The following is a 71,459-nucleotide window of genomic DNA, read 5'->3' as shown; positions in this document are numbered from 1 at the left end:
GCAGTGAAGATCCCACGTGCTGCAACGAAGACCTGGTGCAGCGCAACCAAAATAAATAAATAAATATTAATTTAAAAAAATAATATCTATTATTTTTTGAGCATTTACTAGCTGGGTATCTTGGGCACATTATGTAAATTCATGCCTTCGTCTTTCATCTGTAAAATGATGGCAATAATAGCACCTAGCTCATAGGGCTGTTGTGAGGATTCATTCGAATCATACCTGACACAAAGTACCTGACTAGTGAACATTAGCTATTGTTATGAGTATAGGGGTACTTTATATTGTCTCAACTAATCCTCAGACCCCCTGAACTAGGTTCTTCTTAAAAAAATTTGTGGGTTGAGAACTGGCGAGTTTTAGATTAAATGAACTTGTGTGCAAAAAAAAATTGTGGGAGGGCTTCCCTGCTGGTGCAGTGGTTAAGAATCCGCCTGCCAATGCAGGGGACACGGGTTCAAGCCCTGGTCCGGGAAGATCCCACACGCCACGGAGCAACTAAGCCCGTGAGCCACAACTACTGAGCCCATGTGATGCGACTACTGAACCCCACGCGCCTAAAGCCCGTCCTCCACAAGAAAAGCCACCGCAATGAGAAGCCCACGCACCACAACGAAGAGTAGCCCCCGCTCACCGCAGCTAGAGAAAGTCCGCACGCAGCAATGAAGACCCAATACAGCCAAAAATAAATAAAATAAATTTATTAAAAAATAAAATTTTAAATTGTGAGAAAATATACATAACAAAAAATTTACCATCTTAACCATTTTTAAGTGTACATAAAGTCAAGCAGTGTTAAGTACATTCACATTGTGCAGCCAATCTCCAGGAACTCTTTTCATTTCGCAAAACTGAACTTCTGGGGCTTCCCTGGTGGAGCAGTGGTTAACACAGCGTTCCCAATGCAGGGAGTTCGATCCCTGGTCAGGGAACTAGATCCCACATGCATGCCGCAACTAACAGTTCCCATGCCACAACTAAGGAGCCGGCGAGCCAGAACTAAGGAGCCCACCTGCTGCAACTAAGACCCAGCACAACCAAATAAATAAATAAAATGTAACCAATAAATAAGTAAATAAATATTTTTTTAAAAACCCTGAACTTCTATTCCTATTAAACAATTCCCCATTTCCCCCTTTCCCCACCCCTGGCAAGCACTATTTTACTTTCTGTCTCTATGAACTGTATTATTATATTCTTTTTACAAACCAAAAAAACCGAGGCTCAGAGAGTAATTTGCTTCTATGAGACAGAATCTGGACTTGAACCTGGGCCCCCGTTCATGCTCTGAGTCACTTTGAAATATGATTTCACCTCACAGATGGGAGGTGAAAAATCATCTGTGATGCGTTTTACCTCTCCTAAACCATGAGGGCCACTGTGTGACAAGGCCCTCCTCTGTGTCCGTGCATTTTACGTTTTGCAGCCATTCTCACATTTAATCCTCACAGCAGCCCTGCAGTCACTGTGAGGGGCAGTATCCTATCTCCCGGCACAGTGCCGGTGCAGGGCAGAGACAGTAAATATGTTCAGTGAATATAGGCCTATTTGATGCCTTTAAATAGGTTAAACAATACTAAATACGTTTGTTGTGCATTTTTAATGCAATTGTTAACATTATTTGAAAATGTTGACTCTCTAAGGAGAAAACCAGCTGAAATGCATGAGGTCATAAAGAGCTTCCCAATCCTCGACACTCCCCTCCCCTCCTGCAGAGTCAATCTGCTCTTCACACCCCAGGCCACCCCCCAATCTGCACTTCATCACCAGCATTGCTGATCCACAGCCAAAACCATAGACAAACAGGCAGGCAGGCAAAGGGATATGAGAGACTGTCCCTGCTCTGCTTCCTCCCCCTGCCTCTCCACCCCCATACTCTTCCCTCTAACCATACCCAATCCTGACCATTCTGGAACATGCTCTGTCCTTTCACGCCTCCGTGACTTTGCACATGCTGTTCTCGAAGGCTGGAATGCTTTCCCTCCCCTCGTTCTCCACCTCCGAGACTCCTACAGTCTTTGCAAGCGAGCTCCGAAGTCACCTCCTCTGTGAAGACTCCTCCCCTACCCGCCCCCCTAGCTGTGAGCCCGCCCCTCCTCGAAGCCCACTAGCTAGCTCCTCCAAATGCTCTAGCAGTTGGACTGCAATAACTGTAAGTCTGGGTGTCCCCCATGTCCCCAGCTCCTTGTGCTGAGATGAGGCTTCATCTCTGCTCTGAGCAGGGGTAAAGAGAAGCCCTGATTTTTTTTTTTCAATGTTCCTGGTATATTTGAAAATGAAGAGATAACAAAACAAGATCTCAAATATTGGGCTTCCCTGGTGGCATAGTGGTTGAGAGTCCGCCTGCCGATGCAGGGGACACGGGTTCGTGCCCCAGTCCTGGAAGATCCCACATGCCGCGGAGCAGCTGGGCCCGTGAGCCATGGCTGCTGAGCCTGTGCGTCCGGAGCCTGTGCTCCGCAGCGGGAGAGGCCACAACAGTGAGAGGCCCGCGTACCGAAAAAAAAAAAAAAAAAAAAGATCTCAAATATTGAGGCATATTTTTCAATGTCTAGTAAATGAATGCTTCCAATACAAAAAATTATAACTGTGCTGCTCACAAGATAATTATAGGATTTATTAAAATATAATAATTTATAGTGCTCCCCAGGCACAGTGGTCTGTTAATAGGAAACAAGCTTCAGGATATACAAGGAGGCTCTTTGATCAAACTGGTCAGTGGATCTGACATAATGTAAAACCCCATTTGGAGATAATGTCAAAAGCCTAAATTGGAGACCCTGATGAAATGGTACTCCGGGCCCCTTTCCCCAGTGGTAGGCTGTGCTGCCGCCTCTACACACAGTAGGTGCGCATTGTTTGTGGAATAATGGTAACAAACACAGCTTTCCAAGTTGGTTATTGAAAACCCACACACAATAAGTATTCCTGGGAAACAATGAAGTCCTGAACAATGGGGCAGGAAGCCACCTCCTCCTCCAGTGACCCCCAACTCTCAGAGTCCAGCTGAAGGCTGCAACAGGAAACCCCTCACCTACTGTCCTTCCTCCCTCTCTTCCCCACTCAGGGGCCACCCCCACCCAGGGGCACCAAATGCACTCACGCTTTCCATCCGCTCTCCGCCCCTCTTCTCCTCTAGCTTCTGGAGGGTCCCAGGTGAAGAAAGAGAAAAGCACTTACTCACAGAAGGAGGCAAGCAGCCAAGCTGGGCTTGGAGAGTCGTCCTGCCCCCAGGCAGGCCTGAGGAATAAAAGGAACGGTGAGAGGACAAAAAAGGACTTAAAGCTCTGGAACAAGGGGAAAGAAAAGGCCTAAGAAAGTTTACAAAGCAATCTGTCAGAGAAGGGATGAAAAGGGAACCCCACTGAGCTGAGGGGCTCAGGCACTCACCTCACCTTCGGCCCAGTTAGAAACCTGCAATTACTTGGCCAAAGTCTGAACCGATCTCCCTCTTCCTTGTCCCAGAGGTTTCCCTGGGAGTGCAAGGCCTCACCTTGCTGGGGTTTTGGCAGCCCCAAATACCTCTGCTCTACTCGGCTCAATACACCAGTTCTCTTGAACCCAACTAACTGGCTCAACTTCCAGTTCTCTCTGGATTTTCAGCAGAAGCACTATGGATAATACAGTCATCAGCAGATCCTCAAAGCTATCCAGCTACTCTGACTGCCCAGATGTTCTGAGCCAGTGAAAATATCCACAGGCCTTTCTGAAAGTCTCTCCTGCCACCAAAGGCAGGATTAATAATAATACCAACAATCATCTGAGTGCTCACTCTGTGTCGAATGCTTTAAGTCATCTCACTTACTGCTCACCACCACCTTAGGTACGATTACCCAATTTCACAGAAAGGGAAATAGGCCTGGAGAGATTAAATGTCTTTCCAAGGGATACACAGACTGGATTCCAACCCAGGTCTGTCTGACCTTGGTGCCCACACACTTCCCACTCAGGACACTGCCTCTTGGGGACCCTCTGCGATTCTATTTTTTGTGGTTCCCATATTAATTTTAGACGGGGTAGGATGGTACAATTCTGTGGTATCTAAAAAAATTCCTTGCCTCACAGTTGGGAGTGAGAGGAGGAGTGGGAGTGGGAGAGTCTGCTTCATGGCTGGGTAGGGTCTTAGTTCTTTTTAGACACTTGAGTAATTTAACCATAGATAACTGGGCACTGGGAACAGGACACTCACTAATAAAAGCATAGCCTAGAGTCACGTTTGAAGAAAAAAATTCAAGTCACTTAGTGGGTGGACATATCTGCAAAACAAAAGAAAAGCCCCTTTCCCAGCCCAGGCAGAGAAGTCTCCTGTACAGTTAGAGACAACAGGCTTCTGGGCACGTAGCCAAGGTTCTGGGGATATTTATAACTTGAAGAGGGTGGGAGTCCCTAATAAGCTGCTATATTCTTTTTCCATCACTTCCCTCTCCAAGGCTACAGCGAGCTCAGAGCTCTTCCCCACGCAGAATGCCTGCTTTCCCTAGTGCTCGGCTTCCATTGTCTAATTTTCTCATCCTGGCTGGGGAAAGGGAAGGCTGCAAGTCCTTCCGTTCGGAAGAACTCCAGTTGAATGTAGCTTAGCTGCTGGTGGTGTTTCTTGGCTAGCTGCTGTGGTCTCAGGAATCTGCCTAGGAGCCTGTGGTTTCTCTGAGCTGTCTCAGAGTCTGAGGTCTCGGGAATCTGTGAGTCTTTGGGATCCGCCTACGATCTCTGGGCTTTGCCTGCACGTCTACGGATTCGAGATCTACCTGCAGATCTGAGATAGACAGGATCTGCCAATGACCCCCAGAATCTTTCCGAACGTCTGTAGTCTCAGAGAACTCTGCCTGCGGATTTGAAATCTGTTTGAGGCCTCTTGGATCTTGGAGCCGGCGACCTAGCGGATCTTTTGCGGGCCAGGAGGTAGGTCTGTTCGTTCCCAGTTCGGGTTTTCGGCTTCCCACCTTCAGTTGATCAGGGACTGCTAACAACCTAAGGGTCCGCCGGGCGTGGGCCATTAGAGGCCCACAATCCCATCGATGCGGGAGGCCGCCAGGAACCCTTTTAGCAGGCAAGCCCTCAGGGATGATAAGGACGGTCCTTCCCAACCCTGGGGTCTCGCTCGCTCCACCTTACGCGCCCCTATACCCCACCCTCGCTTCTGATTTCCCTCTGGCTTTTGCGTCCCCTCCGCTAGGCGCAACTCAGCCTGCCCCTCAAGGAGCGCCCTCTTTAGAAGGACGCCCCTACAGGGTTAACAGCGATGGAGCCGGGACACAAGCCTGGCCCAGCCGCGGACCACACTTGCTGGCGGACGGGCGGCGCGTTGCCCCCTAGGAGTTGTAGTCTGCGTAGCAGTGTGAGAATGCCGCAGTCGCTGCTGGGTGATGTAGTGCGTGGGTGGAGCTCAAAGTTCCAGCGCGGCCGCTGAGTCTCCCCTGGGGAGTGGGCGGCTGCTGCTTTCCTCTCAGGCCCAGGATGTCAAGTGAGAGCTAATCCCAGCTGAACTCAACACAGGCCAGCGCCTAAATTAGGCTCGACGTCGCAGTTAAGGTCCGACTCAAGATAAGCTTCTAGGGACGTGAAGAGAAGCAAGGCAACCTCCCTGGCTTAAGCCGGCTGTGGTCTCCAAGAGAGGAGAGCGGAAGATACTCCGCCCTGGCTAGGAGGACGCGCTTTTTTCTTCACCCTTTTGTTCTTTTCCCTCCGTGGCTTTTGGCCTCTGACTGGCCTTTGTACGCCCGAATGGAACTCCAACTCCCGACAGGCCACGGGGGCGGGCTCAGGCGTGATAAAGGTGCTCGGCCGTGCTACAAGAGGCGGGCCTCGTATTCGCTTCGCTCGCTGATTGGCTGAGGCAGCTGCCGGAAAGGGCCCAGCCTCGACATGGAAGAGCAGAGGCGTTCTGTGGGCTGGGCTGAGAGCCTCCTCCCTGAGACAGCCTCGGCTTGACCCCCCGGCCCGGGAGGAACCGAGCCAGGGGGCTGTCTTAGTAATTCCCGGAGCCTCCACCCCTTGGTGGCGGAGACACGGAGGGCGGGTCGCGCTCGAGGGTCAGGGAGGAGAGTGACCCGGCCCGGATTCAGGGCCCTCCCCAGTCGCCTGGCGGCCAGAACTCCAGCCCCGGGGAGTGGGCAGGGCCTGTTTCTGTGCCTTACGCCCTGCTTTTCGCCTCCTTTAGCGCTGTCTGCTAGCTGCTTTTCCTGCTCTCTCTCTCCTGGGAGGCGAATCCTTGAGCCCGAGATGGCAGCCACCCTGCTCATGGCTGGGTCCCAGGTAAGCCGGGGGTGGCTTCTCGGACCCTGCCTGTGCTTACCCACCTCGTCCCTGCGTTTCTTTGCTCCGCGAATCTCTGTGGGAAATTCCGTGAGATTAGTAATTCGCTTGCTTCGGTATTCTGCTTCCAGAGACCCAGTATCAGGACAGTATAGCCACAAACAAGCATTTATTGAACACCTGCTGTTTGCCTTTAAATACTGGGGAGACAAAACATGCATGAGGCATGCCCTCCCTGCCTGCTCACAATCAGTAGGAAGACAGATGCATCCGGTTAACCGTGAAACTACATGATAAGAGCACTATTTTCTGTAGGAGCAACATGCTGTGGGAACCAAGAAGTGGGAGTATTAATTCTATCTGAGGTGTGGGAGGGAGGGAGGAGTGTAGCAGAGCAGCGAGATGGGGCGCATTGAAGAACGTCGGTGCTGAAACAGGGCCTTAAGGAACAGTAGGATTTCACTACCCTGAGAAAGATATTCCAAGAAAATAGGAACAGTGTGGGTAGAGGTATGGAATGATGTAGGTGCTAGTTGTATTCTGAGAAAAGTACTGCTAGAGGGTAAGGTTCGGAGTGGGGCAGGGATATCTGGCCATGGGACCAAAGCAATCAGCTCATAAATTGCTCTCTCCTTTGCCACATCTCTTTGTTGCTTGTTTATATCTCCTTTGGACTCTACATATCAGACCTAATACCTTTTGCCTCCTCAACAATTCTAGCCATGTCTCTAATTTCGAGAAGAAAAACTGATACTAACCTCCTAGATACCAAGTATTGAGGAAGCAATGTGTGATTTCAGGCACCTGTGACATTTGAGGATATGGCCATGTATCTCACCCGGGAAGAATGGAGACCTCTGGACCCTACACAGAGGGACCTTTACAGGGATGTTATGCAGGAGAATTATGGAAATGTTGTCTCATTAGGTAAGGATTCTCTATCTTTCTCCACCCCACGTTTTTGAGACTGTCAAAAATGCCTTAGCTCTTTCAACACAACCTAGTTAGTTGATTCTTAAAGCTCTTAATTGGATTTTGGCTTGAGTTGAGTCCTCAGGCAGATCTTTGAATGCGGGAATATCAAGGTCATATGGTCTAAAATGAAAAATCGTTCTTGCACATTTTAGAAACACTCAGATTTCTTGCGCCCTGAGTCATTTGCCATTCTCCAGCCTGTCTGTACAGATCACTGACCAAACAGGTCTGACATAATGGTGCTTGCCAGGATATAAATGCCCCTGTAAATGGTGCTTTTACTAGAAGATAAAGGGGTTCTGACCCAGGTTCATGGGAAGGCAAAAGCCACCTTTTTGTGTTTGCTTTGGCTTCAGAGCTGTAGCTTTGACTTAGGTCCTTTATTTATCCAGAACAGGTACTTGTCTAGAGACGTTTCAGAGTTGATCATAGATTTTGAGTGTGTCAGATGATGTTGTTCCAGAAGAATCCTGAACTAAATGAGATCACAAATTCTATTAGAGAGGGAAGCTAATTTTTTTGATGTTCTGCAAACCTCTCTTTTCTCTTAGATATCCTTTGGTCTGGGTGTAACTAGAATAAACAATGTATTCTTGAGCTGAAAGTCTTTTGACTCACTTTGTCTCCTGTTAGGACTTGACAGAAGTTAGCAATCATGTATGGTTGACTAGGTCATCTGCCATTCATTAGGATTATTCCTTTTTATGAAATCTTTATTCCTATAGCTTTTAACAAACAAAAGGCAAACTGTGAAGGGTTTCCTCTTTAAATTGGGCTCCCTCTGATGTCCCAACTTTCTTGGATCCCTCCTTTCAAAATGCAGCCAGAAGTGAAGTTATCTACCCAGATCTATTGTAGTCAGTAACCCAAATATTCCATTCAATCCAACAAAAGCAAGAAATGAGAATCTTAAAGAAATGTGAATTTATATGTCAGTAGTCCAGCCCAAGGAGCACATTTTGGAAGGATGGAAGCATGGAAGCGCAAAAAAAAAAAAAAAAAAAAAAAAAATATATATATATATATATATTTCTTGCCCATATAAGTTTGGGAGTGAGTTAGATAATGTTTACAAGGCTTCTTTACTTCAAGACTCTTCAGAACCTTTAATGTGATATCAGGCATTTTTAATTTCTAAGAAGATGATGTTGTATGCACCATTTACCAAACTAGTTTATCCCTGGACCCTTTTCTCCCAGCATACCTAGTAATCTCTTTCTGAAGAGTGTACCAAGAAACACAACTTGGAAAAAGCAGTGTCTGGTAGAAAGTTTCTTGTAGACAGTGACTTTGTATATTTTGATTTTCATTTAAAGTCTTTACCTAGTCAATGCCAAGAATATTCTGAGCCAGGCATCTCTTTTGCCTTCTCCAACCTTCCCACCTCTATTTTCATTAAAAGGCCACTGAGGGAATTCCCTGGCGGTCCCGTGGTTAGGACTCCGCACTTTCACTGCGCTGGGCCTGGGTTTGATCCCTGGTGGAGTTCCCCGCAAGCCACGTAGCGCAGCCAAAAAAAAAAAAAAAAAAAGCCACTGAAAAGTAGCAAGTAACATTTGGCTGTCATTTTTCCCGTCAACCGAGACTTGATATAGATTGATAAAAATTTGTTTTTCTCCATGCTAACCCAGTAGGTTCTTGGTAAATATTATATAATGGTAATGAAGAAGGCTTGACAAGTTAAGAACATACACATACACACACATTCATTCACATATAAAATATTTAGGCTCTTGGCTTTTAGAAATTCTAATTTAGAGTCTTTATATTTTCTGTTTATGGTTTTCTTCTTTTGAAACACCAGGAACATATACAATATTCATAAGGAACCATTAACTGTAGTGATACAGAGCATGAACTTTTATCAGACAACTGGATTTGAATCTTAGCTTCACCGTTTATTACTGTATGACCTTTTGTGAGTCACTTCTGTGGGTCTTGAATCTCTCATTCATAAAGTAGAAATCATCATAATGCCTGGCTCTCAGGGTGGCTGAGGTAATTCACGTAAAGAAGTTAGCACATGGGGCTTCCCTGGTGGAGCAGTGGTTGAGAATCTGCCTGCTAATGCAGGGAACACGGGTTCACGCCCAGGTCTGGGACGATCCCACATGCCGTGGAGCAACTAGGCCCGTGAGCCACAACTACTGAGCCTGCGCGTCTGGAGCCTGTGTTCCGCAACAAGAGAGGCTGCGATAGTGAGGCCTGCGCATCACGATGAAGAGTGGCCCCCGCTTGCCGCAACTAGAGAAAGCCCTTGCACAGAAACGAAGACCCAACACAGCCCAAAGTAAATTAAAAAAGAACTTAGCATAGTGCCCAGCACACAGTAGATAATTTTTGTGTGTGTTTACCAGTATTATTCTTCACCTTTTATTACAGATTTTGAAATCAGGAGTGAAAACGAGGTGAATCCAAAGCAAGAGATTAGTGAAGATGTGGAATTTGGGACTGCATCTGAAAGACCTGTTGGTAATACTGAGGACAGTCCTGAAAGTGAAGAGGCCTTTGAAAACAGGGATAGATCAGAAAGACAATGGGGAGATCTAACAGCAGAAGAGTGGGTAAGCTATCCTCTGCAACAAGTCACTGATCTGCTTGTCCACAAAGAAGTCCATACAAGCATCCGATATCATATATGTTCTCATTGTGGAAAGGCCTTTAGTCAGATCTCAGACCTTAATCGACATCAGAAAACCCACACCGGTGACAGACCCTATAAGTGTTATGAATGTGGAAAGGGCTTCAGTCGGAGTTCCCACCTTATTCAGCATCAAAGAACACACACTGGAGAGAGGCCCTATGACTGTAATGAGTGCGGGAAAAGTTTTGGAAGAAGCTCTCACCTCATTCAGCATCAGACAATCCACACTGGAGAAAAGCCCCACAAATGTAACGAGTGTGGAAAAAGTTTCTGCCGGCTCTCTCACTTAATCCAGCACCAAAGGACCCACAGTGGGGAAAAACCCTATGAATGTGAGGAGTGTGGGAAAAGCTTCAGCCGGAGCTCTCACCTAGCTCAGCACCAGAGGACCCACACAGGTGAGAAGCCTTACGAATGTAACGAATGTGGGAGAGGCTTCAGTGAGAGATCTGATCTGATCAAACACTATCGTGTCCACACGGGGGAAAGGCCCTACAAGTGTGATGAGTGTGGGAAGAATTTCAGTCAGAACTCCGACCTTGTGCGCCATCGCAGAGCCCACACAGGGGAAAAGCCGTACCACTGTAATGAATGCGGGGAGAATTTCAGCCGCATCTCACACTTGGTTCAGCACCAGAGAACCCATACTGGGGAGAAGCCATATGAATGTAACGCCTGTGGGAAAAGCTTCAGCCGGAGCTCTCATCTTATCACACACCAGAAAATTCACACTGGAGAGAAGCCCTATGAGTGCAACGAGTGTTGGCGAAGCTTTGGTGAAAGGTCAGACCTAATTAAACACCAGAGAACCCACACGGGAGAGAAACCCTATGAGTGTGTGCAGTGTGGAAAAGGTTTCACCCAGAGCTCCAACCTCATCACACATCAAAGAGTTCATACGGGAGAGAAGCCTTATGAATGTACCGAATGTGAGAAGAGTTTCAGCCGGAGCTCAGCTCTCATTAAACATAAGAGAGTTCACACTGACTAAGTCCTGTAATTACGACTGAGAAATGATTCATTTGAAGGTACAATTTTATTTGATATCAAAGAGCTCTCTCAAGACTGAGCTGCTTTTACTTTACTGAATTTCCGTGTTGTGGGCCACAGTTTAAAACATCAAAGAAGACAAGCCACTTGAAATTCTGATCCATGGCTTTGGGAATGGTATTCCTTCCTCCAAAATAGTGATTTTTATTCACCCAATATTAATGATTATTTCATCAAAATCAGCCCCACAAGTAACTGGAAATCTGAAGACCAGGTGCTAAATGCTGGTAAATGCTCAGGCCTGGAAATGGAGTAAATCTTTAAAAGTAATTTCTCCCATCCTTGGCCCAAAGAACTATGCTAGGGGAAATACTGACCTGTGATAGGGTGGTCACAGCTGCTTTGGTAAAAGACAACCAGAGACTTTGCCTGAATTGCCACACCTATTCACTCACCATGGTAGCTGGGCACACACATCTTCCCTTCAAAGGGCTTTCTCCTTGAGTTGCTCACGCATTTGTATCTTTCTGTCTTCCTAACAGCAGGATTCTGCATGATGAAGGCAATGATCATAACTTTTTGCCTCATTGTTTCTAATTAACTTTTTTAAAGCTTTCATGTTTGTGGAAGCTAACTGAAGATACAGATTAAAAGGAAAAATGAGACACAGGTTTGGGGACCAAGGACTCATCAACAGTGGTGACTTTAGCAAGAGATGCCCACTGTTATTGCCATTAATCAGAATTTATTAATTTTCTTTGGGGATCACTGTAGGGAATATTGTAGGGAAAATATCTTCAAGGAAAGATAGGACCATAAGTGGTGGTGGAGTGTAAGGAGCAAGTTGAATTGACCACTTCAGGGAAGGAAACACAGAGTCCCTTCCCAAGGAATGCAGGTCATTTCTCTGTTCTTTCCCCTCTACCCTTTAAGATCAATTCTCCCTATACTGCTAACTCTAGGATTTGATAAGGGCCACATCCCAGTGTTTATCTTAGCTTGCATAAGGGCATGTGTATGTACATGTAAAACGTGTAATCCTATTGTTTTTCCAATAGCAGAAACTGAATTCACACGGAATTAGCATGTTCTTGGGTGATATTGATCATGTGACAGAACTACAGACATAACTCCAATGTGAGAAATGTCCTTTTTTTCATTCTTTATGAAAAAAAATTGAAACACTAGTGCTGTAATGTGTACTCTCCTGTAAGATCTGTCTTTGTACAGAACCAAGCACTTGTTTATATGTATCAGTCAGTTGGAGATTATTACCAGACAAATAGGTTGATTGTCCTGTTCTCAGACTGAATTATCTTCTCTTTGGCCTAGTCACAGGGAATTAATAAAACTAGATAGGAATATATTTCCATTCTCCCAGCCTACAGATTTAAGTGGTTAATGTAAGAGTTGACCCAATTTATGCCCAGTAGTGTCAGTTCTCCTTATCTCAGCCCAAATAGGAATTAAGGAATATCCCAAATGTTGATGCTTATCCAAGCATTTGGGGGTGGGAGTGGGAGGGAACTGATGCCCAGGAGATGGGACTAGAGTGAGGAATATATATTTTTTGAGCCTGCCCCACGTTTTTTCTACTGTATTGTGAGTGTTGTAACGTTTGAAAAACTTTTGCCATAGCTCTTTGGGACTTGGCGTTAAAGGAGCCAGTGGTCTCCCTTAGGTAGTGTACTATAGTGATTTATTATGACCCACAACCATGTGGGTCTGCATCCCTTGCAAATGACACAACCTCAAAAGTAACAATGAAAAACCACTGCACCGAGTAGGTGTCTTTATGTTGTCACTCTTATTTAAATACAAACTTGGGCAGGGAGCATGTTTTTTGTTCTATACAAAATCTAGCTGACTTTGGATATTCATATTTTAATTGTTGAATGACTTACATGTTCTTGATGACTAAACTCAAATGTCTTTTTCCCATATCAGTGTTGCTGGTGGTTTTAAAGAATATCAAAGTTCTCCTGTTGTTTCTGTGAGCCACTAGGGGCATCAGCTTCGGAGTGGCTGTAGAAGAAGACAGCATCTCCATGACCTAACTATTTCACCCCCTTTTCCTTCCCTACTCCCCTGCCCCGCCCCCAAGCTGTTCCTTCTGCTGCTTTTGGCTTCTGAGTGCCCCAGCCATCTCTCCAGACATGTACACTTCAGTTGGGAAGTTAAAAGGGCAAGGGCCGGACCAGCTCTGTCTCCTCTCTTCCTGCCAATTGTTGCCCATTTGCTGTGTTGAACTCTGTGTAAAGTTATGCCTCAGTCTCTCTTTGCTAAAGCTTTTTGCATGCCTTCTGCTCCCAAGTCTCTGGCTGCTTCTGCACACACCCTGGACACATTGTGCCTGTTTTCTATGGTTGTGGAGAGTGAGTGAACAAGTAAGTATGTACAGCAGTTTTCCTTATGGTATTTGTCACAGTTATCTTGTGTCTATCTATATCTGTATTATTCTAACAATATCCTGTAATTAAAAGTATAATTTTTAAAATCAAAAAGCTGAGAATTATTTTAGTAATCCAGCACCAATTCATAAAACGGCTTTTCATCAGATTTATTAAAATTGGGCACAGTTGTTTTTATATTGATGCATTTGTACAGATGTTCTTGTGGGAATTTGGGAATACTGTGTCTTCACATTATTGGTGAACCCTCTGGATATTGCCATATTTTGGCAAGTGCAAAAACCTGGACAGTTCCCTATGAAGATTAGGCTGGTGGCAAAGCAACATGGAAATATTTGATATGGGTAACTCATTAGCTTTGGAGAAGGGAAACAGAAGCAAAAAAAAAAAAAAATCCTAACGGAAAAATGAGAGGAGGCCATATTGCTTTAAGGAGATATTTTTGAGTATCTGTTAAGGATACTAAAACAATTTCTATTAAATTAGTATTAGGATCCAAGAACAGAGATACGTCTTAGAAACAAAGGCTCTATATTCATGACATGATTGTGCAGTCTGCCTAAGGCAGTGATTATGTTCTACTAGGGTGTGGCCATGATTTTCAAATTACTTACATGTAATTTTATCTTACAAAAACATTTTTTTTAATGGAAGGCCAGTCTAGGCAGAGGTAGGGAGTGGAAGTGCTTTAAATCGGGGAAAAATACAAATAAGAAAGAAAAGTTTTAATTAACCCTATGGCCAAGACTAGAAAAAGAAAGAGATTTTATCAAACCTTTTTTTTTTTTTGGCTGCACCGCAAGGCTTGCGGGATCTTAGTTCCCCAACCAGGGATCGAACCCGTGCCCTCGGCAGTGAAAGCGTGGAGTCCAAACCACTGGACCTCCAGAGAGTTCCTGCAAACATTTTTTAAACCTCCTTTTCTCCTTTCTACATGTTCAGCATTTTTTATTTCTGGGTAGGAAAGTAAGGAAAATGCTGGAGAAGGTCACCTGGAACCACTCCTTCAGGGCATTTAACATGTTAATGTTTCGCCATGATTATAGTAGAGGCAGATTTCCTTCTTTGAATTTTCTCTAGGAGGCTAGCCCTTTGTTATGGCTGTGCTTCCAACCCATTAGAATCCCACTGAGTCTACTGAAATGATAATTTGTTAAATGGTTCCCTAGTGTTTCAAAGGTTAGTGTTCCTGCTGAAAAAGGAGTTCCTACGCCCTGGGAGAAATGCACCTCTTTGAAGCATTGGTTAGATACCTAACTCTGTGATGGAGTAGCCGACTGGGACCTGCTTATCTATAGGAGACTTCAAGATAAAAAGTTGTTAGTGTGGGACTTCCCTGGTGGTCCCATGGTTAAGACTTTGCCTTCCAATGCAGGGGGTGTGGGCCCGAGCCCTGGTCGGGGAACTAAGATCCCACGTGCCTCGTGGCCAAAACACCAAAACATAAAAACAGGAGCAATATTGTAACAAATTCAATAAAGATTTTAAAAAATGGTCCACATCAAAAAGAAAAAAATCTTAAAAAAAAACATTGTAGAGCAGTTATACTCCAATAAAGATGTAAAAAAAAAAAATAGATGGAAGATAAGGAATCAGAAGCAGCCAGTTGAAATTACTTCAAACTTTTGGTGAAGATGAGAGAGAAGACTGTATGAAAAGAAGTAAGGAATAAGTCCTGGAAATAAAGCAATGGAAAAGGTTTTCATTTAAGGACAGAGAACACTGTGATATGTGAATAGGCAAAGGGGAGAAAATTAGTGGAGAGAAAAGGACTGGAGAAAATAAAAAGTTGTTAGTGAAAAATGAGTAAAATGAATAGAAGAAAATTACCCTGTAATGACCTAAAACGGTTTCATGGTGAATCCCATTGTATGATCTGTTTTCCTAAATGCTTCATATTCGAAGTTTGTATCATTTTCAGCTTCTTCAAAGGTGCTTTTTTTCCCTCTGGCAGAGACTGAGGCTGATAACATCAAAATCTCACTTTGACTCTCACACCAGCCCCTGCGGCTGCCCTGTAGACGTCTCCACTTGGAAATTACCCAGGCAGACCCCAAACTGAATTTACCACTTTGTTCTATCACCGTCCCCCCTCACCTGCTTCTCATGTTATTTCCTAACTCAGTCATGGCCTAGTCATCCAAGCTAGAAACTTGCATATCATACTTGAAACCTTCTCCTTTAGCCACCTTCCCAAAATCAATCATGAAAATTAGTTGAATAATTAGTCTTCAGTAATTAGTCTTATGACATACCACTTCCTAAATAGTTCTCAAATCTGTCTACCTGCTCTCTGTTCTGCCACCACTTATCATGTGACCTTGGGCAAGTTACTTAGCTTCTCTGTTCCTTGGATTGCCCATCTGTAAAATGGGGGTAATTATATCCATCTCACAGAGTTGCAAAGATTAAATAATGGGGCTCAAAATATTAACTGCAGTTATTCAGACCATCACCAAGCCACAGCCTGCTTACTGAAACAATCTCTTAATGAGTCTCATCTATTTTCAACCCCCTTCCATCTGTTCTCCCTTGCTGCAGCGAGAATGAGCTTTCTGAAGGGCAAATCCCTTCATGCCACTCTTCTGTGCAAAACTTTCTCATGCTTCCCATTGCCAGCAGCCTACAGTGTGATGTAGGTCATCAAGATCTGGCCTCTGCTGCCCTCGTCAGCTTCAGTTCTCTGCACTTTCCCTGTACTTGCAACGCTCTTCAAGCTGCATCTCTTTCTCTCCACTCTTCTGGTCAACTCCTCCTCATCTTTCAGGTCTCATACTTAACTTGTTCTAGGGATCCTTTCCCGATCCCATGAGACTGGATCAGGTGTTTCTGTTCAGTGTTCCCTGGGATTATCCCACCGAAAGCACTTTATTCATTTTGTAATTGCCTGTTCACTTTTTCATCTCCTCCATTAGACTTTGATATCCTTGAAGAAATCACTGTGTCTTGCTCATCATTGTATCTTCAGCCCCTAGCAAAATATTTGACTTAGAGTAGGCAGGCAACAAATATTTCTTGGATAAATGAGAGGAGAATATGTATAAACTTCATTCCCTTCATCAGGACTGGTGACTTCATTTCTGATTTGTCACTGCACAAGCTATTCGTAAAAGAAATTCTGTAGAAACGGTAGATATTCTCTCATTGCATATCTGGTGAGGCCTAATGCAAGAGGGAAAAGGCACCTAAAGGCAATGTGGCCCAACTAAGACACCCCCTCCCAAGGTAAAGCTGGGATAAAGTCACCGGCCCCTCATGCTCCAGTACTTGAATCATTGTCATCTTTGAAGAGTTATCTAGGATTAGACATCATGGCAACTTTGGTGACATGTTACAAGGCAAGCTCTCAATACAGGAAGCTTGGGCAGGATTCTAAGCTCCCAGCTGCAGGTTTGGCTGTTGGTCAACCTCTGAAATTCTCCAAGCTGAGCACATAAGCCAATAGTTGTTAATATTTTCAGGAGGATTCAGATTCCTTTGAGAATCTAATGAAAGTTTTGGATCTCTTGTTTGAGAGTTCTTTATTTATTTTACTTACAAGTCCTTTATGAGATATGATTTGCAAATATTTTTCCTAGTCTTTGGCTTTCCATTCCCTTAACAGTGCCTTTCAAAGAACCAATGTTTTGGGACTTCCCTCATGGCGCAGTGGTTCAGAATCCGCCTGCCAATGCAGGGGACATGGGTTTGAGCCCTGGTCCAGGAAGATCCCACATGCTGCAGAGCAACTAAGCCCGTGCACCACAACTACGGAGCCTGCGCTCTAGAGCCCGTGAGCCACAACTACTGAGCCCACGTGCCACAACTACTGAAGCCCGTGCACCTAGAGCCTATGCTCTGCAACAAGAGAAGCCACTGCAATGAGAAGCCTGCGCACCACAACGAAGAGTAGCCCCCACTCCCTGCAACTAGAGGAAGCCCATGCGCAGCAACAAAGACCCAACACAGCCAAAGATAAATAAATAAATACATTTATATTTAAAAAAAACCCAAAGAACCAAAGTTTTAAATTTTGATGAAGTCCTGTTTTCTAATAGGATTTTTACCCAAGATTTCCTTTTCTAAATCTCCATATTGATAGTTCTTGAGTTACAAGACTTCAATCTTTGGTTATTAGGCAAGGGAGGGAAGAAGAATGCTTTCTAGATTTCACCCTCATTTGGTTATGTCCACTCTATTGGAGTTTGGATTTTAGCCCAGATAGTACTGCCATTATACCAGAGCAACAGGGCCATCTCCCTGAGCCCTGCACTTTAAAGTTGCACCTTTCCCCACTAGGCCAAGGGGGTGTGCCCATCTAGAGCTCATACTCCCCCCCACTCCCCTTCTAGATCAGAAACCTCAACTATCTAGGACCTTGGAATTCTTTGCCCGGACAGCCCACTTCAAGCCTCTTCCCCAAGTTTGTTCTCTTGAGGGCAAACCAATCTCCATGTGTGTACCCATAGCCCTTGGTTTGGGAGGATGGACAGAGACTGGACCTGCAGCCACACGTGGACCTGAGGGCCCTCCTGGAATAGGACAAAGCCAGAACAGGAAAAGAAGGGGGCAAGCTTTTATCTGTTTCTGTTTTTTGTTTTTTGTTTTTGGCCATGCTGCATGTGGGATGTTAGTTTCCAGACCAGGGATCAAACCTGCACCCCTGCATTGGAAGCGTGGAGTCTTAAACACTGTACCACCAGGGAAGTCCCTTATTTGTACTCTTGCTCAACTCCTAGTCCTAGCCTCCAGGCATACTATCAACTGTTTTTTCGTTTGTTTTTTTGTTTTTGTTTTTGTTTTGCGGTACGTGGGCCTCTCACTGTTGTGGCCTCTCCCGTTGCGGAGCACAGGCTCCGGACACACAGGCTCAGTGGCCATGGCTCACGGGCCCAGCTGCTCTGCGGCATGTGGGATCCTCCCGGACCGGGGCATGAACCCGTGTCCCCTGCATTAGCAGGCGGACTCTCAAACACTGCGCCACCAGGGAAGCCCCTATCAACTGTTTTTACCAGTGACTTATAAGGAGTCAGAACCTATGATATCCAGATTCCTGAGGTGAGTAATTTGTTGGATGGATGAGTATGCTATGGATGGAACCAGAACACACAAAGAGGAGGAATCTGGGGTGGGTATAGAGAATAGAAGTTAGTTAAGTCATTTAACAAAAATTTGTTGAGCACCAACAATGTACCTGGCATAGGAATTAATGAGGCAAAGACTCTGCCCTTGTTGAACTTGTATTCTGTGGGGGAGATGGACAGTCCACAAAGGTATACATAACATCAGGTGGTAACAAGTACAATAAAGAAAAATAGAGTAAGGGAAGGGGAGTGAAGGGGGACTGCTATTTTAGACAGGATGGTCAAGACTCTCTAAAGGGGTGACATTAGAGCAGATTTCTGAAGAAGCTGTCAGGATATCTGGAGGAAAGTGTTCTAAGTACTTAATTTACCAAAGAGCAAATGTAAGGTGCTAGGCAGCGGTTGGCATACTGGAGGAACCAGACGGGTGGGTGGAGGTCAGGGAGGAAGGGGGCAAATGGTTGGAGATAAAAACCATCTTTAGAGACTTGTTGAGGAGTTTGAAGCACCTGTTACGTCCAAACACATGTTCATATGCCCAGCAGGTAGTTGAAAATATGAGTCCAGAGCTCAGGACCCCAAATGGGCTTGTAGATAAAGAAATGGGAATAGTGAATATGGAAATGAGCAGTGAAAACCATGCAAGTGAATGGAGTGGCCCTGGTTGAGTGTGAGAACAGCATCAAGGTTGGAATCCTGGGAGCACCAATAGGTAATGATGGGCAGAGGAGAGGAGTATTACAGAACCCAGAGAAAAATCTGGAGAGGAGGGTCAGAGGGCAAAGGATGTGACACATTTCAAGATGTCCAAATGTAGCAGATGTCTAGTGAGATACTGTATTTGAAACTCTTTGTAAATGGAAAAACTCCATGCAAGCATAGGTATTATATGACTGTTAGTATTAATGATAATTAGAGAGGACTTTCTCCCTTCCTCTAATGGTTATTTTAACTTAAAGGTAATGAAAGTTTAGTTATACACATGTAGTCTATTTATAATCAATTCTTACTATTTTATTGCACTTTCAAAACAAACATAAGTAAGTTATACTGAGGGAGCAAGACTCACAATCCCTGTTAAATCTGATTTGTGTAACAGTATAACATGTATATTGGTATATGGGTAATAATCGTAGAATTCTACTGGATTTTGTTTAAAAGCTTACAGTAACACTTCCTAAGGTTTGTCACACATAACTCTTCTGTCTGCCTATAGGGAAGCCTTAAAATAATTAAAACTCAATGGACCAAATATTATGTTCAACAGTCTCCTAGAATTTGATTTCTGGAATTTAGGTGGCAGCTGCTGCCACCGCCTGTGCCAGTCTCTTTAATGGCTGCAGAGTTCAGTGTTAGCGGGTAGATGCGCCAAGGTGCCGATGGTGAGTCTCCAGGGAATCCTGCTGTTGCTAAGTGGGAAAATGTGGTGTTAAATTCTTCCAAAGACCAAGTGTTCATCACTCTTAAATTGGACTTAACAAACCTAATTGAACTTGAAAGTTGATTTTTTTTTTTTTGCCACACCACGTGGTATGCGGGATCTTAGTTCCCCAACCAGGGATCAAACCCGTGCCCCCTGCAGTGGAAGCGCGGAGTCCTAATCACTGGACCACCAGGGAATTCCTGATTCTTGTTTTCTTTCTTTCTTTTTTAAAAAAATAAATTTATTTGTTTTTGGCTGCATTGGGTCTCCTTTGCTGCGCGTGGGCTTTCTCTAGTTGCAGTGAGTGGGGGCTACTCTTCGTTCTGGTGGGCGGGTTTCTCATTTCGGTGGCTTCTCATTGTGGAGCACGGGCTCTAGGCTTGCAGGCTTCAGTTGTTGTGGCACATGGGCTCTAGAGCGCAGGCTCAGTAGTTGTGGCGCACTGGCTTAGTTGCTCCTCAGCATGTGGGATCTTCCCGTACCAGGGCTCAAACCCCTGTCCCCTGCATTGGCAGGCGGATTCTTAACCACTGCGCCACCAGGGAAGTCCAATTCTTGTTTTCCTGAGTTTGATTGAGGAAATGGAAGGTTGGAAAGGAGAGCTCATTTTGCTAAATTTCTTTTTCAGTTTCCCCCACACACACACACTTTTTCTGTATTCCCTCAACAGAACCCAAGGAGAGCAGAGAACTCATTTAAAAAAGAAGGACAAAAATAATTTCAAAATCAGAGACTACCAACTTCAGGTTTGGAAATATGAAGGCTTAAAAAGACAAAGGTTTAACTTTATTGGGTTTCATTCATCTCTTCTGGCTGTGTACCATAATGATTATGAGACTGGAATTTGGAGTTACATCAGAGTCTGAGTCTCAACTCTGACCTGGGAATTAGTTTCTTCATCTGCAAAAGGGAGATGATACCTTTTGGTACCTGCCTCATATATTGTGAGCATTAAATGAGATAGCATGGCAAATGCTTTAAAATGCTAACTAGTATCATGAAGTCTATGTAGGTATAATCTCCATGGGATGTTTTCTTTTCTAGCAAAGCTACCCAAATGGTTGTTGCTCCTCCATATTGAGACCTTGTGAGGCCACAGTTTTGTTCTTAGATACTGTCATTTCTCAGAACATGTTCAAACTGCATTGCAAAGCCAATTTGCAAAGCACATAAGGAAAATGTTCTCATTATCTTATATCACAGTTTGCTTTGGGCTCTAAATAGTATTTTCTAACTTATTCATCAGATTGACAATGATGGGTTTTTGACTGATAAAAATGTCTACCTCTACAAATGAAGAATCTGCCAACAATAAGACTTTAATTGAAAAGGAGCTTGATGAAGTAGCTCAAAACTCGGTTTGAGTCTTTGTTCACCTGTGTGGCTTTGAGCAAATGTTTTAACCTCCCTGAGCCTTGTTTCTTCAATAAAATGGGATAATATTACTAGCCTTTAACATTTCATGAGAGGATCAGCAACAGCATTTGTAAAACACTGGACACATAGTAAGAGCTCCATAAATGGTAGTGACTATTGTTTAAAATGTTGTGTCACTAAGATAAAGAAACACTCTTTCCATTTTAAAACAGCTTGATGAATTTGAGAATTAGAAGGGAACTCATTGGGCCAGCTAGGATAATCTTCAAAAGAAAAAATGCAAAAATGATGATAAAGCAGGCACACAAAAGTGATGATAAAGCAGGCCTTGGGGTAAGTTGACTACAAGCTATTGCAAGCCACCCATATGGCAATTTATTTTTTAAAAGAAGCATAATCCTAGGAGGTAAAAATGAGAGACAGTGTTCAGCTCTGGCCAGTCTTGATTGGAGCACTACCATTTTGGAAAATGGTAAATAAAGACATTTATTATTTATTTATTTATTTTATTTTTGGCTGCGTTGGGTCTTAGTTGCAGCATGCGGGATCTTTGCTGAGGCATGCAGGATCTTTCCTTGCAGCGTGGGCTTCTCTCTAGTTGTGGCGTGCAGGTTTCCTCTTCTCTAGTTGTGGCGCATGGGTTCCAGACCACGTGGGCTCTGTAGTTCACCTCACGCGGGCTCTAGTTGAGGCGTGTGAGCTCAGTAGTTGTCGCATGCAAGCTTAATTGGCCCGCAGCATGTGGAATCTTAGTTCCCTGACCAGGGATCGAACCCACATCCCCTGCATTGTAAGGCAGATCCTTTACCACTGGACCACCAGGGAAGTCCCTCTGTATTATTTCTTTTTTCCTTTCCCCTGTGTGTGACTTCGAACTGTGTCTGGGATGGCTTAACCTTGTTAGTAGCAAGTGAAGGCATTTTAAAGAGGCTGAATTGATGTAATCTTGTTTGGACTCTGAGGAACAGACTGTTTCTTTTAGAATCATGAAACAGACAAGCAAGATGAAGATTAATCTAAGGATCCAATAAAAAGGTTTGGTAATTTTAAACATTCTTTGTTAGTTCAGGTTGTAAGTGGTAAAAGTCAAAGCTTCAGTTTGAATATTCTGGTGCCCTGTAATTGTTTTAAGAAGCAAAAGCATGTTGTTCATTGACATACCAGTCAGACCACAGATTTGGTCTGTCACGGTGCAGGGCTGTGGACTCATCTTGCTGTGCTGTGTTACCTCATCTTAAAAGGTTAGAGATAGCTACCCACCACCAGTCCCTGCCATCAGGAAACCTGCACAAGCCTCTTAGATAGACTCATCCACCAGAGGGCAGACAGCAGAAGCAAGAAGAACTACAATCCTGCAGGCTGTGGAACAAAAACCACATTCACGAAAGATAGACAAGATGAAAAGGCAGAGAGGGCTATGTACCAGATGAAGGAACAAGATAAAACCCCAGAAAAACAACTAAATGAAGTGGAGATAGGCAACCTTCCAGAAAAAGAATTCAGAATAATGATAGTGAAGATAATCCAGGACCTCGGAAAAACAATGGAGGCAAAGATCAAAAAGATGCAAGAAATGTTTAACAAAGACCTAGAAGAATTAAAGAACAAACAAACAGAGATGAACAATACAATAACTGAAATGAAAACTACACTAGAAGGAATCAATAGCAGAATAACTGAGACAGAAGAACGGATAAGTGACCTGGAAGACAGAATGGTGGAATTCACTGCTGCAGAACAGAATAAAGAAAAAAAAATGAAAAGAAATGAAGGCAGCCTAAGAGACCTCTGGGACAACATCAAAACGCAACAACATTCACATTATAGGGGTCCCAGAAGGAGAAGAGAGAGAGAAAGGATCTGAGAAAATATTTGAAGAGATAATAGTCGAAAACTTCCCTAACATGGGAAAGGAAATAGCCACCCAAGTCCAGGAAGCACAGCGAGTCCCATACAGGATAAACCCAAGGAGAAACACGCCGAGACACATAGTAATCAAATTGGCAAAAATTAAAGACAAAGAAAAATTATTGAAAGCAGCAAGGGAAAAACGACAAATAACATACAAGGGAACTCCCATAAGGTTAACAGCTGATTTCTCAGCAGAAACTCTACAAGCCAGAAGGGAGTGGCATGACATAGTTAAAGTGATGAAAGGGAAGAATCTACAACCAAGATTACTCTACCTGGCAAGGATCTCATTCAGATTCGATGGAGAAATCAAAAGCTTTACAGACAAGCAAAAGCTGAGAGAATTCAGCACCACCAAACCAGCTCTACAACAAATGCTAAAGGAACTTCTCTAAGTGGGAAACACAAGAGAAGAAAAGGACCTACAACAACAAACCCAAAACAATTAAGAAAATGGTCATAGGAACATACATATCCATAATTACCTTAAACGTGAATGGATTAAATGCTCCAACCAAAAGACACAGGCTTGCTGAATGGATACAAAAACAAGACCCATATATATACTGTCTACAAGAGACCCACTTCAGACCTAGGGACACATACAGACTGAAAGTGAGGGGATGGAAAAAGATATTCCATGCAAATGGAAATCAAAAGAAAGCTGGAGTAGCAATACTCATATCAGATAAAATAGACTTTAAAATAAAGAATGTTACAAGAGACAAGGAAGGACAGTACATAATGATCAAGGGATCAATCCAAGAAGAAGATATAACAATTATAAATATACATGCACCCAACATAGGAACACCTCAATACATAAGGCAACTGCTAACAGCTGTAAAAGAGGAAATCGACAGTAACACAATAATAGTGGGGGACTTTAACACCTCACTTACACAAATGGACAGATCATCCAAAATGAAAATAAATACGGAAACAGAGCTTTAAATGACACAATAGACCAGATAGATTTAGTTGATATTTATAGGACATTCCATCCAAAAACAGCAGATTACACTTTCTTCTCAAGTGCACATGGAACATTCTCCTGGATAGATCACATCTTGGGTCACAAATCAAGCCTCAGTAAATTTAAGGAAATTGAAATCATATCAAAAAGCTTTTCTGACCACAACGCTATGAGATTAGAAATGAATTACAGGGGGAAAAAAACGTAAAAAACACAAACACCTGGAGGCTAAACACTCCGTTACTAAATAACCAAGAGATCACTGAAGAAATCAAAGAGGAAATCAAAAAATACCTAGCGACAAATGACAACGAAAACTATAAGACACTGATGAAAGAAATTAAAGATGATACCAACAGATGGAGAGATATACGATGTTCTTGGATTGGAAGAATCAATATTGTGAAAATGACTCTACTACCCAAAGCAATCTACAGATTCAATGCAATCCCTATCAAATTACCAATGGCACTTTTTACGGATCTAGAAAAAAAAATCTTAAAATCTGTATGGAGACACAAAAGACCCCGAATAGCCAAAGCAGTCTTGAGGGAAAAAAACGGAGCTGGAGGAATCAGACTCCCTGACTTCAGACTATACTACAGAGCTACAGTAATCAAGACAATATGGTACTGGCACAAAAACAGAAACATAGATCAATGGAACAAGATAGAAAGCCCAGAGGTAAATCCACGCACCTATTGTCAACTAATCTATGACAAAGGAGGCAAGGGTATACAATGGAGAAAAGACAATCTCTTCAATAAGTGGTGCTGGGAAAACTGGACAGCTACATGTAAAAGAATGAAATTAGACCACTCCCTAACACCATATACAAAAATGAACTCAAAATGGATTAGAGACCTAAATGTAAGACTGGACACTATAAAACTCTTAGAGGAAAACATAGGAAGAACACTCTTTGACATAAATCACAGCAAGATCTTTTTTGATCCACCTGCTAGAGTAGTGGAAATAAAAACAAAAATAAACAAATGGGACCTAATGAAACTTAAAAGCTTTTGCACAGCAAAGGAAACCATAAACAAGATGAAAAGACAACCCTCAGAATGGGGGAAAATATTTGCAAACAAATCAACGGACAAAGGATTAATCTCCAAAATATATAAACAGCTCATGCAGCTCAATATTAAAAAAACAAACAACCCAATCCAAAAATGGGCAGAAGACCTAAATAGACATTTCTCCAAAGAAGACATACAGATGGCCAAGAAGCACATGAAAAGCTACTCAACATCACTAATTATTAGAGAACTGCAAATCAAAACTACAATGAGGTATCACCTCACCCCAGTTAGAATGGGCTTCATCAGAAAATCTACAAACAACAAATGCTGGAGAGGGTGTGGAGAAAAGGGAACCCTCTTGCACTCTTGGTGGGAATGTAAACTGATACAGCCACTATGGAGAACAGTATGGAGGTTCCTTAAAAAACTAAGAATAGAATTACCAGATGATCCAGCAATCCCACTACTGGGCATATACCCAGAGAAAACCACAATTCAAAAAGACACAGGCACCCCAATGTTCACTGCAGCACTATTTACAATAGCCAGGTCATGGAAGCAGCCTAAATGCCCATCAACAGACGAATGGATAAAGAAGATGTGATACATATATACAACGGAATATTACTCAGCCATAAAAAGGAATGAAATTGGGTCATTTGTTGAGACGTGGATGGATCTAGATACTGTCATACAGAGTGAAGTAAGTTAGAAAGAGAAAAACAAATATCGTATATTAACGCATATATGTGGAAACCAGAAAAATGGTACAGATGAACCGGTTTGCAGGGCAGAAATTGAGACACAGATGTAGAGAATAAACGTATGGACACCAAGGGGGGAAAGCTGCGGGGGTGGTGGTGGTGGTGGTGTGATGAATTGGGCAATTGGGATTGACATGTATACACTGATGTGTATAAAATTGATGACTAATAAGAACCTGCTATATATATAAAAAAAAGAAAGAATGGCCAAAAAAATCCCCAAATTAATAGAAAACACTAATCTACACATCTAAGAAGCTCAAAAACAAATTGGATACAAGATTTGTTTAAAATCCAAAATCATTTACTGTACTAATAAAGGACAAAACCCACATGATCAATAGACAAAAACATTTGGGAAAATCCAACATCCATTCTAAAAACTCTCAACAAATTAGGAATAAAACGGAACTTCTTCAAAGTAATAACATCTACTGGGACTTCCCTGGTGGTCCAGTGGCTAGGACTGAGCTCCCAATGCAGGGGGCCTGGGTTCAATCCCTGGTCAGGAAACTAGATCCCACATGTCGCAACTAAGACCCAGCACAGCCAAATTAAAAAAAAAAAAAAAAGAACATCTACTAAAAAAAAAAAAAAAAGGTTAAGAGATATAGCTGGAGCTCTCCCTAGCAACTCATTTTTATTATATCTATTTGTATACTTGTCCTGACTTGTCAGCTAGAATGTAAGCTCTCAGAGGACAGAGATTGTTTTATTCATTTTATATTTCCTACTTTCAACACAGTGATTTATATGTAGACGGCGTACAACAAATATCTGTATAATACTGCATTCACGAATGCACACACACACACACAGTTGTTTTTGAAATGCAAAGCTCAGATCACCATATTTTCCAAATCAAAAAAAATCAAGATATATGGTCTGGAAAGGTGGAGTATACTTAGGAGGACCATATGGGTGAATATTTGAAATATTATCTCAGAAAATATTGGCTGATAGAATCACTTTAATTACAGTATCCAGTCCAGGGGTTCTTATCCTGTGTTAAATGGACTTAAAAGAATCCCTGAATGGAATTCACTGGCCCTTCAACTTGGAAGGGAAAGAAATAACAACTTTATTTTCACTAATATACTGCCAAAATTAAGCATTTTTCCCCATTGTTAATGTAGGCAACAAACCAGAGAATTAGCAGTACTTTTCACTCCGTCACCAATAGGAATCACAGATATTTTCATACACATTATAGTTGTGGGATTTCATGAAATATCTCCTCATTGCTTACATTTCAGTAGTTGTTTGACCTGCTTCACGATCTTGATATTTAATACTTAAAGATTACTATGTCACAGGAGTTTAAAAAATGTATTTCCTGGGCCTCCCTGGTGGCGCAAGTGGTTGAGAGTCCGCCTGCCGATGCAGGGGATACGGGTTCGTGCCCCGGTCTGGGAGGATCCCATATGCCGCGGAGCGGCTGGGCCCGTGAGCCATGGCCGCTGGGCCTGCGCGTCCGGAGCCTGTGCTCCGCAACGGGGGAGGCCACAACAGTGAGAGGCCCGCATACCGCAAAAAGGAAAAAAAAAAAAAAAAAAAAAAAAAGTATTTCCTGATTGTATTTCAACATTTGTAATGCTATGTATTTTACTTTATTTTATGCATTTAAAAACCTAAAAGATCCATAGCTTTCACCAGACTGTCGAATGGCACAAAATAGGTTAAGAACCCTCGAGCTAGAAGCAGATTTATGTGAAGCTAATAAAGGTTAAGCTTCAAAGTCCCTTTACCATGCCCTTCCAAGACTCTGTTCCTAAATTTGTATTCATCATTTTATATTATTTTTCTAAAGGATCCCAGCATTTGTATAAGTTTCACACCCCATAATACAAAAGTTGGATTCACCGTGACGTTTAGCCCAGTACCGGGCACATAGGTTTTCCATAATTAATTTTTGGTTGATAGCTTCTGGGAAATTTAAACGATCCTCGAAGTTATCTGGAAATCTTGCAGACCACCGCTTGCCTTCCTCCACTTCCCGAGAGGGATGGGGCAGTGGAGATGGGGTCGGAAAGGAAGGGCCGTGGGATGAGATAGGTTTGGACTAAGGCAAGACAGGGAACAAACCAGTAGGGGGTGGAAGGTGAGAAATGTTTAGGAATAACGGGAATTAGTCTCCCTTGGGAATGAGCCCTTTTCCTTGCACGGCTCCTTTGGTTTCGTAGTTGTATGTATCTGACCTATCTACCTTGTGAATATTCATTAGCTCCAAACCCCGTGAAGAAAGGTCTCTGCTCTGTCATTTGTAGGTAACATTGCTCTTGAGAAACGCCCACTTCAGCGATTTCCCTCACATTCTGAGCTGCTCCCAATGATGTGTGGAAGGGAGCCCGGGAGTCAGCTTTCCGAGCGTTCCAAGGGATGATTTTCTACACGAAGAAATTCTCCAACAAAACAGACGAGCCAAATCCTTAAACCGTGTTCTAACTAGAGCCCAAAAGACGACCTAGAGGGAGGCCGGACCGCGTGGCGGTGGGCGTGTCTGGGGCGAACGCCGGCGGCGGCGGCTCCCGGCGGGATTACCGGCGCTGTGGCGCCAGCCAAGGGGCGGGAGGGCCGCGGCCGAACAACCCGGTGCGGACGGTAGGGGGGGGGCTCCGGAGGCGGCCTACTTTTTCGGCCTCGCGCCGGCTGCAGACGAAGAGGGAGGAGCCTCGGCACCCCAGGCTTGGAGCACCGCAGTTTCGCCTCCACCCGGGGCTTCGCCACAGACCCCTTTGTGTTCCTTCCCCCCGCCCCGGAGGCTCCCCAGCCGGCGGCGCTGAGTTCCCTCATTGGCTCAGCCGACGGCTTCATCGATTGGCTCCCAAGTCGTCCGGCGTGGTGCGCCTCTTCTCGCTACTATTGGTCTTCTGAGCTGTTCCTCAGGCCGCCGCGCGCGGTGATTGCCCGGCCGCTCGGAGTCCCTGGAAGCAGTTCCGGGAAACCCCGCGTGCTGCCGGGATCGCGTCTCTGTCCATGAGGGGGGGAGGGGGTGGCGCGCGCGCCATTTCTAGTCGTTTTCAAAGCGCCTCGCGCTGATTCTCACGGGCCCGGCCGTCGGCCCCAGCTCTGCCCTGGTGAGTTTCGCGCCGGCCCGCGGGGGGAGGGGCCGGGAGCCCCGATCCGACCCTACTGGGCCCGGCCGTGGCACTGCGCCTTGTCCCCAGTTTCGTTTTCGCTCCGAGGCCCCGGGGTGGGGGTGGGGATGGGCTGGTGGCGGTTTCAGCCTTGTCCGGCCGCTCAGTTGAGGGCCTGGCCCAGCCGAGGCGCCTCCTCGCCCTCGCTCATCCTCCCCCCGCCCCTCCAACCCCCGGCCCACGGTCCGGCCGGCCCGGCGCCCTCCGCTCAGGCTGCCGGGCCGGGCGCGCTTTTCCCGCCTCCGCCCGCTGCTCCACGCGGCCGGGCCGGGCCGGCGGCCTGGGACGCCCGCGGCCCCATTGCCTCTCCCCGCCGGAGCCGTCTCGCTCCCGTCTCTTCCGGCCTAGCCACGAGTGGGATGTGTTGCTGATCCGGACCGGCATGGGGAGGGGGTGGGCAGAGGGCGGGATACAAACCCCGGGTGACCTGAGCCGGGAGAAAACTTTTGTGTGAAGCAGAGGCCAAAAGGCTGGTTTGTGTAGGAAGCCTCCCTCCCCTCCCCCATTCTGCATGCTGCGAGTCGAGATTTGAAGGAAAAAATGACTACTAGAGGCCATGAAACTTAGCCTTGGAGCGGCGCCTGAGATACCTAATTCTAAGACTGTCATAGGCGCGCTAAATTGGAAAGGCGATTCTTTTTCTTCTGCGGTAGAAACCGTAATTGCCAAAATTTAAAACTTGAAGCCACGGGGCTCTTGAAGGGTTCAGTCCTTTCACACTACCTGTTTCAGATTTTTGCTGTCCTCCGGAGGCTGAATTTATGTCTCATGAGTCAGTCGTAGGTTAAGGGCTTGACACTCCTAAGCCATGAGATAACCGTTAGTCTTCATTTCGTTGGTTCTTCCAAAGCCGGTCTCTTAAATGTGAAGAATTTTCACGAGATGTTCAGAAAAAATCAGGGAGGGGCTAGTTCCAGACTTCCCAAATCTCCCAGCAGCCCTTATTTAAATTTCTACTTTTCGCAAAAAAGTTTAGATCAAATGACTTAAGTCACATTAGTGTATTTGCTGCATCCAGAAATATGGTTTGGCTGTGTGGCATCGTATTGAATACACACAAGAGTTTTAAATGGTCTCATATGACATGAAAGTCTTTTTTTAAATGAGCACATTGTATTTGGCTTGAAGAGAGCTTTTTCCTTGATCCGAAAGGTTTTATTTTCTGGACTCTAATAGTTGTACGTTTTTGTTGTTGTTAAAGTTTACAGACTTTTTTTGTAAATTTCAAACAATTTCAGAATCAACTTGTAGAGAGCCTTTGCAGTGAATGGTAGTCATAAATATTTCTGTCTTGTGCTTAATATGCAACTTGTCTTTTTGCTTTACACATACTTAAAAAAATACCACCTTAACAGATGTTCGTTGAACTTTTCTGTTAAAAATTTGCTTTCTTTCCGTGACTAATAGTATTCCAAGGTGCAATACTGCAAGGGTCTTGTGATACGGAGAACTTCTGAGTTCTGATGATCTTATGGTCGTATTTGGGGGTGGGGGAGCATGGAAAACAAAGATGTTTTGGACTTTAGGATGCATCTTTATAGAAGTAGGTTGTATTAATCAGTAAACTGTTCATCTTAAACTGTAAGTAGTTTCTTGATCAGAAGTGCCAGTTTTGAATGGTTTTGTTTTTGCCAGTTCATCAGAATTTGAGGCTTGCCTTGAGAAACATTTATCCATCCAGCGATTAACCACGGAGTCTGCGTCTGTATAGACATTAGAGGGCTACTAAGTCTTAATAATGTTTTGTAATCATAAGAAGTCATGGTATTGTTTATCCCATTTTCAAAGTAACCCTTTCTGCATTTTCCTCTCTACCCCGTATTACCTCCTTCTTAGTCTTCCTCCCTTTTTCATTAACTTCAACTAAATATCGGTGGACTTTGAAATGAAGTTGTTTTAAGTCGGAAAACTGCACCTGGTGCATTTGCACAGTGTTTTGATAAGCAGTCTGGAGGTGTGGTTATCTTACGTATGGGTTTTAGTGCTTTTTAGGAAACTTGTACTTTCTTTATAGCGGACTAGGTATCTTGAGTTTCATCAAGAAAAGTAGGCTTTTCCTTGAAATCCACCTTCATGTCCTTTATTTCAGTATTCGTTGCAGTGTCTTTATTCTGGTGCTTATTACCTTCATCACATTATAATTTCACCACAGACAAATGCACTTTAACTTTAATTCCATCTTTTGAGGAGGTAGTATAGAGACTGGCCTTGTATGGTTTTATTATTTAATCTCTCTCTTCAGGGAGTTGATCCATTTCAGCATTATGTACAGGTTGAACACCCAAAACGATTTGGGTAGGTTACTCTGAGACGTCTGACCTAAGTTTATCCTAATTAGGTAATGTTTGTTGAAACTATTTGGAAGAAATTAGTTATCCGTTCTAAAATATGTTTTTTAGGTTTATTTTACTGATACGAAAAATTCAGTATACACTCATGATTTTTTTTTTTAAGAAGCAACCTTAACTATAGCTCACTTTTTATTTTATGTGGACTTAAAACAATCATTTAGCTTTTAAACCTGGTCATTTTTTCTTTTAAATCTGTGAATGGGAATAGCAAATTAATTTTAGAACAAAAATTAATGTCAAGTTGTGTTTTTTGTTTTGTTTTAAGTGAGGCGGAGAAAGCCCAAATCACCAGAATGTTGAACTAGAGACAACAGGGCATTTATTTCACACCTATCTTGGATTTGAAGCAGAGCTAGGAAATTTGAAAGTCCTTGAACCTTAAGTTGTCTGTGGGTGTTCATTCGGTTTTTAAACCAAACTTTTTAAAACTGTGTAAGAATTGAGAGCTTGAGGGGCTTTTTAGGATTTTGTGGTGATTTGTTGATAAGCTCATCAGGACACAACAGCTGCTTTTGTTAATCAGTGATTCTACCTTAAGTAAATTCAAGCCTTTATTTAACCTAGTGTACATGAAGTTCCTTAAATAACACTTCCATGTACATTTTCCATGGTTTTACAGAACTATTATGCAAATTTAGGTCAGATACATCAGAAAAGACATCATAAAATAATATTTTGATAGAAGTTATTAGCAGCATGTATACAAATTAGTTTAGATAAATCATGCATTGTCCTACAAACTAGTTATTTCTGGCTTAATGTAATATAGCTCCTGAATTTTTTCCAGCAGCATAATAAAATGGCTAATCAGGTGAATGGTAATGCGGTACAGTTAAAAGAAGAGGAAGAACCAATGGATACTTCCAGTGTAACTCACACAGAACACTACAAGACACTGATAGAGGCAGGCCTCCCACAGAAGGTGGCAGAAAGACTTGATGAAATATTTCAGACAGGTATAATATACATTTCTTGTTTCTGACTGGTTATGAAAGTGAGGGCAAACCACTTTGAATTTTATAGACTTTTTTTAAGGTTAAATATTATTGTTTCTGATCTATATAGAGCTGAATGTTACTTTCCCTTCATTGAGGGCATATTGGGTTTGACTTTGATATTCTTATTTCATTATTTCAAAGCCTTCTTAGTGTTGAATATGCAGTCTTAGTTGTTTCAGAACAGTACATCAATTTGTCTTAGATTTACCATCAATTAATATATATGTTTCAGCATATCAAATTTTACATTTTTTCTTAATCTAAATCAGTCATCATTTTGCTTTTACTTTTCTACTTTAGCTTCTTAAAGTGATTGTTAAAACAGCTTAGGTCTGATTAGGTGGCATAATAAGAGGACTAGTTAGACTGTATTGTCTGAAATGATAATAAATGTCAGACTCGTTGAGAGTTTGTGGCCTGTCTAGTTTCTAACAGACAGACATCCACAACTCTCAGTAATTTGGAAGTGTTTGGTTTGTAACAGCTGCCTTTTTTTTTTCTTTCTTTCTTTTTTTTTTTTTAAATCTAGGAGTCCCATGGTTAAGTGCTTAAGGAAATTTGAACATTTTAATATGGTGGTTGTAAGTGGTTTGAAGTTCTAAAGAGGGAGAGAAATATATCCCCTTAGGAAGTGTTGTTCATAAATAAATGTGTCCTTCCCCTTTGGGGCCATAGATGGAAACTTTCTTCCTCTGTGTTTTGTGTGCCTATCCAGATTCTGGGAGAGAGAATTGAACTGTCTCACAAACGTGTCTTAAGTACCGTAGTAACAAATATCTGGGGTTTTTTTGTCCTTAAAACATTTTTTATTTTTAATCTGAGAAGCTCAAGATAATTTTAGACATTAAAATGACTTCTCAAAATGACTCCTGAGTGATGGTCCCATTTGAAAATCAGTCCTCAGGAACTTTCTGTGACATTCTGCCATAGAGAATTGGCAGTGATCTGCTTTGAGATACTCTCTTGTAGAGTGTTCTGTTACTGATAAGAGGCTGATGGTTTGGGTGTAGGGTTGGATTGACAGAATGGACTGATGGCTATCCTGAGTTGTGGCTTTGGGTGGTGATATGGAATATTCAAGTAAGGAAACTCCAGTTATTTAGGCATGCTCATTTTGAGCTCTTAAAGCAAATCATGGCAACATTTTTTTTAAAAGTAACTTCGCAAGTGATAGTATTTATTATGGAGTAAAGTTCTTTTTGGCTTTACCAAAATGGAGTCACTTTTGATGTTAGTTCATATGGATTTGGGGGTTTTAATCTGCCAAATATTTCCATTTTACTTTGGATCAATTCTGAAATATTGAGAAATATAAAATTTAACAGACTTAAGAAATTATACTTAAACTTAGTAAATGTTCTGTGTGCAGTTAAATATACTGTATATATATATAGAATGCAATGCATATATTTTCTGTATAGTTTGCTTGTTAAGTCCACAGTAAAGTCCTTTTAATGCCATTTGCAAAAATTGTCATTGTTGACAGTGTTGTGAATGCCACAGCATCTTTTAAAATCTCATTGTGACACTTCTGAAGAGCAAAAAAATGCCTTAAAATATGACTTTCAGAATTGATTAATCAAGCTGCACTGGCATTTATAGAAAAGTTTAAAATTATGCCTTTCCACATTCTGACTGCAGCAAAGTAGATGTTCAGATGAATTTCATTTTATCTTAGGTGCTAAGGAGGGAAAGCCTGTGACACTTTTTGGAGAGTGGAAAGAATTATTTAGTAAAAGAGGTTCTCTCTTATTTTTTTCCCCACTTCTTGTGTGGTTAGCAGTAACTCCAACAGTGCATGTAATTTGAAGGTTGCTCCTTGGGAAATACAGTGTGTTCTTGTCACCCTAACATAACTTGTTACATTAATGCTTAATCTGTAGTACAGTGTGTACATCAGATTTAACTTCCGGAATCTAAACGTTTTGGGGAGTGGGAAATGGGGTTAGGATTTTTTTGGTTTTGGGGGGGATATGGGGATTGAAATTTATGTTTATAGGTGTTGACATTTTATCTTTTGTTTTCATATTTGTACTCTTGACCTTTCTGTATAGTATTTGTATAGCTGCCTATATACATACAGTTAAATGAAAATGTAGTTAGTGATAGTATTGAATATAACAATTCTTGATTAAACACTGATAGCACAGTTCAGATTATCCCCTTTGTTGCAATAATGTTACCCCTTTTCAATTTAATTTTTAGGATTGGTAGCTTATGTCGATCTTGATGAAAGAGCCATTGATGCTCTCAGGGAATTTAATGAAGAAGGAGCTCTGTCTGTACTACAGCAGTTCAAGGAAAGTGACTTATCACATGTTCAGGTAAGGTCATTATTCAGAAATGTCTTTGAACAACTAATGATCTGAGATTATTTTACTGTTACTTTTTTTCCTGTGGAGGAGTGGTATTTTTGTTTCTGACTACCTCTGCTTCTTTTAAAAAATTAGCTTAAAGAAAAAAAGATCTACATGGCAGAGAGTTTTCAGAAACACAAGCATAAAGGAAAAGTCTCTCACTCCCTTGTAATATTTTTGGATTATGTGATCCTGTTTTATTATCTTGGAGGGAAATAATGTTGGTGGGAGGAATAGATTCAGGACACCTGGCAAAATAGCCCAGATACATTTAAATATCTACCAATGGAAGACTGTTTTGCCAGTGTAGCAGGTAAGCTCCCCGGAGGTCTTGTGTGTCTTAACTGCTGTCTGTTCCAGTCTGGCATGTAACAACCACTCTGCAAATATTTGTTGAGTGAATAAATGAGTAAATATTTTGTTAAAATTCTGGTCTTCTGAAATTTAAATTTAATTATGTATTTGACGCTTCATCAATTCATGGTGGTTCTATTTCATTGAATTACTTGGCTGTTCTAGAACAAAAGTGCATTTTTATGTGGAGTTATGAAGACCTACAGGCAAAGGGAGAAACAGGGGAGCAAGGTGCAAGAGTCTACAAAGGGACCCGATGAAGCAAAGATCAAGGTAAAACTTGACTTGGATAGTTGTAATGAAATTAAATTTAATTATGAGATCAAATGCTTCTTTTCATGTTTCCTAGAAACAGTTTTTTTTTTTTTTTTTTTTTTTTTTTTTTGCGATACGCGGGCCTCTCACTGTTCTGGCCTCTCCCGTTGTGGAGCGCAGGCTCCGGACGCGCAGGCTCAGCGGCCATGGCTCACGGGCCCAGCCGCTCCGCAGCATGTGGGATCTTCCCGGACCGGGGCACGAACCCGTGTCCCCTGCATCGGCAGGCGGACTCTCAACCACTGCCCCACCAGGGAAGCTCTGGAAACAGTTTTTATTGCACGTAAAAAAAAAAAGAAAAAGAAAAACTAGCGTTTGGAAATGAGATAATTTAGGGGAAATTACGTAAGAAGAATTTTGGGGGCAGACATTTAATTGTATGTTTGGTGAAAATTCCTAAACATACTCTCCCTTATTCCTTGTTATTTTGGCTATGAATGACATATTTATTGATACTTCCAATAATAGTTTTTTAGATTGATTCAATCATGTCTTTTCAGTTTCTTTCCAAGTATTTTGTGTCTTTTCTCTTGCTGAAGAGGTGTTTTAATAACTGCTTTCCTCCTCCTCAGTTTTTATTTACTTCAGTTTCTTTGTTTGTAAACTGGGAACAGTAATAGTACCTACCTCATGAAGTGTGAAGGTTAAAGGAATTAAGATACGTAAAGTGCTTAGAGTAATGCCTGGAATATAGCGAGAACAGTATAACTATGAGCCATTATTATTATTACTATTATTATTTAGATAAACTGAAAGGTGAATATAGGGCTTTTAGTAAAAGAATTAAATGGGTATTGATGTTTTGCTGCAGTGATAGACTTTTGAGTTTGAAATAGTTAATTTATTTAACGTTGAAGTCTGTACAAGAAATATTTTAGACAAGAAATATGACATAGTTTTTATCATGTAACTAGCACATATAAAGCTCCTTTGTACCTTTTTCCCCTCATCTGTAAAATGGCGTAATCCCATTCTTATATCTTTTAACTAATAGATGAAAACTCTATATGCTGCTGTAGTGGTTGTTTTTTAAAAAACTTATTGCTGTTCATTGGATAGATCTGTATTATTTCCCTAAAGCTGGCTATTTGCTCTTGAGAAGGTGCATACTATATATGTAATATGTGTATATTACATATTATACAAGTAACGTATAATATGTAATATGTTTTGTGTGTATTCTATATTACATGTATTTCTGTGGTTAAAATAGTCAACGGTAGAAGAATGGAGAGTCTAAGGTAACTGGAATCCCGGGGTTCCTCCAGAGATATTTTTGAAAACTATTGAACTTGGTGATGTCTAAAGTCTCTTGCTGCTCTGACATGCTGTGATTTTAAAAACCTGAAGTGTAAAATTCTCCTTTCTAGGTAGATTCCATTTCTTTTTTTCCACGTGTCTTTGTTCTGTAGGCCTTTCACACGAACACAAACCCGTAAGGGCAAAAGGACATTATCTTCTTCTCTATGATTCCTCTTAATACCTAATATAATGTTGTGAGGAAGGTTGGAAATCAGGAAACATAGTTTGTTTTTTGAAACCTGAGAGTATATTCATTTGGTAATTGCCAGATGTTTTGAGTCTGTGCCGTATGAGAAATGGTCTGGTTTTTATGGAGCTTATGGTGTAGTAGGAGTACAAAACAACAGGATTAAACAAAATAAAGGTTAAATTATTTGAGTACAGTAGAAAGACTAGGATGATGTGAGAAATAGTAAATTAGAGAAGTTGCATAAAAGAGCTAGGACTTCTGCTTTTTTTAAGGATAGAGAACTTTTTTTTGTTTGTTGTATTATGAATTTATTATTGTCAGTATGATATGGACACTCAAATCACTTTGACATCCTTTAACGCCAGCATCCTCACTGGAATTAATACAACCTTTCCGCAATGTTCTTTAAAGGGGATAGAGAACATTTCATTTGAAAAGAGTCACTGGGTGTAAGTATGCTACGTAAAGGGAGGAAATAAGGAAAAAATCTAATTGACATAGAGGGGGTGCAAAATGAGGAATACTGTGGTACATAAGTATGAATAGGTAGCCTGAGGTCAGCTTATGTCGAAGTTTTAGTAATCCTTCCCCCTTTTTTCTGTTCTGATAACAAAAAAGTGATGTGTGCTTGGAGACTTAACTTGCCTGCAACTCTTTCCACTAAATGTATGGAAAGGAGAAGTAAAAGTCAACACGTGTGAGAGGAACCAGTGTGAACTTTGTGATTTTTTTTCCCCAAACTAAAATATATAACCTAAGATGTTAGGGTACCTTTTGGAAAATATTTATATTTTGATTTGTGTGTGTATGATATTTAATATTCAACTATAAATAATTATGTATAATTATCTTTAGGCCTTGCTTGAGAGGACTGGTTATACCCTGGATGTAACCACAGGACAGAGGAAGTATGGTGGTCCTCCACCAGACAGTGTGTACTCTGGCATGCAACCTGGAATTGGAACAGAAGTAAGTGTTCTTCAGCTGTTCGCTGAAATCTTTCCAGTTTGTAAATAATTCTACCTATTGTATGATGGGGGAAAAAATTGATGTTTTTCAAAGAGCTGCTATTATTTTTTTGGATATCCATCTGTATTTTGCTGCCATCATAAGTAGTAGTCATCATGTGACTGGTAGATACCCAAACACTTTGTAAAGGAATGTAGAGTTTTTGGAACTGGCTACTAAAACTGTGCAACTAACAACACACCATTTTAGGTCCTGGGGGTGAAGTTATCAAGGAGAAACAATTGCTTTATTCTGTTTTTGTTTTTGTTTTATGTCAGTAATTTTGAATGGTGCTTGTCCTCCCTCCTTGACCCTCCCCTTCATCACATAGAAGATACTCAGTGTTCACAGAGAGATTTATTGAAGGGAGTGGGTTGCACAAGGGAAGGATATAGAATCAGATAAAAGGTTGAGCACATTGGTCTATACTTGAACAAAGAAGGAATCCTTCCTCCATCTGTGTTTTCGTGAAGGTCTCTTCATATACCTTTGTGCTAGCCTATTCTAATCCTTTAAATGGAAAAAACTGTGTGCCAAAAGGTAAGCCCTGTTACTGCACGGACCTTTTCTGTTTGGTGTCTATTTAGTGCCTAGCATAGTGCCAGGAGTATAGTAGGCACACAGTATTTGACAAATAATTGGTTATGGTTTTTTTCTTTGAGTACTGTAATCCTGACTTCATAACTTAAAATTTAAACTAGGTTAAATGATAATCTTACAGGATTTTCTTTAAAACAAAGTGATGGCAGTAGCTTCCTTAGGTGATGATGTCAGTTAAAATATTTAGGTGGTATTGTTATATATCTCCTACTTATATTAGAATTCTAAGAAATCTTAAAACTTTACTCAAACATTGTCAATGGCACCCTTCTAAAAGCTGAAACTTAACTTTTCAGGTAGCCAGAGGCAAAGATTATTATTTCTGGTTTGTGAATAGATAAACAAAGACATCACCATTTAACATAACACTTTAGATGTATATCAGAGCTAATTCTAATTATGTTCTCTGTATGTAGAATGTTCTCTGTATGTAGAATATTTTCTGTATGTAAATGTTTACAGTTATTGGTTCCCTGAACTTCTTTTATACATTACAATTAATGTTCTGTTTCTTAATATTTAACATTATGAAAAGGGCTCTAAGCATTTTTGTTTTTTGTGATACCTGTATCAGCTACATATGTTTGTTTTGAGTCTCAAAAAACTGCTGTAAATTACTTAATGCTATATAATTATTGGTAGAGTTGGGATTGGGACTGTAAACCATCTACATTCCTTACAGGAGCAAGTGTCATTGAAACAATATACAAGTGAATGATATCTTTAGCCTTTTACTCACTTTTGTCCTCTCATTAATCCCCCTCCACCATCCTTTATCTTTAATGTTCTATTTATGTTGTGACTCTTTAAAATCTACATTTATATTTTATTTTTAAACAATATGGAAATATAGTTCAGCTTTCTTACAGGGACTCCTACACCATATGTATTTTTTTCTAATGGTTTTAAATTTTGTTCCTGGCATCAGGATTTTTTTTTCTCTTACCTTAAGCCCTCATATAAAATGAATAAAAGTGGAATTGATGCTTTGCCTTTTTTCTTGTTCTTGAGGCAGCTTGAAACACTTCCAAGAGGAGAATACATTTTGAAAAAGTTATCTGTAGTATACCATGTGATATCCTTATCAATTATTGCTACATTTTCTTAGTTTTGTTTCTTTGACTAATTATAAAATCCTTAGGAGTAAAAATTATTTGTATCATATGGTTCTGTTCTCCACAATGTCGAATATAGCCTGGTGTAAAATTAGTTGGTTGTATCTATCTCAAAATTATAGAAATAAACTTTTTTTTATTAGATTGGTTTCTTTAATGAGCTCTTTAATGGAAACTTGTTTTATCTTTGCTTTATGTAGATAAGGAAGGAGTTTGCTAGTACTTTAAGATTTCACTGGAAGTATTTGAACAATTTAATAGAGTAAACTTTTGAGTATCCGATTAGAAACAAATAGTATGCTAATTGTAAAATATGTATACATTCTCTTATATTGCACTCCCTCTTTAGCAGAAAGATGCATTTTTCTGTATGTTAGATATCATTACATACAGCAGATATGGTTGCAGCAAAAATCCCTATATGAGATCACCAGCCTAAGCCACTCTTGTCAAGCAGTTTGTTGCAATAAGAGTGCAGTGTAAAAGTTTGGATTTCTCCCTTAAGTTTAGATTTCATGAGATTTGGCCTATATGTTTTGAAAATTAAAGTTTTTAACATACTGGGTTGATGATAGGTTTAGTACATAATTGGTTTTAATTGGTGTCATATGGATGCTCTAAGGTTTGGGTTTTCTTTTTTGGTTCATTACAGTTACTAAAAATTATTATTAGCTCTTTCTTTTAATGTTTTATTTTATTTATTTATTTATTTTTATTTTTGGCTGCGTCGGGTCTTCGTTGCGGCACTCGGGCTCTTCGTTGCAGTGCGCGGGCTTCTCTCTCGTTGTGGCGTGGGGTTTTCTGTCTCTAGTTGTGGTGAGCGGGCTCCAGAGTGTGTGAACTCTGTAGTTTGCGGCACTTGGGCTCTCTAGTTGAGGCGTGTGGGCTTAGTTGCTCCACAACATGTGAGATCTTAGTTTCCCGACCAGGTATCTAACCCATGTACCCTGCATTGGAAGGCGGATTCTTAACCACTGGACCACCAGGGAAGTCCCCCCAAATTATTATCAGCTCTTGACTGAGGAAGTTGAAATTAGGGTCAGTACATGAGACTGACATTATTAAAATTAAGCTATGAGAAGGCTACGAGGTTTTATCTTTGGATAAAATCTACTGTAAAGGGCTTCCCTGGTGGGGCATTGGTTAAGAATCTGCCTGCCAGTGCAGGGGACACAGGTTCAAGCCCTGGTCCGGGAAGATTCCACATGCTGTGGAGCAACTCTAGAGCCCAAGAGCCACAACTACTGAAGCCTGCGTGCCTAGAGCCCGTGTTCCGCAACAAGAGAAGCCACCACAACAAGCCCGCGCGCTGCAACGAAGAGTAGCCCCTGCTCACCACAACTAAAGAAAGCCCAAGCACAGCAACGAAGACCCAGTGCAGCCATAAATAAATAAATAAATAAATAAATAAAAATCTACTGTGAATTAACCCTATAAGTGAGTACTCATTAATGGACATAGTTGCTAAGCATTGACCTTGAGATGAGAAATACACAAGAATGATAAGTATCAATTTTGAAATGCGTGTTTTTTTTTTTAGTGTGCCTTGGCTCTCAGGCTTAGTCTGGTTATAATATCTTTGTATCCTTTTTTTTTCCTTTTTCTTCCAGTTTTATTGAGAAATACTTGACATACAGCACTATATAAACTTAAGGTGTACAGCATAATGGTTTCACTTACATACATCATGAAATGATGACCACACTGAGTTTAGTGGGCGTCCATCATCTCATAAAATTAAAGAAATAGAAAAAAAAAGTGATTTTTCCTTGTGATGAGAACTCTTAGGATTTACTCTCTTAGCAACTTTCTTATATAACATACAGCCGTGCTAATTATATTATGTTGTACATTATATCCCTAGTACTTATAACTGGAAGTTTGTACCTTTTGACTACCTTCATCTAGTTCATCCTCTCCTCAACCCTGCCTCTTGGTAACCACAGATTAATCTCTTTTTCTATGAGTTTGTTTGTTTGTTTTTGAAGTACAGTTGACTTTCAACACTGTGTTAGTTCCAGGTGCACGACACAGTAATTTGATATTTCTGTAGTTTCAAAATGATTACCATGATAAGTCTAGTTACCATGTGTCACAGTATCTTTCTATTCTTCAGCTGGTATTGTAAAACTGTTTTAATTTGTTTCCATTGACAAATGTAATCTCTATGGAGATCATGTCTATGTAATAAACTCTTGTTTAAAGAGCATAGCACTGATGATCTGTTGAGGAATTCAAAGGAAATGATAGATTGGGATCTAACTCTTTGGTGTATTAGCTAGTTGAAGTGTTAAAGAACCAGTGTATTTAACAGACCTGTAAGTATATGACTTTGTAGCATCTGAATTGAATTACATATAAAGAAAAGCTGCTGTGTTTGCAAAATAGCGAATAGGAGCTGGATAATGGAACCACCCTAGTAGATAATCAAAAGACACTGTTGAGGGACTTCTCTGGTGGTCCAGTGATAAAGAATCCGCCTTTCAATGCCAGGGACGTGGGTTCAATCTCTTTTTGGGGAACTAAGATCCCACATGCAATGGGGCAACTAAGCCCGCACGCCTCAGCTAGAGAGCCTGAGTGCCGCAAACTACAGAGTCCACGCACCCTGGAGCCCACGTGCCACAACAAAGAGCCCGTGCCACAACGAAAGATCCCGGACCCCTCAATGAAGACCCCCCACGTGCTACAACTAGGACCCTATGCAGCCCCCTCCCCCCCCAAAAAAAGACACTGTTGAGCTGTATGGTTACTTCTGTTGATTCCTTCCAGAGTCTCAGAGGGCTTCCTCTATTACTGTTGAAATAATGAGTGGATAGATGATAGACAGCCAAAACTTTCAAAGCCTTAATGCCTAGTGGGTAAAGGAAGAACTGTTGTTAGGGTATTCGCTAGATTCTGTTGGTCCTGGAGGGGGAGGATTAACCTGATTGAGTGGTTACTCTGAACAGCTCATATGGAGCCAGAATGGCTCAACAAGTTAATAAAAGGAAAACATTTATGTTACATTTTAGTTAATTAAAAATAGAGCTTAAAAACTTTAAAAAGAGTGATCTTAGTTTTTGAATACTATTTATTTTCAGCCTTTTTAAGTTCTTTTAATGTCCTAAGTTAAATTGATCTTGAAATGAGACCATCTCCTATTTCTCAAACAAATCAGTATTTTTGGCATGTTTCTTCATGGACCCCAGTGATTATAATATTGGGCACTTTGTTAACCATAGGTTTGTGGATGTTTCTTTTATTTATTTATTTATTTATTTATTTATTTATTTATTTATTTATTTATTTATTTATTTAATTTTTTTGTTTTGTTTTGGCCGTGCCACGGGGCATGTGGGATCTTAGTTCCCCGACCAGGGATCACACCCATGCCCCCTGCAGTAAAAGCATGGAGTCCTAACTACTGGGCCACCAGGGGATTCCCTGATGTTTCTTTTAAAATAGAACAGTATTCTTATGGAAAAGCTATAAGTTGGACTTCCAACGTTCAAATGATAATTTAGAGTATGAGGAGCTTGCTGTTACGAATTCTTTCTGTAAGGTAATCATTAAATTGCTTTTCCTGAAAATACAGATTTTTTTCATTTTAGGTATGCTTAATGAAGCAAACCTGAATGGTTCTAAAAATATAGACATGTGTCATGAAAGAAGTATAATAATCTGACACTTAGCTTCCTCACTTAGGTATGTTCAACTGTTGTTTTTTTTTTTTAATTTATTTTTGGCTGCGTTGGGTCTTTGTTGCTGCCCACGGGCTTTCCCTAGTTGGGGTGAGCGGGGGCTAATCTTTGTTGCGATGCGTGGGCTTCTCATTGCGGTGGCTTCTCTTGTTGCGGAGCGTGGGCTCTAGGCACGTGGGCTTCAGTCGTTGTGGCTCATGGGATCTAGAGCTCAGGCTCAGTAGTTGTGGCGCGCGGGTTTAGTTGCTCCGCGGCATGTGGGGTCTTCCCGGACCAGGGCTCGAACCCGTGTCTCCTGCATTGGGAGGCGGATTCTTAACCACTGCGCCACCAGGGAAGCCCCTCAACTGTATTTTCATAGTGCCACTGCATGTGCTTTCTTTGCTTTTGCCTGTGTTTGTAATGGGTAGGGAGAAAATATGGATGGTGAATGATGTAATTATGAAGCACAACTGCATTATGTTAATAGAAACAATATAAAGCAGAATTTTCTTCCCAGAACAGTTTTTAAATACTCAAATACAGATATTCTCAAATTTAAAAATATTCAAACCAGGCTAGGCCTAGTGTGGCCAGAGAACCTAGCCACAACAAAAAATACATTTCAAAATTAATACCAATTACTCTTGTGTATTTTTTGTTTCAGGATACCTTTTATCAGTAGCTTTTTTTTTTTTTTTTAAGTGTTGTGCCCTGTTAATGAATGCTGATTTATAGAGTTGATAATGTTGTAAGGTGATATGCCTGAAGCTAGTGAGAAGTGGTCAGATTCTGGATAATTTGAAAGCATATCTAACAGGATTTATTGATGAGTTGGATATGGAGATATGAGAGAAAGGAACCAAAGATGACTTTAAGACTCATGACCTGAGTGGCTAGAAGGATGGAATTGCCATTTGTTGAAATGAGGAAGGCTATAGAGAAGAGCAAATTAGCAGGATTGAAAGATAGTAGTTCAGTTCTGGACATGTTACGAGTTATATGTCTCTTAGACATCCAGATGGAGCTGTTGAGTGAGCAGTTGCTTCGATCATGGAGTTCATAGGAGAATTCTGACTGGAGATTATAATGTGGGAGGCATAAGCATCTAGATGGGTTTTTAAAATATATATATATATATATACACATATATATATATATATTTATATATATTTATTTATTTATTTTTGGCTGCCTTGGGTCTTAGTTGTGGCATGCAGGCTTCTCTCTAGTTGTGGCGTGCAGGCTCCAGAGTGTGTGGGCTCTGTAATTCCGGCATGCAGGCTCTCTGGTTGTGGCACACAGGCTCTAGAGCGTGCGGGCTCAGTAGTTGCAGCATGGGCTTAGTTGCCCTGCAGCATGTGGGATCTTAGTTCCCCGACCAGGGATCGAGCCTGCATCCTCTGCATTGGAAGGCAGATTCTTAACCACTGGACCACCAGTGCAGTCTCTAGATGGTATTTTAAAACCATGAGTTTGGGTGTGTCACCAAGGAAGTGTGTGTAGCTAGAGAAAAGGTCTAAGATCTGATTCCTGCAGCCCTTCAACATTTAGAGTTTGGGGAGACAAGAAGGAACTAGCAAAGGGGACTGAGAAGAAAGAGCCAATGAGGTAAGAAAAACCAGGAGTGGGGTGTCCCAGAAGTCAAGTGAAGAAAGTTTTCATAGAAGGAAGAATGGTTTATTATATCAAACTTCCCAAGTAAGATGAGGACTAAGAATTGACATTTGATTGTGACAGCATTGATGGCATTATCGACTGGAATGGTGGTAAAAGCCAGATTTGGAGAAGATTCAAGAGACTAAGGAGATGAGAAATTTGAGGCAGCAAGTATATATGGCTCTTTTGAGCAATTTTGCTACAAAGGGTAGCAGAGAAATGGGGCAATAGCTAGAAGGTGTTATAATCAAGATTTATTTTTTATTTATTTATTTTTTTGCGGTATGCGGGCCTCTTATTGTTGTGGCCTCTTCTGTTGCGGAGCACAGGCTCCGGACATGCAGGCTCAGCAGCCATGGCTCACGGGCCCAGCCACTCCGTGGCATGTGGGATCTTCCCGGACCAGGGCACGAACCTGTGTCCCCTGCATCGGCAGGCGGACTCTCAACCACTGCGCCACCAGGGAAGCCCCTATTTTTTATTTTAATTTAAATTTTAAGGGAGAAATTATAACATACTATGTGCTGATAGGAATGATCCATGTATAAAGGGGGAAATTGATGATAAAATTGTTGCCGGACCAAGGGTCCTTGAGTAAGAAAGAAAGGATGGGATCTAGTGTGTAAGTTACAGTATGAGGTAGATGTTCATTCGTATATTCATTCCAAGATGAGCAGCTGTTGTGTCCCTGGCACTGTGTTCAGTGCTGGGAACAAAATGAGGATCAAGATGTGGGCTCTCTGCTCACATGGAAATTGAACCCTCTTGCTGATGTTATTCCCAGGTAAGGATCTTGAGACTCACTGATTGAGAAACTTGCTCAAGGTAAATAAAATGTAGATTTGAATCCCACATAACTAAAAACTCACTGTTTCTCAAATTCTCCCTCCCTTTAAGCTGTCACCCTACTACAGCAAGCCACCATCATCCCTTGCCGTATGAAGCTGACTGGTCAGCCTGTTTTTCCATACAGTCCACTTTCTATCCAGCTGCCAGAATATTCCTTTTTTTCCTTTTTCTTAAATTAATTAAATTAATTAATTAAATTAATTAATTTTATTTTTGGCTGCGTTGGGTCTTGGTTGCTGTGCGTGGGCTTTTCTCTAGTCGCGGCGAGCGGGGGCTACTCTTCGTTGCGGTGCGTGGGCTTCTCACTGCGATGGCTTCTCTTGCTGTGGAGCATGGGCTCTAGGTGCGCAGGCACCTAGTTGTGGCTCGCGGGCTGTAGAGCGCAGGCTCAGTAGTTGTGGTGCACAGGCTTTGTTGCTCCTCGGCATGTGGGATCTTCCCTGACCAGGGCTCGAACCCATGTCCCCTGCATTAGCAGGCGGATTCTTAACCACTGCGCCACCAAAGAGGCCCCAGAATATTCCTTTTAGAACATAAGTAATACCCAGTTGTTTGTCTGCTCAAATCCTCTGTCTTCCTAAGAAATAAAACTCAAACTTCTAACCATGGTTTAACTTAATCTGGCCCCTGTTCTCTCTTTCCCATCACTGTCTCCTGTGTGGACATTTTATTTTATTTTAATTTTTTAAAATAAATAAGTATTTATTTATTTGGTTGCACCAGGTCTTAGTTGCAGCTGGTGGGCTCCTTAGGTGTGGCATGCAAACTCTTAGTTGCGGCATGCATGTGAGATCTAGTTCCCTGACCAGGGATCAAACCTGGACCCCCCGCATTGGGAGCACGGAGTCTTACCCAGTGCGCAACCAAGGAAGTCCCAGATCTTTTATTTTAATCACTGGCCTATTTGCTGTTCTTCAGATATGTCAGTTGTACTCCCCATCGTTTTGTACTTGTTCCATCACCTTGGAATGCTCTTTCCTCAGATTTTTACTTTATTTTCTCTTTTAGGTCTCAGTTCAAATTCACCTTTTCAGGGAGGCCCTTCTATTAAAATACAACCTCTTCTTCCTTTATCCCTTTTCTTTGCTTTTTTAAAAAAATATTTATTTATTTATTTGGCTGCGCCAGGTCTTAGTTGAGGCTTGCAGGAACTTTTTTTTTTTTTAGTTGCGGCATGTGGGATCTTTTAGTTGTGGCATGCGAACTCTTAGTTGCGACATGCATGCGAGATCTAGTTCCCTGACCAGGGATCGAACCCGGGCTCCCTGCATTGGGAATATGGAGTCTTAGCCACTGAACCACCAGCGAAGTCCCCCTTTTCTTTGCTTTTATTTTTTAAATTTTTAAAAAATAAATTTATTTTATTTATTTTTGGCTGCGTTGGGTCTTCATTGCTGTGTGTGGGCTTTCTCTAGTTTCGGCGGGTGGGGGCTGCTCTTCATTGCGGTGTGTAGGCTTCTCATTGCGGTGGCTTCTCTTGTAGTGGAGCGTGGGCTCTAGGCTCACGGGCTTCAGTAGTTGTGGCATGCGGGCTTAGTAGCTGTGGCGCACAGGCTTAGTTGCTCTGTGGCACGTGGGATCTTCCCGGACCAGGGCTCGAACCCATGTCCCCTGCATTGGCAGGCAGATTCTTAACCACTGCACCACCAGGGAAGTCCCTTTGCTTTTATTTTACTTAGCTTTTACACCTCCTGAAATCATATTGTTTATCTTTAAAATTTTTTTTTGTCTGTCAGTAGAATACAAGCTTCATTAGTGCCTAGACCTTTCTGTGGTGTTCACTCTTATCTCTAGAATGTAGAAAAATACATGGCTTATGAGTCCATGTCTCGTGAAAGGTCTGGACAAGTTCTCTGAATAGAAAGGGAGCCAGTTATCTGTATAGGGTAGCATTATACATTGGAGCGACTTCAGCTTATATTTAAAAAATAAATTGGAGGGCTCCCCGGTGGCGCAGTGGTTGAGAGTCCGCCTGCCGATGCAGGGGACATGGGTTCGTGCCCCGGTCCAGGAAGATCCCACATGGCGCAGAGCGGCTGGGCCCGTGAGCCATGGCCGCTTGAGCCTGCACGTCCGGAACCTGTGCTCCGCAACAGGAGAGGCCACAACAGTGGGAGGCCCGCGTACAGCAAAAAAAAAAAAAAAAAAAAAAAAATGGATATGGATGGGAATGGGAGGGATTAAAAATATCTGAGGTTTTTATTTATGAGAGTATTATTTCCTCAGTCATCTTGGGGTGGAGGGGGGAGCAGAAATTACGTTCTCCCAAGAGAAATGTGGGGAAAATCAGAGGAGCCGCCTGACAAGGGTGGGTTTTAGTCATTTTGATTTTTGGATAAAGGAAACGTTTGTTACAAATATATTATACCTTTATTGTAAAATATTTAGAAAATATAATAAGGAGAATAAAATTAGAGTAGTTTTTTTCATGTATTGATAACAACTTTTAATATTCTGATACATAGTCATTCTTATCTATACATACATTTATAATCAAAAAACAGAAATTGGCGTTGCTGAACTTACTGATGATTTGGGATAAAATCAGGACTATCAGAGGAAATGTTTAATAGGTAGTTGGAGATCTAGAATTAGGTCTTGGGATGTATGGGATGTATTGGGAGATGACTGTAGAGTTGTAGCCTTTGGGAATGGATATGATCCTTACGAGTGAAGAAAATACAGTGAATTATGGGAAATAGGGCCATAACTTTGGGAAACATGCAGATTATTATTAGATGGATAGACGAATCACCATGGAAAGGATAGAGGAGTAGTTAAAGATTAAGACCAGGTTAGTGGAGGATTCTGAAAGCTTAAGGGAAGAGAATTTTCAGAAGATAACATCACCAGTGTTAATGCTTGTTGAGAAGGCAAGGATGATGAGACTGAGGAAAGAAAGACTTCTGAATTTGGTCCTTAGAAGTCCATTAGTGACGTTAGGGCATACAGTTTAGTGATAGAAGAAGAAGCCAATTTTTAGAGAGTTAAAGAGAGCGTAGATGCAAGTACTTTTCAGAGTGAGCTTTTATTAGAAAGATGGTTCTGTAGGGATGTCACTCAGATGATGCCTGATGTCTTATTTATACTTTTCGTAGCTGCACAGTACTAAGCATACAGTAGATGTGTTGAATAACTGCATGAGTGAAATAAAACAGATATGGGCCATGTGTTCAAAGCATTTAAAAGTGAAAGGAAAGATACAGGCTAAAAAAGGGGGTTTTTTGTTTGTATTTTGTTTTGTTATGGGAGATTTGGCATGTTTGAAGCTGGAGGAACCACTGGGAAGGAGAGAATGCACTGAGCAAAATAGGACAGTTGAAGAGATGAAGATGTGCGATTATTTCCAGAAGAAGGTAGTGAGAAGAAATGGGCTTACTTATTAGGGTTAAGGAGCTAACCTTTTTTTGGAAGGGAGGTGAATTTCTGAGGTATAAAGGAAAGAAGTGAAAATAGATGTTGAGAAAGGTTTTTAAGACTGAGAGGAAAGAATGTTAGGAAACCAGTGGCTTTGCAGGTGATCTCCTTAGAATGAGGTTTAGTGAACGAGGATTGGAGACTTTAAGGAGGTAGACAAATGAGAATAGCTGTCATGTGAGAATTGTGCTAGAGATTTAGAAGAAGACCTCAAGTTTTACCAGGTAGCAGTGAAGGTGAATCTGATTATTTTGAAAAGGATTGTCTTAAGATAGCACAACTGTAGTAGAGCTTATTAACACCAGAAACTTAATCTCCAGTAATAATATTGGCATCTTTTGGATTGCTATTATTATTACTTCATTAATCAGGTCATTTCAGAATATGAAATGTTGATGTAGATGAGTTTCACTAGAAAATTCATCTCATGCAAACACTAATTTACTCTTTAAGACTTTGTGTGTGGATTGCAAATGTTTTAACATAAAAGATTATTTTCAATGTTGTTGACATGGTGGAAATTTGAAGAAAATTGTAGTCTGATATTAAATACTGAGAGGGTTTCTGATTGTTTAATTCTAATTTATCATTCTTATGTAACTTAATCCTGCTTACTATATAATTCTAAATAAGTGCACAAAATCTTCAAATGTTGAAAAAATTTTTTCATGCTTACTTAAAATGTAATATCCTGATAGAGAAAGGGATAGATTGAAGCACTGGAGTTTTGTTTTTTTTTTAAGCCACGCAGCATGTGGGATCTTAGTTCCCTGACCAGGGATTGAACCCGCGCCCCCTGCATTGGAAGGGCCGAGTCTTAACCACTGGACCACCAGGGAAGTCCCAGCACTGGAGTTCTAAGTAGTAAAGAATTTGGAGTTGAGGATAAAATATGAGGAAGACCTCATCAATCTTTTTGTTCAATTATTGTTTTTATAAAAATGCAGAGGTATTTCCATGAAGATTTATACATGCCTTTTATTCTGTTTTTTTGTGAGAAAAAGACAAATTATAAAAATTCAAAATTTAGAGCTGTTACCACAGATTTTGCACACTTTTATTAATCATTTTCCATTTTTCAATATAGAATATTGTTCTATGTTGATGCCCTGTAAGTCATTATAATAAAAACTAAGGTTAGCTTTGCAAGATTCAAATTGTCCCCATTTTTCCTTAACCATCTTTCTGTCCCCACCCCTTAAAAAAAAGGCAACTAGGCTTTGTGGCTCTAAAATCAAATGCTTACATTGGGATTCTAACACAGAGGTTTTATTTCAGGTCTTTGTAGGTAAAATACCAAGAGATTTATATGAGGATGAGTTGGTGCCCCTTTTTGAAAAGGCTGGTCCCATTTGGGATCTACGTCTTATGATGGATCCACTGTCTGGTCAGAACAGAGGGTATGCATTTATCACCTTCTGTGGAAAGGAAGCTGCACAGGAAGCTGTTAAACTGGTATGTGATAAGCAAATGCCCACTGTCTAGCAAGTCATTATTTGAGAGAAATACCTCAGTTGAAAACATTTGCAGTTAACATTGTTTCACTTTCTTTAGTTTTTGCTTTGAAAGTTTTTATATTGACTGAGTTGGTATGTCACCGTTGGCTATTTTTTTCTGATTATAAAAGTAAAAAAGAAATGAAAGTACCCAAGAAATAAGGTATTAGAGAAAGTCTCCCATAATTCTAAGAAGTTATTTATTAGAGTGATTAGTATCTAAAGTTTCATTGAATATTTGGCTTCTGCAGGTCTCTCTTTTGATCTTAGACAAAAATGCCAATTCTTGCTGTTGAACTTTAGGGTAGGATTCTTAAAGTGTGATGAAGTCTGGGATGGGTTCTGGGGAACATAACTGGGCAACAGTGACTTTTAGGACACAATTCAGGAAATGGCTGTGAATCTCTCTTGTTTTTGCCATAGCCTAATCATACAGTTTATTTTCTAAGTATATTCTTGTTCTTTCCTATCTTTTTGTTTCCAAGCCCTCCAGTTCTCTCTGTCTTTAATCTTTCTCTCTTTCTCTACTGTTTTATAACCAATCTAGTAATTTCCTTTCTGTAGGGCCTTTTACCCTTTGTACTTATTCCAGAGTAGTAGTAGTAGTAACAGATATGCCAATTAAGTATATCTTTGTTCCTATTCTGTTAAGATACAACCCTCTCAGTAACCCAGAATAGCAATATCGTTGTTCCTTGGCATATTCTTTTGCCAGACAGCTAAAGGCCTCACTTAGTCTAGTTCTAGCTCTTCTAGAATGGTAATCTCTTTCACCAAGGCTTTTGGTTTTATTAGTTGCCTCAAAATTAGTTCTACTTCTAGCTTGACCCAGATTTTAGTTTTTATTATGGACTTTTCCTTCTAGTTTGTTTATTCAGTACCGAGAAGTTTTCAAAGCTTTATTTCCTTGTTTCTGCCAACATATGGATGATTTTTTTTAATTACATATCTTTTAGTAAACTAATAGGTAAGTAATGTTAAGCCATTAAAAAGCTGAAGTTTATCAAGGAAATCATCACCATAGCCATTTAAATGAAACATTTTTTATTCCTGTCATTTCATATAATTTTATAAGTATTGTGTTCGATATGTAGTTTCAGATGTTGGAATTCTGTGTTTTATGTAAAATGTGAAATTCTAAATTTCTTTACATTGATTAAACATAGCTGGTATTCTTTATATATTGTTATTTTACCTGTGGCTTATCTATATCTAATTTCATCTCCAAGGGCAGATGAATGATCAGTCTCAGGTATTTTTTCTGAAATTCTCTGGGAGAAAATCTTCAGATAGATAATACTGAGATATGAAATCAGATCTTTTTAAAGATAAAGTGAATAGCAGTGAAGGTTAAAACTAAAACGAGAGGCTGTAACAGGTTTAAAAATACACATTTTATGTTACGGCAAGCATGAGGGAACTCAGTGAGTTCATGAGGCAGGGAGTGTTTGACCTTAAATTGTTCAGTTTTTTAGCTTGAGATCAGTTGTTCTGAGTTTGGGGTGGTTGTGGGGTGTCTGGTTCTTTTCTTCCTTTCAGTGTGACAGCTATGAAATTCGCCCTGGTAAACACCTTGGAGTGTGCATTTCTGTGGCAAACAACAGGCTTTTTGTTGGATCAATTCCGAAGAATAAGACTAAAGAAAACATTCTGGAAGAATTCAGTAAAGTCACAGGTAAAACAAAAATGTATTTAGAAATTAGTTTTGGGAAATCTGTGGTACTATTTATAGGTGCAGAAAAATGAGATGTATCTTAATCTAAGAATTCACATGTCTATTCAGTGTCTAAATTGCCTCCTTTCTTCTTTTTAGTGGTTTGGACTAAGCAGCTTCCCTTGTAGCCTCAGTTTCTTGGAATGTCCTCTTTACTTTGCCTTAATTGAACCCTAGCTTTTGACACAGTCTTTGCCCTGTAGCCCTCAAGTGAAGGAAGGCTTTTCCCCCTTGACACTCACTGTGCTTTAGGGCTGAGGGGATGAGAGTTCTTAATCCTCCTTCTTCCTCTTACCTTGTCTAGATCAGATTTTTCTAGATTTCCAATTTTAAATCCATGGAAGTGATTGAAAAGAACATTTTATATCACAGATTTATATACATTTATATATAACTGAAACAAAATTTAACAAAATTATATTTTCGCTTACTGCATATGATTTAGTCTGACATTTCCTATTCCATTTCATTGTTTTAAATGCTAATGGAGATCCACTAATGCTAGCTGCATTTAAAAAAACACTTTTAGACCACTACTTCTCCATCCCATATAAAAACCATTATTTCTTTACATTTTTGTCATCCAGACATATACTACAGATAAACAATCCTTTCTCCCTCCTTCAAGCTGTCACCTGTTGCTCTTCTGGTTTCAGTCTTGGATTAATTGAAGATTTTTTCTGGTTCACAGTCTTTCTCTTCTGCCCGAAATTGACTTACTGTTAGTACGTTTAACATCTATGTGGATGAACCATCCAATGCTGTAACCTCCTAGTTTTATGACTGCCTCATCTCTGGTCCTTCACTTCAGCTCTCCCACATCCAAATCACATTCTGGATCTTGCTGCTGGGAGTAAAATCTAAGCACTCTTAAGGATATGGATGGTATTTAAAAGTAGAGACCACCTAGAAAGAACATATATGGAAAGATGAGGGTACAGAGGTACACCAGTTTTAAGCAGTTACTTTTATTCTTGGTAAAAATAGTAACTTTTAAAAAGTTAGATTCAAGGATGATTTTTGGTCATGATTAGTTGTTGAGTGTTCTCTTGGATTTATATTATAATTTGGTTTTTAAGTTCCTTGGTAGTATTTTCATAAATTTTAAGCTCACGTTATATCAAACACTCTAAAACATTGTTGTATGTCAGAATACAGTAGTTGGACTTGTTTATGGCTGTACCTTCAGGATCCCTAAAATTAAAAGGGAACATAAAATACTATCCCTAGCTCCATATCTAATAATGCTGATTTAATTGTCTACTAGGTAATTAGCAAATCATTTTGAGGCTTCTTCAGTTATTTTTTGCTCTTCGGCAAGTGGATTTAGGTCTGCCTAATCGCTAAATGTGTGGTGGATGCTTTTGGCTTATATATCTGGCTGTTGGTTTAACAGAGGGTTTGGTGGACGTTATTCTCTATCATCAACCCGATGACAAAAAGAAGAATCGGGGGTTCTGCTTCCTTGAGTATGAGGATCACAAGTCAGCAGCACAAGCCAGACGCCGGCTGATGAGTGGAAAAGTAAAAGTATGGGGAAATGTAGTTACAGTTGAATGGGCTGACCCTGTGGAAGAACCAGATCCAGAAGTCATGGCTAAGGTAAATGCAATTGCTTGGGTTGGGGGTGCAGTTGTCATTTAAATTTTGTACTCAGAATAATGCTGGAATATTTCACATTTTACAGTAAATACAAATTGTAGCCCTTGATCTTAACTATTTAGACACCAAATTTAACAGTCTGTCTTGGTATCCAGCAATTTCCATTAACCATTCCTTTTTCTGCAGATTAAATGTGTAAAAGGAACTGAAATGAAATCCCTTCAATTAAGTGTTTGTTTAGTCCTAGGCACTATGAGAGATACAAAGGTAAAAAAGTTAAGAAAAGAAAAAAGACAAGGTCTTACTGAATAAAGAGAGAAGTAATGTTCTGGTGATTATGAGTTATAATCTTCATTGACCATACTATGACTTTTATTACATGGCCATGAATTATATTTTATTGAGATTTATAGTTTACTTTCCTTTTTCTTTTTTTAAAGCTTTTCTTTTTTAATGATCAAGCTCCCTTAGAGTACTGTCTCCATGAAGACAGGCAAAGGGTTATCACGTTCGCTGTTATACAGTAGTGGCAAAATATGCATGGCAAGTCCTGTAGCGGGCCCTCACTTTCCTCCTAAGTCCTGTACTTTCATTGCCAGGATCTTTGCCTGGTAAAGGATGGTTCCAAGAGTTCTGGTTCTTAGGCTTTCCTCTGGGAGACTCCTGGGGTTGAAGGGACACATCTGAAGTTGCATCTCTGCTGCCTTTAGTGAGTTTTCGAGTATTTTGGTGTATGTCTCTTTCCTTTTCGGAGGCAGCAACTCTATGGATGGTGATAAATGAGTGGTTGGATTATTCTGGACTGAGAAGTCTTTTCCTCAGGCTTTTTATTCCAGATTCTGAGGAGACGGTCCTCACTCTTGATTAGTTTGGAGGAGAGCCCTGGTTTATACTAGCATGGTAAAGGTTTTTGTAAGCAGAAGCATTTTTGGATTAAGCAAAGAAGGTTCATTGAGAATGAACTGGAGAGACTCAGATGTGTCTCTCACTCTTTTTCTTATATTCTTTGAGTAGATAGGTGTCAAGGAAAGGGACTGGGAATCTAAAGAGCCCTGCTTTTTAATTTTTATTTATTACTAGCTTGATTTTAATTCCACTTGTTTCTTCTCCTAATACAATTGTGACTTTGAGCAAACTTACTGAATTTGGATGTTATCTATTTTATTGGAGTTGGATAAATCTCTTTACAAGATCTCTTACAACTTTGAATCTACCTTGTAGAAACTGACTGTAGCCTGTATTGCATTTCCTATAAAAACATTTTAAAAATAGCTTATAGATTGAGAGGGGAATAACATCCCCAGAATATCTAAATTATAGCTAGTAATTTGCTTATTTGACCACTTTTCACATACCTCTGCTAACCTTTCAGATTGAAATTCATCCTAAATCTTTTTATAAGATTAGAAAAACCTCATGATTTTATTCTAGTAACTATTCTTCCTGGATCAAAAACAAGTTTCAGAATGAAAAGGAAGCCTCTATAAACTTGAACAATACCGATTTGAATAAACTTGATTGAATAATGCTCCTTCATTGTTTTCTATTCCGGGGTTGGGCAAGGGGGAGTATACCCAATAGTGTAAAGCTTCTGCTGTTGATTCACTGTATCCGTGTTATCATTCATTGAAGATTTTTTTGCCAAGTTGGGTCATTTTTGTAATCAGCCAGAACCAACGAGCCTAAATGTATCTTTCTTTTTTTTTAATTTTAATTTTTATATTGGATTATAGTTTGATTTACAGTGTTATGTTAGTTTCAGGTGTACATAAATATATCTTCCTTAAAGGGACCTTTTTCCTATTGAATGTTTTAAATACAGTTTCAACTAGTAATTTTTATACAGGATGCTTTGCTTTCATCTCAGAAAAGAATAAAAGATCCATGTTGAGTTTTAAAAAAAGGGTAAATAAACCAGTTGGAGGCCTAATATAGAATTAGACTTCAGTATGACAACATTGAGAAAGATAGAGGGTGTAATGATAGAGGTGGAAAACTTTCCTCCCTTGAATTAATGTCTTCTCCCCAAATCCTTTTTACTCAGCTAGCCCTTTATCTGAGGCGACAGTTTGTTCAGTAGGTGTGTTAATTTTTTTTTTTGAATGAGTAATCTATTTCCTTAGTTCACAAATCAAAATTATACATAGAAATTCATCCTAAATCCTAAGTAGGAAGTCCTACTTCCACCTCTAGCCCCATCTACCGTGTCCTCCTTGTCCCTTGTAGACATCCAGTGTTAATGGTCTCTGGTTTGTCCTTTTAGTGCTTCCTTGGACAAACACAGGCAAATATTAGTATATATTCTTTCCTTCCCTACTTCTTACACAAATGGTTACTGGTAGCTGTATTAATGATCTATGTTTGCTTTATTCACTGTCATATTTCATCTCATCTCATATATTTCAGCTCTAAGGAAGTATACCGTTACTTTATGTACCACTAAGAAATTATAAAATGCTGCCAATTAAACTATGACAAGTGCTTATCTGTCACATTGACTGTAAATTGGATCCCTATTTGGAGGTATAAAAATGGGGAAAAAAATCTTAGCAACAGTGTATCCTCGCATTTTTTTCAAAGTAGCTCTTAGAGCTCTTCTTAATTTTTTGACTACATAATTTTCCATTTTGTAGATGTATCATAGTATATTCAACCAGCTGGGCATTGGATGTTTCTAATCTTTTGCTATTATAGTACTCCAATGAGTAAGTTTATATCGTTTCAGTTATTTCAAGTGCAAATATATCTGTAGGATAGATTCTTGAGGATAGAATTGTGGGCCAAAGGGTAAATGCATCTGTAATTATTAAGATATTGACCATATTCTCTGTAGGAGGTGTACTTGTATTCTGCTCCCCACCAGCAGAATACAACAGGCTGATGTTCCTCATCCTTGTCAAAAGAGGATAGGATCAAACTTCTGGGTTTTGCCAAATCTCATAACAAATGGTACCTCAAAGCTGTTATGAGTTGCTTCTCTTTACTATGCATGCGTGAGTTTACGTTTTTTATACATTTAAGGACCATGTGTGTTTCTTTGTATGAACCATGTATTTATGAATTTTGCCTATCTTTCCATTCATTTTGTTTTTCTGTTGACCTTTTTCTTATTTTCTGGAGCTCTGATATGAAAGAGATTAACTCTTTGTGATATAAGTTGTTTTTTGACTTTGCTTATGGTATTTTTCTACTGTGTAGAAGTCGTTTCTTTTCAGTAGTTGAATTTTTCAGTCCTTCGTAGTTTATAGATTTTAAGTCACAAAGCCTTCTCCAAGTGCAGTGTTACATAAAGGAATTGCCTTTATTTTCTTCTAATGCTTTCAGCATCCCCCCCTTTAAAATTTTTTATCTATTTGGACTTTATCCCCATGTATAGTGTGAGGTATGGATCCAATTTTCATCTTTATTCAGATTAACACTACACTGATTAAATGATTTAAGCATTGAATTGATAGAGTTTGTTATGTCTAGTCTCTAAATTTTGTTCTTATTTTTTTCCTGGCTCTTCCTGCTTGTTTATTTTTTCATATGAACTTTAGAATCAGCACATCCAGTTCTGAGGGGTAAAAACAAAAACTTGTTGTTTTAGGGGGACTTAGGGACCATATTAAATTTGTAAATTAACGTAGTAATATATTTTGGTTCCTTGAAGGTCCTGTTCACAGTATTAGTTACTTTTAATGACATGGCAGGAGAAGGAACTGACAATTTATATAAATTGTTAACTAACAGAATCGTTTTCTTGGTACTTTTCATACTTTCTATCATAGCACTTTTTTTTTTTATTGAAGTATAGTTGATTTACAATGTTTTGCCAGTCTCTGCTGTACAGCAGAGTGACTCGGTTATACACATATATACAATTTTTTAAATATTCTTTTGTATTATGGTTTATCACAGGATATTGAATATAGTTCCCTGTGCTATACAGTAGGACCTTGTTTATCCATTCTAAATATAATAGTTTGCATCCACCAACCCCAAACTCCCAGTCCATCCCTTCCCCCCCGCCCCCCGTCCCCAGCCCTTGGCAACCACAAGTCTGTTCTTCACGTCTATATCACAGCACTTTTTTTTTTAACACTTCCATAAATTGCCATTTATTTTCTTTATAATCTTAGCATTTTAGTAGATTTACAATACTGCATTTTTTAACAGTTTTGTATACTTTCTTTTTTTTAGCATTAATCTGTATACCATTTACTTTACTGAAAGTAGTATACAGAAATACAGTAGCACAGTATCGTTAGCCTCCAAGTTACAATATACTTCTTTTTTTTCACACACAGACACACACACACACACACTGTATTTTATTTTTACAAGAGATAAATAAACTGACACCAAGCACTGTAAATGGATGATCACAACAAAAGCAACAATGATTGCAATTACCAAACACGAAACACACTCATACTGTGTCATAATATTGACATTCAGTCCAGTAATCCTCCACTGTAACAGCTCCTTTACTTTGCAGTGAAAATTGATTTGTATATTTTTTGCCCCTGAGTCCTTGTGGGATTTTTTTTTTTAATCAAACAGAAAGTCACAAAAATTATAATCATCCTCATCAGTTCGCTCAGTCCCATGTAATTAATTTTTTTTCATCTTGATCTTTTGTTAACACTTTTATGAATTCATCAGTTTTCCATTAGAGTTCTGAAAATGCTTATTTATTCAGTTCAGCAGTATAGTCAGTTACCAGATCACAGCACTTTAAACACTTAATGTTTTAGAGAAGAAAAGCCTATGCCATGAAGATAAGAAGAAATACTTTAATATAGGACTTCAGCTAAAATTAAGTAGCCAATGCCAATTTGTATATTTGTTATATTAGGTGAAAGTTTTATTTGTGAGAAACTTGGCTACTACAGTGACAGAAGAAATATTGGAAAAGTCGTTTTCTGAATTCGGAAAACTTGAAAGAGTGAAGAAGTTGAAAGATTATGCGTTTGTTCATTTCGAAGACAGAGGAGCAGCTGTTAAGGTAGAAAATTTATAATTTTGTTTTTTGATACTTGAACTTTGTTGAAACTTGCTAAACACATAAAGTGACTTTAAAAGCAAATAAAATTGTTTTCAGCTTTTACCGAACTCTGGAACTTTCTTTTAATAATCTCTGTGAAGTGGTAGTAGTATAACAGGTAAGACTCCATATTTCAAAGCCTGATTATTACTAACTGGGTTTGTGATCTCAGGCAAGTTATTTTTAATCTCTGTATTATTTTTGTAAGCCTAAGGTTTGATAGCATGATACCTTGAAAATGTTACAAGGAACAGTAATTAGCTGGTGTAAATACTAAAATGGTAATGAGTGTATCGTAACTACTTTGTTTACCTTGGTTTGTGGACCTGTGGAACTGAGCGGTGTACATGGGTTCATACCTAGTACAACACATTTAATTCAGTAGCTGTGCTCTGAGGGAATGGTTAGTTCTTCATAGTTTTGCCTTTCTTTAGTCATTTTAGAATCCTCATAGTATTGACTGTGTTTTGCCAGTTTCAGTAGTTGTTAGAAATATTTCTTGCATGGAATAGTTAATTTATTTGTTGATGATAGTATTGGAAAAAAAAGTCTTTTCATACGGTGTCTAGAACATATAACCCGAATACTCTGCTGCTTTCTGATGATAATGGATCAGCACCATCCTTAGTGGGTGAAATTTCAGGTTTCTTCCTCTTGTTCCTCTCTCCTTTCTGGGGGAAGGTGGGGGAGGGGTAGAGGGGAGGGGGATGACAAAACAAAAGACAAGACAAAATAAAAGCTTTTTTATGTAATTGGGGAGATAGATCCGAAATCCTTGGTGACTCAGGCCTGGTTCTTTTTCTACATGTTCTGTCGGTTAAAGTGATGCCATCTCTAATATGAGCAGTTTTTGTTTCCTGCTCAGAGTACTGCTTTAAAATGTGCTTTGTAGAATCTTTGACTAGTTAGAATTTATTGGTTTGCTTTTTTTTTTTTTTTTTTTTTTTTTTTGCGGTATGCGGGCCTCTCACTGTTGTGGCCTCCCCCGTTGCGGAGCACAGGCTCCGGATGCGCAGGCCCAGCGGCCATGGCTCACGGGCCCAGCCGCTCCGCGGCATATGGGATCCTCCCAGACCGGGGCACGAACCCGTATCCCCTGCATCGGCAGGCGGACTCTCAACCACTGCGCCACCAGGGAGGCCCTATTGGTTTGCTTTTTGATGGAAGCTAACTAGTGAGACAATATTGCTTATAAAATTCACAGCTTATTACAGAATTTAATGCGTGGCTTCTGAATTGCCAGTGGTACGAAGGACAGTTAACTAATACATTTATACCTTCTAAATATTCCTTTTGAATCAGTTGGTATTAAATAACTGGTTGTTCGTAATTTAAAATAACTTTCAAGGGTGGTTTGCCAAAGAAGTCTCTGAAATTACAAGATTTCTAGCTCAGTAACTGGAAATCAGAGGATGGCCAGAGGGGATAGTAGACAGATGCTCCATTCTTTTGTTTATACCAGGAAGCTTTTATAGACTCATTTAGTTGCTTTAGTTGAAGCAGCCAAAAGCTAAGGTGTGGTAAAGGGGAAAAACTAGTTAGAGGAAGATACTGATTTAATCTTTGTCTAGATACTTGTAAAGCACTAAACGTTCTTTATGGATAGAGCATTTTATTATGTATATCCAGAGAGGAAAAGGTTGTATAGGGAACAGAAAAGCTGTGGTGAGGAGGTGATACTTTGTTACTGAGTTACCTGAACCCTGAACCCTATGGCAGAGGCTATTAGGTGGAACTACATAAATAAAAAACTAGAGCCTAGAATACTTTTGATTACTGCTTTCCAGGTGAGTACTTGAATCTTCATTAGTTCAGACCTTTGCTAGGCTTTGTGCTTTTAACTATTCAGGCAAAGTATGTTCCAGGTTAAGCATTGTGGGGGGGTGGGGACCTAGGCTTTTTTTGGTCAGTATCTTATTGAATTTCACTGATAACCTCATTTATGTTTCAAATCCTTAAAATTTTTATAGAACAACAGTTTAAGACCTACATGTTGAATGCCACATGTTTGTTTAAAAATTTGAATCCTGAAAAGTTTGTTACTACTGGCACTTTTTCCAGACGTGAATTTGCGGCTTTGGTTTGGCTAAGCTTGGAAGTTATTTGGAATTAAGTTTTTGGATTTAAGTAGCAGCAACAGGCAGCTCTCTGGCAATCTTTCATCTTTTTCTTTATTTTTATTTTATTTATTCATTGATTTAATTTTTGGCTGCATTGGGTCTTCGCTGCATGCAGGTTTTCTCTGGTTGCTGAGAGTGGGGGCTACTCTTCGTTGTGGTGCACGGGCTTCTCATTGTGGTGGCTTCTCTTGTTGCGGAGCACAGGCTCTAGGCGCGTGGGCTTCAGTAGTTGGGGCACACAGGCTTCAGTAGTTGGGGCTCGCGGGCTCTAGAGCGCAGGCTCAGTAGCTGTGGTGCACGGGCTTAGTTGCTTCGCGGCATGTGGGATCTTCCCTGACCAGGGCTTGAACCCATGTGCCCTGCATTGGCAGGCGGATTCTTAACCACTGCGCCACCAGGGAAGCCCCAATCTTTTATCTTTTTTTTTTTTTTTTTTTTTTTGCGGTACGTGGGCCTCTCACCGTTGTGGCCTCTCCCTTTGCGGAGCACAGGCTCCGGACGCGCAGGCTCAGCGGCCATGGCTCAGGGGCCCAGCTGCTCCGCGGCATGTGGGATCTTCCCGGACCAGGGCACGAACCCGTGTCCCCTGCATCAGCAGGCGGACTCTCAACCACTGCGCCACCAGGGAAGCCCTATCTTTTTAAGTATAATGGTAGGACATCAGTTTTGTTCTCAACATAATTTACACATAAGAAAGTAAGATTGAGGGGAACAAGTACTTTCTTTGTGTATTTTTTTAACTTGGTGGGTATATTCATCTTGCAAATTAAAATAGTTGTGAAGTAAATTGCTTATCAAGTGTATTAATGGCACAGGTATGTTTGTTATGTTTAAAGTACTGTTATGTGTAAAGTAAATTTTTTCCTAATTTTGTATAGGCCATGGATGAAATGAATGGCAAAGAAATAGAAGGGGAAGAAATTGAAATAGTTCTAGCCAAGCCACCAGACAAGAAAAGGAAAGAGCGCCAAGCTGCTAGACAGGCCTCCAGAAGCACTGCGTGAGTCTACATTTTAGTAAATACATCTTTGAACAGAGAATAAGTTGATAACAGAGATCAGGTAATTTAAAAAGTCAGGAAGAGTCTTGAAGCAAACTAATTTATTTTTTCTTTTCTCCCTTCCCTCCGTTGCTAGGTATGAAGATTATTACTATCACCCTCCTCCTCGTATGCCACCTCCAATTAGAGGTCGGGGTCGTGGTGGGGGGAGAGGTGGATATGGCTACCCTCCAGATTACTATGGCTATGAAGATTACTATGATGATTACTATGGTTATGATTATCACGACTATCGTGGAGGCTATGAAGATCCCTACTACGGCTATGATGATGGCTATGCAGTAAGAGGAAGAGGAGGAGGAAGGGGAGGGCGAGGTGCTCCACCACCACCAAGGGGGCGGGGAGCACCACCTCCAAGAGGTAGAGCTGGCTATTCACAAAGGGGGGCACCTTTGGGACCACCAAGAGGCTCTAGGGGTGGCAGAGGGGGTCCTGCACAACAGCAGAGAGGCCGTGGTTCCCGTGGATCTCGGGGCAACCGTGGGGGCAATGTAGGAGGCAAGAGAAAGGCAGATGGGTACAACCAACCTGATTCCAAGCGCCGTCAGACCAACAACCAACAGAACTGGGGTTCCCAGCCCATCGCTCAACAGCCGCTTCAGCAAGGTGGTGACTATTCTGGTAACTATGGTTACAATAATGACAACCAGGAATTTTATCAGGATACTTATGGGCAACAGTGGAAATAGACAAGTGAGGGCTTGAAAATGATACTGGCAAGATACGATTGGCTCTAGATCTACATCCTTCAAAAAAAAAATTGGCTTATCTGTTTCATCTTTAAGTAGCAATTTGCTGCCATTTGTATTGGGCTGAAGAAATCACTATTGTGTATATACTCAAGTCTTTTTATTTTTTCCTCTTTTCATAAATGCTCTTGGACATTATTGGGCTTGCAGAGTTCCCTTATTCTGGGAGTTACAATGCTTTTATCCTTTCAGGCTTCATTTTAGCTTCAAAACAAGCTGAGCACACTGTTAAATCATGATTTTGCAGAACCTTTGATTTTGGACAGCTTCATTTTTTGGATTTGGGATAGATTACCTAGCAGTATGGAGTATGCTGTAAATAAAAATACAAGCTAGTGCTTTGTCTTAGTAGTTTTAAGAAATTAAAGCAAACAAATTTAAGTTTTCTTGTATTGAAAATAACCTATGATTGTATGTTTTGCATTCCTAGAAGTAGGTCAACTGTGTTTTTAAATTGTTATAACTTCACACCTTTTTGAAATCTGCCCTACAAAATTTGTTTGGCTTAAACGTCAAAGCCGTGACAATTTGTTCTTTGATGTGATTGTATTTCCAATTTCTTGTTCATGTAAGATTTCAATAAAACTCAAAAATCTATTCAAAACATTACCTATTTCAAATTCAATTGTGTCCTAAAACATTATTTTATTCGTAATCCTTGCAAGGAATATTGTTTTCAAACTATAACTGCCTATGTGAGTGATCAAATTCATGCAAAATTTCTCGTCTATTCCAGTATGTATCGTGGATATCAGACTGAGAATTAGACTAAATTCTAGTATTTATTCCAAATAGCACTGCACCTGATTGATGTTCTCTCATAGTCTTTTCTAATTTGGCAATTTTATCCTTTATTTTTATTAAAAACAGGTTCAAAGGCTTTTGAACATTCTTGCAGGCATTGGATAATTTGCGTTAAATAAAATGGGGTTGGGGAAGCAGACTGCAATTTATTTTGACCCACATTCTTTCTATAAAGGATAATTTGTTGTCTGAAGACCTTAATTGCTGGAGTGAATGTACATAACAGGAAAAGATGTTAGTACTGTGGCGTCAATTGCTCTGCGGACTAAACTTCATGTAAACTTTTATACATGATTGTGACTACCACTTCAGTTACTGGTTTAGGAGTATAATTTCCTATTGCTATGTAAATTTCCTCTGAGAAACACTCATGCCTTATTAAGAGAGGCTTAAAAATATCCAGTAGTCCTACTTCTGACTTACTGTTAATACCTCTTATTTTAATTTTTTTTACTACTCGAATGGCTAAAGTTTTGTTGGCCAAGTCATAGCATCTATTTCCATTTCCTTTAGAAATTCTGATTTATTGTAAGTACTTTTTTTTGCTTGAGAATAAAAGGAACAAAAGAATCTGACCCTAACGGTGCAGAAAACTCTTATCACTTTCAAATTACCAATAAAATTTTCCCTTCTATTCTATTCTTAGGTGAATCTAAAATGTTTTTAAATTATAAAAAATAAGCCATTGGAGAATAATTAAAATGGGCACACCTTTATTTTGTGTTTTGTTCTTGTTTGGTGTCTTTTATGACAGGAGAATTAGATTTCAAACTTATAAGCCACTTAATTCCTTGTGAGCTCAGGTAGATCATATTTTGGGTTTCATGGCTTCTCTTTTGACTTGGAGGAGGAAAACGAATATTTGCTGATGAAAGTCAATATATCTGATTTCTCTTTAAAAGTACACTTATTACATAGTACAGTAAGTTAACAGACCTTGTTAATATTCCTTTTATGTTTTAGAAGCTAATAAAGGAATTATATGTAATTGCTGTGTATAGTAGTGTCAAGTTAACATGGGTATCTATTTGATGAAGCTTAGATCTGGTTGTTTTTCTTATGCCCATGTATGCAAGTAAAGACACCAAACATTCTTTAAATTCTGCCTTTAAACTTTGAAAGTACAATTTGAAGCTATAACTATAAATCTAAATTAGACTTAAGTAAAACCTTGATTTTTCTTGGAAAGAAGAGAGGATCTAGAAATAAAATTTGAATTGTTTGTATTTCTTACAACTTAGATGTTGCCAGCTACAAAGTTCTTAGGAACAAAATTAGGAATGGGAATAGAAGTGATTCTGAAAAAGTAATTTATGTGCTTCCCCCGCCCATCCTAAAATATAAACCCTAGCAAGAACATAAGAATCAAACCTAGGTTCCATGTCAAAATCCTTTTCTTTAATTACAAATTATATTTCGCTCTCACCAATTAAAAATATATCTATAGAGGTGTCCCTCTAATATTGCCTTATAGGTTTTTTAACAGACAGACAAAACTTTATAAGCATTAAATCTCACCCTATAGAGCTTTTCCCTTGTTGATGTCTTCTTGTAAGCTATTCCGAGAAAATAGCTTCAGAGCTTAAATTTTCACAGAAGTAAATTTAACAATCAAAGTAATATACAAACCTGAAAAATGTCCGTTGAGGAGATTTTTATTCTAGATTTGCATGAGATTTTTTCTTAAATAGGCACAAATTATAAGTTCTGGGAAATCTGATTTCCGACTCTCCTGCCATCTTTTTTGTTCCCCAACCTAATTCATTTGGTTTTATTTCTGAGCCTGCTACAGTAACGTGTGTGTTGGGAAAGATTTTTACTTTATATTGAGGATGACCTCTTCTTTGTAGGTACCCTCCTGAGATTGACATATATATATACCCCCTCCCCATAATGAAATACTAATTTTTATTTGATCACTCATTTATAGCAGTTGCTTAAATGTATGTATTCATATGATGGTGTTTTAATTTTTTAAAAGCAAAAAAGTTCTAATAAGTAGCCAGATTTTTAATAATTCCAAGTTTATTTGATCAATTCATGTGGAAATTGAGGTACTATGGTTCTGTAGGTAGTTTTTTTAAACGAGTTCAGCATAATTGTTTTTCAGTTATTCTAGTTACTGGGGTTATTCTGCATAAGAAAGCCCAATGCTTTCTGTTAGTAGATAATTTTTCTCTCATTTGACTTTGAAATGTGATTGAGGAGTTGAACCCTCTTTTTAAAAAGGTCAGCATGCATCGAAATAAATTATATATATTAAATTCCAGAAGAGAAGGGATGTAAAATTCCATTCCTAGCATAAAGCCATATAATATTCTTGAAACTCATTGCATCATTTGCCTCCTGCCCATTTGGATAATCATACCTACGTTTTATTAATTGTGTATTATTTGTAAAACCAAACCCTTCCAGTAAATACTTGCTATAAGGCTATCACTTATCAATTAAAAAGACTTCTGAAGATGTTAAAGTTCACCATTTTTATTTTTCCAAAGAGAATTTTATTATATTGAACTATCCAGTATTCTTAAAACCAACCAAAGTATATAGAAGAATTGTTAATGTTATTGTTGTACTTTATTATGTGAAGCCACTTAAGTGAGCAGCTAAGAAAAAGCCTTATAGAAAGAGTGCACTGGATTTATAAGTGTGTTTATGTTTCTCTGAGAATGGGAGCTTCTGTTAACTTAGTTGTTCTAAGACAGTGGATTGGGTGACTGACTAGAGAATCCAGAATGACAAATCCATTGACCAGGCATGTTTACTTTTGCATTAGAAGTTTGTTGATTAGTTTTTATTTTTGAAATGCAAACACTAAACTTTAAAAATATTGCATATTTAATGTATTGGTCAGTAATTTAATATAAATATTTAATTGGAAGTGATCATTATTAATCTTTCTAGGAAAGTTTTTTTTCCTTTTAAATATATATACATATATACTTTTTATTTAGAGGTTACCAGAAGCTCTGGGTTTTTTGTTTTGTTTCTGTTTTTTAATCATTTTCAGATGTTATCCAGAAATCTGCAAGTGTACTTTTCCTGTTTTAACTCCTTCCTTTTATCACCTGACTATCAGGGAAGCGAGGTTGAGGCTGCCCTGACCTGACATGTCATGATGTCGACTTGCTAGGTGGGGTTCGCTGGGGACGATAACCAGTGGAATTATTGGTAAGAACTTTTTTTTTCCTATTTTTTTTTTTTTTTTTTTTTTGTCAGTAGTGGGTCATTAAGTTTGGGAGAATGCCCATATTCTGTAAGTGGGCACTTATGTCAGCTTTGTAGAAAAATAAGACTTTAATATTAGGTAATTCGGTTCTTAATAGGAACATATAATAAGTACTTCATACTCTTTATTCTCAAATTTGTAGATTAGCAGGAAAGGCCTGCAAGTATGAAGTAATGAAATATTCAGGGTATATTTTAAGTGGTCAAGATAGACTCTAAATAAATCTCTTGGAGAAACAGTAAATTTGCTTTATTTTATGTGATTTCAATCCGTCTAATATTTTCCTTATATTTACATTTTTATGGGGTAGATGAGCATATAATGCATCTTTAAAAATATTTATTGCACACGAATGTTAGTAAAAAAAAATAGGAAGGTGAGGCTTCCCTGGTGGCGCAGTGGTTGAGAGTCCGCCTGCCGATGCAGGCCTGGGACGCAGGTTCGTGCCCTGGTCCGTGAGGATCCCACGTGCTGCGGAGTGGCTGGGCCCGTGGGCCATGGCCGCCGAGCCTGTGCGTCCAGAGCCTGTGCTCCGCAACGGGAGAGGCCACGGCAGTGAGAGGCCCGCGTACCGCAAAAATAAATAAATAAATAGATAGATAGATAGATAGGAAGGTGTTAATAGAATGGAAGGTTTAAACACTAGGGTAAATTATTTTTTAAAGTCCTCCAAAAGAGATACTAACGTTATAAAATGAAATTTAAAAGTTTTAGCAATTTGACAAACAAGAGTGGGCTCAATTTAAAAGTTCATTGATATGATGACTTTAGGTCAAGAGGAAATAACGTAATTGAAATATTAGGACCTTGAATATAGCAGTAACACAAATCTATCAACTTGTGTTTCGTCTGAAACCCAGGACAGCTGATGGGATTAGTAGATATTGATAGAATTAGAGTCAATTTTTAGGTCATCACTGAAGAGCAAAATTTCATACTCAGGGGATTCTATGATGGTAAAGTATAAATTGAGGAAATTAAATAATAATTAGGCATTTCTGACTATTTACCACATAAAAAGTAATTGTAGTATAACATAAGCACTGGTTAAAAGTAATTATGAATTTTCATGCCTAGAACCTCCTCAGTATTCTTATGCCTTCTTTGTTGGTTGGGCATATCAGTCTAGGGAGAATCTCCTAGGTATTAATGGGCTAGTCAGTGTCATGAATGTAAACCTTTATCTGTAAGCTTGCTATAGAGTAGCTGTATATTACTACAATGAAATTATACTTTAAGAACTGCAGTGATTGTATCATTGTGTTAAAGTACTTGTTTCTCTTCTGACACATTTTATGCATGTATCAGTGATAGAAATGATTGGGGTGTCGAACTTTTAGATTGCACTTAATACCATGTTATCCTAGGGAAGTTTTATAATTAGCAATAGGAACACTCAAGTAGTGCTGAGGGGTTCATATAACTTAAGGAAAATGCAGTGCAAACTTGCTGGCTTTTATACACTAACAATAAAATACATTTCATGGGACCAAAAAAGAAGGAAGCATATGGGGGAAAACTTGAATTCCTCAAATATAAAAAAGGGCTTTCATTTTCTGTAGTAACTTTGTCAGGATCCCATGAACATTGCGTATCTTGATGTCTCATTTATGATGGTTGGACAAAGGGGACTTCTCTAGCCTGTTCAGTAACACAGATAGAATTGTACTTTAATGAGTCTTATTATGATGTTTAGTACTGTTATAAGGCTATTTCTATAATTGAGCTGAAAGCTCCTGCAAACATTACATTGCTGATACGCATACAGTAACATGAGAATATTAAAATAGGAACATTTGCAAGACAATTTAATCAGCAGTTTAATAAAAATTAATGCTTTTGGTACAGTGTTGAGGTACCATAACTGTGTTGGAATATTTGTACAATGTTAAATACTTTTAATAAAATCTAACATGTTCAAAGTGTTGTGTTGGTGATTTTGGGTGGGGTGTGATGGGTTCAACTGTGCAAAAAAGATTCAGTAGTACTGTAATTGAGACTTCTGTAGTCCAATGGAGTTCTGTTCCTCAAATTTAGTACTAGATATTGGGCACCTGTTCAAGTGAGGGTAGTGAAGGAGTGGGATAGTGAAAATAAAAGTACCGAATGAACTCTAGTGGGTTTATTAGAGTATCAGGAAGTAGCTTTACTGGGGTTAGAACTGGGTCTACAGGTGTCAGATGGGATTGTTGTCTTTGGCATAATAGGCTACTTATAAAGCTTCTCTGATGAAATTGTGGCATATCCACGTTGGAAATGATCCTAGAAAACATAAGAGTTGGGCAAAGGGAAACACTTGTACAGTGCTTTCAGTAGGCATTTTATTCTCCCAGTGTCCTTGACCCCTTGACATGACATTTCAGCAAGTGAAGGAGAAGTGAGGGAATATTTGAGGAAGGCTATGTTGGAAGATGTAGGTGCATCACTGGTAAATATCTCCAGTGTGTAAGAAATACCATATAGAGGGCTCTCTGTTTCATACTGATCCCATTGTCTTAAAGATAGCCCTAATCTAGTAGTAGTTCTTGTGACTTCTTTTCCTTGAAGGTGTACTTAGTTCCTTACCAGTCAAAAAGGTAGAAGCTCTGCAACTCAGAATGGAAATTTACTGGAAGTACTGTGCTCATTCCTCTGAATACTGTACCATTAATAACAATAAGGATTTAGGAGGAAAGTGACCTAATGATTTGTAAATAAATCGAGTAAGAAACCATTCAGAAGGAGTAGTAATACATTCTGCCTTGTCTCTTTTAAATGAAGACTGTTAAGTAAATGTGAGCTATGGGGAAGAAAAAGTGTACCCTATTGTTTGAGAAAGACAAAATTCTTTGGTCAATATTTTCCAGAAAGAGTTTACTGTTTTTATTTTCCTTTTCCCCCAAATCAAGAGGTCACTCAGTAAGGAATGTTCTGACAGCAAAAGTATCTAAACTTGGACAACTTTAGGAGTTGGCAGAGCTGGGGATGGGGGCGGATTGGGGCAGGGGTGGTGCAGCTCACTGGTTTATGGTGTATGTTTTCCAAAAATAGAAGGAGGTTGATTTTTGATGATCATTTTAGGCTTAGGCTCTATTGGTGTCTTTTGGCTCTACCTAAAGCCCTAAATTTATTTATTTTTAGAAATAAGATTTTATAAAGTATTTTCCCTATGGAGTATATTTTATTCACATAGGGGAATATCTTCCTATTGCTATGAACTGTTTATTTAGACTTGAAATCTGTGACTGAAATCACAATCATGTACAGACATTTCCTCAAAAAACTAATAAGCAGGAGTAGTGTTTTATTCACCTGTTTACTTAAAATTCCCTAAGGGTGACTTTAGGCCTAGCTGTCCATTTATTAAGAGGACAGGAGGTTAAATTAGTCATAAAGTTGTACAACTTAGTCATGCCTTTTAAAATAATGTGAGGTTTGATCACTTAAAAGTTTTTTCCCACGGGGTTAAAGGTGAAGACCAATATTGTTAAGTATAGTAACATTGGTGAAAAAGGAGCTCAGCCTCAGTTTTCAAACATGTAAAGGGGAAGATATTTCCTTAAATATGAAAATATTGCATAATTAGAGATCTCATGTACTATATTGAGCACTTTTTAATAGAATCTGGAGACAGAGACATCTATACAGGTGGTTCTTGGGGTGTTAGTTTCAAGCTTCCGCCAGGAATCCTTTAAATCTGCAAATTTCAGTTGCCTGGGTTTTTAAGTAGATTAAGCAGAGGTTAGTATATTCTAAAAGGCCATTACTGTTTATCAGCTAAATCACTATTTTGAAATTTTGTGGGAAAAAAAGTGAAAAATATCATCAAGACAAATCTTGTTTTTATTTGAACCTATTGATTATAATGGTATGTGTTTATATATTTTGTTATTGTTCAAGTACCTCAGCTGCTTTGGTCAGAACGACTTGGGCATACTTCTGGCAAGTTAGGTACAACTAAATATCTTGGTTAGATGGTACATGTTTAGCATTGGCTTATCATATTGAAACTTTCTTTCCATGCTTCCTGTTAAGAAGTATAACCTTATCAGATTAATAATATTTAAGTATCATCTATGTAGAGTTGGTGTGGAAAACAGTTTGATCTATTTAAGTATAACCAACAATAAATATTGTTATTGAATGTCTTTTTAAATCCTGAAGAGTAATGTAAGTATGCTTGTTAGTTGTAATGTCATTTTTATTTGACTTTTCAAAGGTGGGAAAAAGATAAATGAGACCGTTTGTTGCATTTATCAAAATAATTTTGCAAGAACTTCTGGTGATTATTTTAACTTTTTAGTTAAACTGTTTAGGTCACAGTTCACCATTCAACAGTGTTTCTCAAACTTTAATGTGGATGGGAATCCCTGGGGATTTTTAAAAAATGCAGATTCTGATTCAATAATTTGAGACGGAGCAAGAATCTTCACTTCTAATGTGCTCGTAGGTGATGTCAGTGTCCCTAATTACACTTTGAATAAATAGCATGGTCATAGATTATATCACATTTGGGGGGTTTTTAGAGAGTAGACCTTAGTAG

General features: G+C 39.8%; 2 protein-coding genes and 1 long non-coding RNA gene across 7 annotated transcripts; 2 read left to right on the top strand and 1 right to left on the bottom strand.

The window, feature by feature from the left end:
* The first annotated feature begins 4,414 nt into the window (after positions 1-4,414).
* ZNF436 (zinc finger protein 436) lies at positions 4,415-13,368 on the top strand. Of its 3 annotated transcripts, XM_082613555.1 has the most exons (4): positions 4,415-4,902; positions 6,161-6,255; positions 7,056-7,182; positions 9,613-13,368. In XM_082613555.1, the coding sequence occupies exons 2-4, from the start codon at positions 6,223-6,225 to the stop codon at positions 10,863-10,865; spliced, it is 1,413 nt and encodes a 470-aa protein (XP_082469681.1). In that variant the 5' UTR covers positions 4,415-4,902; positions 6,161-6,222; the 3' UTR covers positions 10,866-13,368. The 3 variants fall into 3 exon arrangements, with proteins under 3 accessions (XP_082469681.1, XP_082469682.1, XP_082469680.1); XM_082613556.1 differs by lacking the exon at positions 6,161-6,255; XM_082613554.1 differs by lacking the exon at positions 4,415-4,902 and having other exon boundaries at positions 5,391-6,255.
* A 14,784-nt stretch (positions 13,369-28,152) lies between these two features.
* Positions 28,153-63,509, top strand: HNRNPR (heterogeneous nuclear ribonucleoprotein R). 3 transcript variants are annotated; one of them, XM_082612629.1, is made up of 11 exons: positions 28,153-28,894; positions 32,093-32,261; positions 34,509-34,627; positions 35,180-35,287; positions 37,677-37,790; positions 50,410-50,586; positions 52,167-52,302; positions 53,738-53,943; positions 58,784-58,933; positions 61,971-62,092; positions 62,229-63,509. In XM_082612629.1, the coding sequence occupies exons 2-11, from the start codon at positions 32,105-32,107 to the stop codon at positions 62,839-62,841; spliced, it is 1,902 nt and encodes a 633-aa protein (XP_082468755.1). In that variant the 5' UTR covers positions 28,153-28,894; positions 32,093-32,104; the 3' UTR covers positions 62,842-63,509. The 3 variants fall into 3 exon arrangements, with proteins under 3 accessions (XP_082468755.1, XP_082468756.1, XP_082468757.1); XM_082612630.1 differs by having other exon boundaries at positions 28,154-28,894; positions 32,096-32,261; XM_082612631.1 differs by lacking the exon at positions 32,093-32,261 and having other exon boundaries at positions 28,172-28,894.
* Positions 63,510-63,682: 173 nt separating this feature from the next.
* LOC309799453 lies at positions 63,683-69,399 on the bottom strand. Its single transcript, XR_014293285.1, has 2 exons — positions 68,384-69,399; positions 63,683-68,220 (listed from the first exon to the last, which is right to left on the bottom strand). It is a non-coding gene; the product is annotated as an uncharacterized lncRNA (long non-coding RNA).
* Between the last annotated feature and the right edge of the window lie 2,060 nt (positions 69,400-71,459).

The sequence above is a fragment of the Mesoplodon mirus genome, assembly GCF_964341445.2.
Source record: "Mesoplodon mirus genome assembly, chromosome: 3".
Classification (NCBI taxonomy): domain Eukaryota; kingdom Metazoa; phylum Chordata; class Mammalia; order Artiodactyla; family Ziphiidae; genus Mesoplodon; species Mesoplodon mirus.
Note: the sequence above shows the minus strand (reverse complement) of the source record. Positions and strands in the feature narration are given on the sequence as shown.

What these genes read in the sequence shown, in the direction of transcription:
- HNRNPR (XM_082612629.1), top strand. Translation starts at nt 32,105, where the DNA reads ATGGCTAATCAGGTGAATGGTAATGCGGTACAGTTAAAAGAAGAGGAA. An exon ending in GTGACTTATCACATGTTCAG is followed by an intron (nt 34,628 to 35,179) that starts GTAAGGTCATTA and finishes TGGCTGTTCTAG; the next exon opens with AACAAAAGTGCATTTTTATG. An exon ending in CAGGCCTCCAGAAGCACTGC is followed by an intron (nt 62,093 to 62,228) that starts GTGAGTCTACAT and finishes CTCCGTTGCTAG; the next exon opens with GTATGAAGATTATTACTATC.
- ZNF436 (XM_082613555.1), top strand. Translation starts at nt 6,223, where the DNA reads ATGGCAGCCACCCTGCTCATGGCTGGGTCCCAG. An exon ending in TGCTCATGGCTGGGTCCCAG is followed by an intron (nt 6,256 to 7,055) that starts GTAAGCCGGGGG and finishes GTGTGATTTCAG; the next exon opens with GCACCTGTGACATTTGAGGA. An exon ending in TGGAAATGTTGTCTCATTAG is followed by an intron (nt 7,183 to 9,612) that starts GTAAGGATTCTC and finishes CTTTTATTACAG; the next exon opens with ATTTTGAAATCAGGAGTGAA.